This window comes from Sceloporus occidentalis, unplaced genomic scaffold (genome assembly GCF_023333645.1).
Source record: "Sceloporus occidentalis isolate IW3139 unplaced genomic scaffold, rSceOcc1.0.p SCAF_17, whole genome shotgun sequence".
In the NCBI taxonomy this organism is placed as follows: domain Eukaryota; kingdom Metazoa; phylum Chordata; class Lepidosauria; order Squamata; family Phrynosomatidae; genus Sceloporus; species Sceloporus occidentalis.
The window spans coordinates 3,472,146-3,544,234 of record NW_028316997.1 but is presented as its reverse complement, the minus strand read 5'-3'; the positions used below and the strand labels follow the sequence as shown (position 1 = coordinate 3,544,234).

The window sequence follows — 72,089 nt, the reverse complement described above, 5'->3', positions numbered from 1 at the left end:
GATGTATAAGTATATGAATAAACAAAAGGTACATTAAAAGGCTTAATTGTTTAAAAATGTCAACAATTTGAAAAATAAGGAAGGTAGTCTCAATATAACTTTTATAGTAGACCAAGCTATATGTGCTTAACTAGCAAATAATGAGAACTGATAACAAAACCCCATATAGTGTCAAACTAAAGACATTAAGTATTTAATATATATATATTATACAAGGTACATGTGTAGCTCTGTTTAACAAATGTACATATATAGTTCTGTTTAAGAAACTAAACTAAACTGTAGCAGTGTTTGTCGTGTTATGTTCCAGTTTAAATAACTAAAAAGCAGGGAAGATGACATTCCTAAAGTATTCACTAACCCCACTATGCACAACTACTTGTAATGCCAAACATAAATTCCTGGAAAGAGACTCAACCCTCAAATAGAGAATAAATATTTAAAATGTTTTTTGAGGTTTTCAACTCAACTCAGTATACTGTTGAAATTTACAGTGTGTTAATTACTTATGACTGATAATACTTTAAAAAACATATTGGTAAAGATGAATAATAACTGTTTTATTTGTTAATTACATATATGTGGCTTGGTGCAATTTAACAGTGATATTATTATTATACATAATCTTTGGCTGTCCCATCTATGTTTTGTGATAACAGGAGTTAGATCAACATTTATACATTTGTACATTTCTTTATGAGTGCTCAGTTTCCTTGACAGATGAAAACCAGTCTTTGAACTTTTGTATCACATGTCAGAAACTATTTTTGTTCAGATTCAATATTTTTTGACAGCTGCCTAAAGCACCGTCAATAGATATACTGTATGTTATTCCATAGCCCTATGGATTGTCATGAACAAGTATATTTATTATTATTTTATTTTCATTGAATGCAAAGCCAGTTTTTCTTTACTTTTATTTTTAATAGAAAATAAATCCACATCATATGTTTAGGAATGTCTCTAAATTCCTGATAAGCAAGCCAGACACTCTAAAGTAATTGCAGATTTATCATCTTTTCTAAAAGGTGTTGTATTGAGTAAATATTGACAGTTAATATCACCTTATATACATACCTGAAAACTTCCAAGTTCTCCCTCTCCCCACTGAGGAAGTGGACACCCCTACTAATTATTGAGTTTAGGTTTCTCAGCCACACCCATTGCTAACAAGTGTTTTGTTTTTGGCCAATTTAGGGCAACACATTTCAATCTCTGCCCATTTGGTTTGGCCAATTATTAATTTGGGAACGCTATTTTTTGCCTGATGCCCACATTCACTCTCACTCACTTACGTCGACACTTGAGGGCTAAAAAAAAAACCAGCTTTAAAGATGTCCCAAATAGGACATGGCTGCAGTATGATTAGATTTGAAAAAAATATGTTTTGAAATAGCAATACACTACTTATTGCCATATAACTTAAGAAAACATTGGGTATTTCTAAACTCGGGACAAATATTAGAATATATTTCTCAAGTTTTTTCATTAGCTTTTGTAGTTGAGTAAAATATTTTTCAAATTAAAGTCATCATTTTATTACTTTTTTTAATTAGTAAATTAGATGATATAATCAAACAATGGTATCTAAAGAAAAGCTCTTCTTGCTAGAAAAAAAACCCCAATATAATTTTTGTGGGTACAATACCTGAAAAAGAAGACAATTACAGCTAAACATAAACAGAGGAGAAATGTCAAAACAGTCATGAAGGGTACAAAAAATAAAAAAAACAATCATGTCATCTTATAATAGATGGGTTAAACTCTATGATAAGATAGGATTTGCAATTCTATAATGTTTTATATAATACCATTGTATTATTTCGGATATGTTACATAATACCACTTTAATATGTTTGATATATAGATTACCACTTATGCAATACACAATGGTTAAAACTTTGATAGGAAATGTATTTCAACAATGTGGGCCTTTGTGTGATAATATTATGAAATGCTATGTGACAAAAAATAAAACTATACTTTATTTACTTATTTTTAATTTGTTTATTCTTTGCAGATATTATGAAACCTACAAAATTTGACTCATTAAAGGATAAATATGTATAGAATCTATTGTTCTTATGTTGTCAAAGTTTTAAATGTGTTTTTGAAAAGAAAAAAAACCGAACTCCTCCAATTCTATCTCATTAAATTATCCATCTGCACAATGTTTGCAATATTAAAAGCCATAAGAAGGACAGAAGCCAATTAGATGTTTTCATTCCCTGGTGCATAAGCTGCAAACCATATATATTTTTCTCTCCTGTTTCTTTTCAATGTACAAATTACATATATTTTTATTTTATAATATTGATTTCTGACTACGGAGCCACCTAGAAGGATGCGAGCTGTAAAATGTTTATATAAATAGTTACAGTATCAGATTTGACTTTTAATCATTTTGAATGGTAAAATCAGATTGTAGAAAATTCCAGTGAGACTGGTGTACCTTTAGTGTCTCTAAGGACACCATTAACACATTATAAATATATGCTCTTAATAAAAAACAAAGCCAAATGAACTATAGCACTACAAGCAGCATATTCATTTGCATACTCGTCTTTACTTTACTGGATACACTATATAGTTTGTTTACTACATATTAACAAAATGATGTTAATAAGGTGCATCATAGAAGCAAACCAGATTACTATGCCATTACTGTGTGGCATGTTGGTCCTACAATAATTACATTATAAAATGTAGGACGTTAATTAATATTTCATAGTTTCTTAGCTCCTAGGAAACAACAGCTTTGTCTAAAAAATTGTGATAGGAATACAGCGCTTAATTTGTGTACAAAAAAACCCACATAAAGTTTATTAATATATGTGATAATTACCAACCATATCCAAAGCAGGAATAGGGACTTTTAAGGATGGGTAACAACCAGTATGAAACTGTCACGGTCAGGACTACTTGCCAAGCCGTGACTGTGTGGAGGGCGTGGGCATGAAGGGGTTAATAGGACCAGGCCTCTGGATTTACTAACTTCACCCCTTAAAAAGGCATCAGTTATACGAAATTAACCCCCAAATCGTGCCTGTATCCCCCCAGGTAGTCTGTCACCACTCAAGATTTTGATACCGGATTCGTGAGAAATCTGAATTAGAACATTTATCTCAATATATATATATATATATCAACCCACCCCGGCAAACAACATATATATATAGATATATATATATATATATCTATATATATATCCTGTAGAACTTAATAACAATATGGTAACGTGTTATCCTCTCTTAGGGTTTGTGGATATCGATACTAGAGCCCAAAGACAGACTTAGATTATGAATATTTTAATAACAAAAAGACAAACATTACACAGTGCCAGAATTACAAAAAACAAGACATACAAAAGAAAAATAAAACAGCAAACAATTCTTAAAAGCAATGGGACTTAAGCACAGGACCCTCACTCAGGAGTTTCTTCAATAAGCAGGCCTGTGGGAACTCCTTAAATCCAGACGGTTTCTATATGTTGTTCTGATCACAGAATATCATGGAGTTCAGCTTTGAGGTCGCTGCATTTCCCCTAAATCAGACTCTGTTTAAAAAAAACACACCCCTCTGACCACATGACCTTTTCCAAGAATTGGTTCCCATCTTTGATGTGCCAATAAGTTATGGTGGGGTAAAGGCATGGGCGTAGGAACCCCTAAAAATCTGGGGGGACAGCATTTTCCCCCATCAGATCCCCACTTTCTCCCCATCTCTCACACTATCTACCCCCTCTCACACTTTCTTAGTATCTACCCCCTCCCTACCCTCCCTTCTCACACTATCTACCCCCTCCCTTCTCACACTATCTACCCTCTCCCTACCCCCCTTCTCACTAGCTACCCTCTCCCTACCCTCCCTTCTCACTAGCTACCCTCTCCCTATCGCCCCCTTCACACTAGCTACACTCTCCCTACCCCTCCTTCTCACCAGCTACCCTCTCCCTACCCCCTTCTCACTAGCTACCCTCCTTCTCACTAGCTACCCTCTCCCCCCCTTCTCACCAGCTACCCTCTCCCTACCCCCCTTCTCACTGTCTACCCCAGGGGTGTCCAAGTTTTTTCTGCTAACAGCAATCACACTCCTATCATACCAAGGCAGCCAGGACATGCTGGTAAAGGGTGGCTGTAAGTGATGTGCAGACCCCATATTGCAGGCAGCATCAATACACAAGGGGGGCAGCTAGCTAGGTTTCAGCATGTACTGGCTGACTTGGCATGATAGGAGTGTGATTGCTAACAGCAATCACAGTCCCATCATGCCTAGATTCCAGCACTTACACATCCATGCTATCACACACACACACTCATTCATATACTCATTCATTCACAGATTCATTCCCTCAATCACGCATACTGATTCAAACACCCTCCCCACCCCCTTACCTGCACTGCAGCTCCTCGATGCCTCTCACAGACTTCAGAAGGCGCGGCCTCCCTCTGCGTTCTCTGGTACTGCACAGAGGAAGCAGGATGTGATGTCACGTGAACTCTGCTGGGTTCCGCTTCCTCTGTGCAGTATAGAAGACCCTCCCACAGGTAAGTAGCAGGACTCGAGGTGCGGACCGTGTAAGATCGGTTGCCCTGGCATTTGGGGGGTTCCTATGGCCCTGGGGGGATTTCTTCATTATCGGTCCCCCCCGCATGAGTTACTGTCCCCCCCGTCCCCCCCGGTTCCTACGCCCATGGGTAAAGGTGATGGAAGCCCCTCCACTTAAGATAGGAATGGAATTCCTATAACTCAGGGTCCTTATCTGTTAGGCCATGAATCACTACAGGGGTCCTTTGGGAAGATGACACCTCTTGCCATAACAGATACAGAGGGCATGCACAAAGAAACACATTAAATCAACTTCAGATTAACTCATTGAATGCTTAAACAAAGAAACTAACCACCTCTGCTGGGTTACCCTTCCATGCATCCACTACATTATATGAGTTAATCATGACAGAAACAAAGCAGCTAGTCCTGAAAATCAGAAATTCCTTAAAAACACGTCCTGTATTAGGCACTAGCCTGGCCAGGCAGTATTCTGTGGTGAGTATTTCCTTTATTTATTAGGAGCCACTTTGAATAGAGATTTTTATTTGGATTACTTTGATTGTCATTATTATATGTTTCATGGTTATTTATTGAATATGTATCTTGTCATAAATGTGTACACATGATTTCAATCTGTTTGTAATGATTATTCTTTATTTGTATTATTATTGTGTTGTGTATGTTTTTCTTTTTATATATTTATTAAAATATTTATTTTTATATTCATATAAGCGCTGTCTCTTGAGTGTGTTTCTGCTTTTGTCTAAAAAAATGTTTGTCAAAATAGCCATTTTATCTTAATAATAAATAATAGTGATTTATATGCCATTGACTGTTTCTGTGAATTTGTGTAGTATGGAGTTTGGTGAATCCCATTCACTGAGCGTCAAAATATTTGGAAGATTCTGGGCCACTGGAGGCTTGCCCATTGGTAATCCCCCTATGCTCATTAACAAGACATTTTTTAATCATTTAAATAAATAGTTTTACCTTGGTGCTTGTAGATCAATAAGACGTAACTGTTGTGATTTTTTTTCATTATTCATCCTTGGAATAATAGATGGCTACAGCAATCTAATAATTATGAATAGATTGTCCTTTGTGGCATATTGATTTGACTTCTAAGGAACATAATTGAAAGCAAACATAGATGTCTATCAAATCTTTACCATCACTGCGGAATTCATCACAAAGTCAATGTTTAGGTCTAGTCTAACTGCATATCATAAATACCTTTTGTCATAAAAATATCACAAGTGGTTTGATGCTAGTTCCCTTGACAATTTCAATTTCTGGGAAAACTCAAACTACATAACATGCATTGCAACAAACCTCAGACAATAAAAGGCAAAGAAAACATAATTTAGACATAATTAAAGACATGTACATTTGACATGTACATTTGATTACTACTTACATTTATAATTGTGAAAAAATATTTAAAACAATGTTACATTTAAAAAAGGTAGGAAAAATACACAGACAATTATTTTGCACAAAATGAACAGCAATGTAGATTTTGTTTTGTATGATGCACATATCTAAGGAACAAAAACAACTGGCCTATATGATGTTCTAATTTGAAATGTTTGTGCCACTGCTGTAATTTTGTTGGGATTTACTTGCACTTTCATAGATAGCCACTAGGGTGTCTGGCATAAGTAGATAAGTGGAATGGTTAAGAATAATACAGTAAGGAAATTTAGGCATGCATGGGATAGGCATATCGTTATCCTGAATCTAAGACTAAATCTTAGATCTAAAGGATTGACTTTACATCAGAAAAAAACAGGCAGACTAGATGGTCTTAATGATTCCTATCTGCTCATATTCTATGTTTCTATAATAAATTAAGAATCCTTTCTGTGTTCCTTTTTATATGCTATTCATGTCTGTGAAACAAGGCTGAGCAACACTTTTTTAGGGTATATTCCAGAATTGTTTAATACTGCTTTGTTTTTTTGCCAAAGTCATTTGGCTTTGCTTGTCCCTTAGACTAAAAGTAGACAGCCCCTTCCCATGAACAAGGCTGTGCAACTAATACATTAATTTATTGTATTTCTACAACATTTACAATAGGCACATTCTAACCAAAAACTTCATTCATGTCTTCAGCCTAATCAACAAGTTAACATGTAGTGACAGAAATATATATTTCTATCCATATTCTGCGAAATGTACGTCATTATTTCTATATGTTCTCTACACATTTCAGTTATAATGAATTGTCTGTTTGACAAACCACTAGTTTCAACAGCAAGAAAATGTACTCCCAAATTTAAATATTGTAGATTATTATTTTCCATAGCAGCTGCTTAGCGCTCATCAGCCATTAGAGGTGGAATTAAAGTGGCTCACATTTCCAACTGACATCTGTTTTTAGACTCCCTGCATAAATACCAAAACATCTTAAATATTGGATTCATATTTCACTAACACCAACTGTTACATTAACCATCTAGTCAAATAATAAAGGTAAAATCCAAAAATAAAGTTATTAATTATTGAAGGAGGAAATTGGGAAGACAAAGTTATGGGAATGTTTTACTTATCGCAATCCAAAGTTAGACACTCTAGACAACTGAGCAACGTTTCTGATGGGGCCCCAAAATGTTTATTCCATTGAAAATATTTATTACACTCAATGGTCTTCTATGGGGACCTTTCTGAAAAAGTGTACGGTTCAGGTTCAGGTTCTTATGAAAATCAATGCTCCTATCTGAAATAGTACCATAGCAGAAACGTGAATTAAAGATATTTTATATGATAATGTATAATTAGTATAATCATGCATCATTTTATACAGTATCTAACAAAAGTTCTTCATAATGAAAGAGGGATATGGTTTTAAGTTAAATTACATGAAGAATCATGATCCATGTGATGTTATTATTCAAATAAAGAAATTAGTAAAATGGAAGCATTTTGTACTAAATGAATTGTTAGGCACTCTATAACACAATTTACAATAATTTCGACTTAAATTTCTTTTAAAGGAATGTCTAAAACCCCCATATTCTGTCCATTTTTCTGAGAATTAACTTCATTTGAATGAGGATGTGCTCTCGCTGGGCTGTATATGCCTGGATGCTTACTCATAGAAAATTGCAGAACATTAATGTGCCAGTCTGTCCACTACAAACAGCAGAAGACTGCTGACCTGCTGTTTAATAGCGGAAATGCTTTTGCTACTTGCATGTCATTAGACAACGTCAACATTTCAGGGCAAAGAAAATCATATTAAAAGAAAATGTTAAAAAAAATAAAATTTATAATTTAACCTTTGTTTTTAGAACCAATAACTAAAGCCAATATAGTAATATTCCACATATTCTGATCCTTATATGAGTAATATTTTTATTAACATCTTCCAAGTTCCTGTTCCAAGCTTTATACTGTTTTGACCACAGTTTATAATGCAGTTAACTAATAATTAAAGCTTCTATCATCTACATTTTAAACTTCGCCCCAGGCGGCATTAAGTTTTGGGCCGGCCCTGCTCCCATGGGCATGCTGAGGCAGCTGCAAGCTTGTGATCGAGCTCCAACCAGCCCTGCCCCGGCGCTCCCACAAGGTCAGTATCTATTTACGGGCAGGTGTATCTGTATAGGCAGGTGTATTTGTATGGGCAGGTTTATGTGGATGGGCAGGTGTGTGTAAGAGCAATGTAGATAAATGTAAGCTGGTGTGTGTTTGTGTATATGTGTGTGTAATAGGCAGGGGTGTGTGAGGGCAGTGTATGTCTATACATGTGTGTGTATGGACAGGCATATCTTAGGGCAGTGTATGTGTATATGTGTGTCTATGGGCAGGTGTTTGTAAAAGCAATGTGTGTGAGCAGTCATGAGTAAGGGCAGTGTAGGTATATATATGTTCATGGGTAGGTGTGTGCAAGGGCAGTGTATGTATATATGTTTCAAGATCCTGGACGTTTACATCCTGAACCCCATCGCAGCCGTTCACCCGAGTACCTGCGGATAGCGGATACTCGCTACTTACCCTTTCCGGTGCCCAGTCTTCGGTGCCAAGAGTGCCCGCGTCCGGCGGGTACTCGTAGTCTGCTACTCCCGATGCCTCGTCTCCACACCCCCCTCTTTACTCTATGCCTCCGTGGAGACGACGTGACACGGCGCTATATCATCGGCTGGGGGCGGGGCTTGGAAGCGCGGAAAGTTTAAAACCTGAGCACTGACTCTCAGTCAGTGCTCGGTTCTTGTACTGGCTGGGCTGCTACTTTGTAGTTATTACATTAGTTGTTGCTGATTCTGCTTGTTCCTGATTATCCTGACTTCTCCACTCCTGACCCGGCTTGTCTGACTTCCCTCTTGTTGCTGATTTATTTGCTTGCCGCTGACTTCGCTGACCTCTCCATTCCAGACCCGGCTTGTTTGACCATTCTTCGGATACTGTCCGATCAGTTACTGTTGCTGCCTTTTCTGCATACTGGATTACAATATGTGTGTTTATGGGCAGATGTGTGTAAGGGCAATGTATGTGTATTTGTGTGTTTATGGGCAGGTATGTGTAAAGGCAGTGTGTAAGGGCAGTGTCAATAAAATAACCTCTGTAAAACAAATAGCGGGGGGAGGGGCAGAATTTTCCACTCTTGCATCAGGTGCACAAAGAGCCAGCTATGGCCCTGCTCACAACAACTAGGCAGCACGAGTGCCTGTCGCTCTGTCTCTGCACTTATTTGTAAACTATGAAGAAAAGTTTTCCTCTCCTTCTCAGGTCTGAAGCAATACCTGGGGAAGACAGGAAAACTTTTGAAAGCTTGTCTTTTAAGCATACTGCAATACTCTGGTATTTTGCCATCTCATTTATATATATATATATATATATATATATTTAGTGTTTTCAGTAGCATAATTTAGTGGTGGAACTTATTAGTGTCCCCCCCCCCAGTTTTCACTATGGTATCTTACGTGCCCCCCTATATATTGTTCCTAGAGTCGCCACTGTTTGTGAATGACAAAAAACTTTAGTATTAGGTGACATTTAATTGACAACTTAATGGTCTGTACGATGTTTTGCAAAACCTTACATAACATTACAAAAATGTTATTCATGTGTATGACAGTCATCAGACATATAAATGCTTTTTTTCTCATTAAAAGACCACGTCCTTCTAGGCTTTAATATTTTGGATGGTAAGTGTTTGGATACACTGTCCAGATAATATAATATGTGTGCACATATGTCAGCACTCAGTGATTTTGCTATAATTATTAAAAAGACCGTCTTTTCAATAAGGAAACTGCTTTTGATGTCACCGTGCTGCCAAAACTCAATACCTTCTAGTACAAATCATTAAATATCAATTGAGCGTTCCATAGAATGAAATGTGAGTAATATTGACATTAAAATAATTCGGAGAATGATTTCTAGTTTGTCACGTACAGTACAACATCTTAAAGATTTTCACACTTGTAATTCTTATGTAATATGTCATTCTAATATTCTAATGTAATATGTACAGTAAATTTAGTTAATATGCTGGCTGTGTTCTGGCACTTGGATAATATTAGATGGATTATGTATGCTTCAGTTTCTTTACTCTGTTTTGATGGGAAACTATACATAAATAATATACTAGAACATCCCCAATGAAAAGAGTGAACATTTTGACCCAATTTTGTGATTATTTATTGCAGATGCCTCAGTTTAGAGAAAAAGCAATACTCTGATATAATATCATCTGTGATAAAGAGCGGGGTACCGCTTGAAACGCGTCAGATTTGGGGTTTCCTGTGTACTGGATGCACAGGTGTGAACTATGCTTTTTAATCATTAAGTAAAATAAAGCTTGTTTTTTTTCAAATGCTGGATCGATCCCTTTGTTTTTTTTATAATATGATAAACACTGAAACACAAGTAAATATCCCAAGCTTTTCTGACAGTCTATTTTGTCTTTGAAAATCTGCACAAAGGAATGGCCTGGCAGAATTGGCCTACTGAGAAATTTTGAAGTAGGTGACCTTCTAATTTAAAACACAAGTCTAATTTTAAATGTTTCACACCTAGCACAACAGAAGATAAAAATGTATAGTGTAAAAGCTAGGGTAAAATATATGTTTTCTGTAATAATGATCAATTTATTTGTTAATGTTCATGCCTGAAATCTACTTCTCATCAAAATATGATTAAGTGAAGAGTAAAAAAAGAATGCTATTTTTATAAAACCTTTCGTTTAGGGGAAAATAATACACAAAGATTGGGGTCGCTTAGCTGTTTTCATAGAAAACAACGAAACTGCAAAAGGTTTTTCCAATATTCACTTGGCCTTTTAAACATAAACTTGGATTGTAGCACAAGACAGGGGGCTTCATATTATGCTATAACTTCCTTTACTATTCCCAATAGCAATAAAAAAAACTATACAGCAATAAAATAGTTAAACATTCCTCACAGTTATAGAATCTTCAATGAGCCAATAGCATTATAACAGAATAAATATGAAGCCCCCAAACATCCATAAATCCTTTTTCTTTGCTGATGCTAGGAAAGAAAAGTGTTGTTACAATATATTTATAGTCTATTTCTCCTTTTTTTTTAATGTTTGCAGGTTGATGGTTTTAATGTTTATTGCCTACGCTTAAGTAGTGTTTTACCTGGCTGTGAGAGTGTTTCCCCCTTTTTTTGTTTTCTTTTTTCGGTCTGTTGAGTAAACTTAGCATTTTTTCCGTGTTCAGGCGGCCCGCTGCAAGTTTTCATTAGTCACGGTTGCCATTTGTGTTTGTAGCATTGTTTCTCCTTCGTGAACATGGATAGTGGGTTCACAAGTTTTGTGCATGTGCATTACCTCATCTAGTGATTTGCGGTACATGGCTGAGATACTGCTTTGACAAACCGTCAGTGCAGTGTTTCTATTTACGAACAGGTACTGTATCCTTTTAGGGGCTACCTTGTTGCATTTCTCTTCTTTCATGTCATATGTATTTCCTTGCCATACATTTAATTACTTATAAAATTCCAGCTACAATAGTCATTTACAACATTAACAATGTCTACACTGTATTTCTGGTTCATTTCATGTTATTTTCATGAAAAAGAAATAGTATTTCTTTCAAAAACAAGGAAATTCTTAAGGGACCTCAAATGGTAGTGTGTGCCCCTCTATCTATAGATTACATAACCTCTGACATTACGAGAAGCAATCCGAAGCCAAGACCCACAGAGCTAAATATGTTTATTCTGAATATGTTCTGTAGTTATATTTATTACATCGTGGGCATGTGGATGTAGTAGAAAAATGTTTCTTTTAGACTTGTGTATTCGAGTTCATACAGACTTACATGTTTACCATTTTTTTTCCTAATTCATGCGTTCATATGAATCTCTGAAAATGAGGAAGGAGTCCCCAACAAAGGAAATTAAAATTAACGGAATCCACTTGTTTGTCTGTTTTGGCACCATTGCTGCCTCATCCCTATTCTCCTTAACTTAACCAATTGGAACCTGGCCCATATTTTCTTGGATTTTATCCAGAAACTGAGAAGGGGTGGGGGGGCAGATAGTGAGAAGGGGCAGAGAAGGGGGCAGATAGTGAGAAGGGGCAGAGGGGGGAAGGCAGTGAGAAGGGGCAGAGGGGATAGATAGTGATAAAGGGGGAGAGGGGCTACATAGTGAGAAGGGGGAGAGGGGCTACATAGTGAGAGGGGATAGATAATGAGAAGTAGGGGAGGGGTAGATAGTGAGAAGAGGTAGAGGGGGTACATATTGAGAAGTGGAGAAGGCAGTGAGAAGGGAGAGTGGGGGTACATCATGAGCAGGGCGTACATAGTGAGAAGGGGCAGATAAGAAGAGGGGGTAGATAGTGAGAAGTGGGAGAGGGGATGGATAGTGAGAAGAGGGGGTACATAGTTTGCTGACAAACATGTCTTACACTGGGCTGTTTGGGGACAAAGTTGGCTCAGGCTGGGCTGTAATATGTGTGTAATCTGGGTGCAGATCAGGTTCTATGTGGGCAATGTGGATACCAGAACTGGCTTTGGGGTGTGCAACCTGTGATCTATGCCTGTAATTTAGGGAGTTTATCTATACCTTTAATGCTTAGTTTATATGTGAATTCCAATTAATTTATACCTGCAAAGTTGGGTGTGTGTTATTCTGTTGATCTGTATCTGGTATGCTCTGTTTTTATACATTATTATTGTATACCTACAAATAGAGGGTTTGTATGTCTGATTGTGTTTATTTGATCTATACCTTCAATGCTCAGTTAACATGTGATTTTCAGTCTTCCCCTAATCTGCAGTCAGTGTGGCAATTTTTTTTTTGGTGTGGTAGCGGAGGGGGTGATTGCATGCTAAGGAACGTGGAGCAGGGCCCAAGGAAATGCTTTCTGGGGTCCAATTTTTTCAATATTTAAAAAAAATGGTTTTGTTACAGCAGATTAGCTGTTTGGTTTAATGAAAGCTATTTGTTTGTTACAAGATTTTTTCCTTTCTTTTTGGGGGGATGGGGGGGGCGCCAGAGGAGTAGTACGGCTCTGGACATACTGGTACATCCAAAAAACGTATCCAAAGAATCCCATATGGACGTACCAGTACGTCCTGTCCTTCTTGCAGCACACAGCTACACAGGAGATCAGGCTGTCGTTTCACAGCCTGGACTCCCCCCTGACAGCAGAAGCAAGCATTTCTGTCTTTCTGCTGCCCGATCTCATGTAACAGCTTCCGGCACGAACGCTGGAAAACTGTTACATTTTTAAACGCACTGCTGACGTGACCCGGAAGGTCATCGGAGGACAGGATATCCCCTGCAGGGATATCCGATCGCTCCGATGAGGCACAGACACATCTTTATGCAAGTCTGTGGGCAGGGGAGGGCTGGCAGCCTAAGGCCTGGGGGGCAAGTCTAGTCAACTGGCCCATTGCACCATCAAAGCGGCTGCGAGCGACATTGAAAGCGGCCGTCGTGCGGCAGTCACACCACCAGCGCCTAATGAAATTAAAGTGGCCGGCGTGCACGCACCGCATGCCTCAGCTCTTCATCACACCCCTTTTAAGACGTGGGAAGAGGAGCTGAGGAATGGCCGTTGGGTCTGACTACCGCATGATGCAGGGGCGTACCTAGAGTATTTGGCACCTGTGGCAGACCCTGTATGTGGCACCCCCCCCACACACACACTTTAAAACTGCATAGTTTCTATGGTTAGGCAAACATTGACAGGGGTACAGCATATTTGTTATCATTATATGCTTAGGGATTATGCAGTACCACCGTCAATGTGTGCCTATACATTGAGCCAGACACTGACAACCCCTATCACTATATACTAAGGCAAACATTGATGTGGTGTAGGCTTACCACTTTAGTGACTGGCATAGTATATAGTAGGGATGCACCGAAATGAAAATTCTGGACTGAAACTAAAAATTCAGCATTCACTTGGCCAAAACTGAAAAAAAAACAAAAAAAAACTTTAAAATACTTTATTAAAAGTAACACCAAAATTAGACAAAAAAATCAACAACAATATTAACATATATATATATATATATATATATATACACACACATATATATAACAACAATCACAATCCTATCATGCCCAGGTTCTAGCATGTGCTGGCTGACTTAGTATGATAGCAGTGTGATTGCTGTTTGCAATTATATATATATATATATATATATATATATATATATATTAATACTGTCATTGAATTATTCTGTCCAATAAAAGTGTTAACACACCGAAGTTGGACCAAAAAATAATTTATAACAGCAATCACACTCCTATCATGCCTAGGCAGCCACTACATGCTGGAATCTGGGCATGAAAGGAATGTGATTACGGACTCCCTATGCCAAGCTATCCCCCAACACGTACACATCCATGCTATCTGGAACCCTCATTCACAAACATTCAGCATAACACCCATCACTCTCACACACTTACATTCAGCATAACACCCATCACTCTCACACACTTACATTCAGCATAACACCCATCACTCTCACAAACTTACATTCAGCATAACACCCATCACTCTCACACACTTACATTCAGCATAACACCCATCACTCTCACACACTTACATTCAGCATAACACCCATCACTCTTACACACTTACATTCAGCATAACACCCATCACTCATTTACTAATCCACTCTCTCCTACCTTTTCTTCTTTCACTCTCACTTTTCCTCCTCCTCCTCTTTTTCTTCTACTTCTTCTTCTTCTTCCTGTCCTTCCGGTGCACTGAGCGCGGAAGACGGTGGGCGTGGCTTCAGTGTTGTGCGCCGGGATTTGACATCAAGTCCCGGCGCACAGCCACAGTTGCCGCGCGCATCGTTTCTGGAGGTGTGCCGGCATGGTGGCACCCTTCAGATGAGCGGCAGCCGGGGCGGACCGCCCACCTCCCCCGCCCGCCAGGTACGCATGACGGCCGCATTCAATCCTGCTCGCGGCCGCTTAGTTTTTAACTTTGCGGCCGCAGCCGCATTGAATGCTAGTCTGCCGGTCGTCCGTCCGGCCCACCGGCCCGGATTTAGGGCGGCCTGGGGGGCAATTGCCCCCCTGCCCCCCGGCCCAGCCCGCCCCTGTCTGTGGGGAGCTGCATAGACATCACAGTGTGATCGGTGCAGAGGGATCGCAGGGAAGAAAAAAACCCTTACATCCCATTGCCCCAACACAACATCTTAACAGTATAACCCTCCTGTCCCTGTTCACAACCCCCAAACTCATTAAGCCATAAACATAAAAATTCTACGAATAATGTACACCTTATAGTATGGAAAGTCTATATGAATTAGATATTTCTGAAATCAGGACACCTGCATTGATTAACTTGAAAACTTGAAAACTTGAACTTGAACTTGAACTTGAAAAAACCCAATATATTTACATGGGTACACTATTCACAGGAAAAGAGAATAATTGCTGAACCGCAAAATTGCTCCTGAACTTGAGGTATCAAAAACCCCTGGGACTAAAGGGTTAACAGAACATATGAGCCAGGTTTCTAGTAATTTAAGGAGAGGAAGACTGAGAAAGGGAGAGGTGTGAGAAATAATTAAATGAATATAGGTAAGGAGAGAGATGATGATCCACAGAGAGAGTGTGTGACAGAGTGAGTAAGAGTGAATGTAGGCACCAGGCAACAAAATGAATTCCTGAATTAAAAAGGCCCCCAAATTTTTGCCCAAACTTAAACAGGAATTACATTTGTTGCCCAAAAACGAATGGAGCAAAAACAAACAGAAAATGTTGTCTAAATTATTTTTTGCACATTTGCACGTCTAGTAAATAGTGCACTAACATCTACTTGCCAACATATAAGTAGTTTATAGTAGTACTTAGCTTATTATATAACTCAGGGGATCTAAGAATATAAAAAAGAAAACACAATAACAGTAATATATCTAGTATAAATATGAGGTAGTAAGAAACATATATGTTGGTGTGTAGATATTAGCTCACTACCATACCTGGGAACTTCTGGTCTCTGGCTACCCGGAGACTTCCCAGGACTCCTCACTGACGTCGGTTAGAGTCGGTTTCCCGCTTACGGCAGCAGGAAACACAAAGGGAAAATGGGCGGGGAGCGGGGCGTGTCAAGACCCCGTGACCGAGAGGATTTGGGTCTGCAGTGCTTCACCCGGCAATCTCCGGGTCAAACCCAGAGTTCCCAGGTATGCTTACTACCCACAATTTTCTATTTTGATTTTGTTTTGCTAGTAGTGAGACACTAGCAGGTTCACTGCAGCTCCAGTCACCAGTTTCTGGTTATTGTATTGTATTGACTATTTAATAATTTGTTGTAAAATATAATATAATCAAAGAAATATTGCTGTATATTTTTGCAATGATTTACAATAATAACAGTGAATTATATTATATGCCACTTTTATAATAACAAGGAATAAGCCCAATACATAATTTATTAAAATTCAATTTTTACTCTTTTTTACTAAGTTGTAACAAGATAATATAATTAGAACATTAGAAGGTCTCATATCCTGTCCTGTGTTGCATTTGACTAATGTTCATTTCTATATTAAATTAGGAGAATAAAACAGCAGCAACTCTGAAATTTGTCTACATAAGAGATGGTTAATTTCAACTGCCCTGTGCAATATTATTGCACAATGATTTTTCTCATTTGTTTTCAGGCAATGAATTTCATTCCCTACCCATTAGTTTCGGCCAAAAAAGAAGGCATTTTTCATTTGGGAATACGATTTGTTCCTTGGTGTTCACATTCACTCTCATTTACTCTTAGGCTATTTCTCACACTCTCATTATCTAAATGTTTCGCTGCCTCCTCTGCCGACCACTTCCGCTACTTCTGATGATCACTTCCGTATCAGCTTCTTCCACTACATCTTGTATCTTCTCCATTTTCTATTCTATCGTTAATCCTTAATCTGCTTTCTTGGTCCACATATCCTCGGACATAACCTGGTGGCAACTTCAGCAAAATTGGCAGTGATGCAGTGAAGTCCTCCCCGACCCTCCAATCGGGGAAGAGGCCATCAATGCAAGTGCCATTATTTTGTCCTCAGGTGAACTGATGACAATATGAAGGTGCTGGTGGTGATGTCATCTGCCTGATGCTGCAATTGGGGCAGAGAATGTTATCAGAATCGCTATCATTTTGCCCTCAGGTGAACTAAGAGTAGTACAGCAGTGCTTGTGGTGACATCATCTCCCTAATCGTTCAATAGAGAGAGAGGACGTCACTGCAAGTGCTGTCATTTTGCCTCGTGCAATATGGTGGCGCATGAGGTGAAATCCTCTTCCCCGACATACAGGTAGTACATAAAATGAATACTTAATAATTAAAGACAATGAATCACAAATGAATCACATATTTTGTGTGAGCAGCTTTTAATTTTTACGTTGCTTCAATATTTGCTAGCAGAGAAGGGGTGTGGTGTATTGCTTGTTCTGTCTATCTATGAGTCAATTTTGTAAAAACAATGGTGGTACCTCAGCTTTGGGCTCTTACTGAGGCCCAACTAACATACCCTATGCAAGCTGTTACGCCGCCGGCTAGTGGTGAAGATTCGGAGGCAGATGGCTCCTTTTCCTCAGCAGAGCCAGAGAATCCTCTCAAGCGATCCTGGGGAGATGTTCCCCCCGTTTCTGGTAAAGGCAAGGGCCCTCTCAAAAGACCTTGGGGTGTCTCCCTTCCTGCCATTCCAAACATTGCCGCCTCTCCGACCACTGAATTGGCAGCCGAGCATGAGGTGCTAGACGAATATCGCGCTGGCTCCTCGGGGCTTGGCTCTCTACCCCTTGCAGAATTTGGGCGTAATATGCTTTCGAGAACCCCACAGCTACCGCCTCAGGACCAGACCAACCGTTTGAGATCACAGATGTTTTAGGTATTCCTCTATTTAACCCGACGGCCCTTCAACACCCACGCTCTGCTGAATGGACTCCATCTGCCCACATGGCGGGGTTCCTCAAATTTTGGCTGCAGCGCCCCTTGGACAAGGAGTTCCGACAATGTCTAAGGTCCGAATGCCCGCATCCCACTTTACCAACCAAAGTGTCCAACACCCTGGAGTTCGATCAGTCCTTTGTCACCTTCCTCACAAAAAATGGGAAGGATCCCAGGAAGGGCATTGAGCAGGGGCTGTGGGCAACACAGGATAAACTCCTGGATGTGACAGGGCCGTTGGGCCAGATATTTCAAATGGCTGACGAGGCTTTGGCGGACATCACTCCTTTGGAAGCTCACCTGGTCTGTGAGTAGACTCAGAGGGAGTTTTGTCTCCTGGGCATCGCCAATTGCCTTCACATCAAGCTTGCCCCCTGAGAAACTGAGCCCGAAAGCGAACGTTCAAGTTCTGAAGAACTTGACCCAGCAGGTGAACATCTTCACCTCGCTGAACAAGGCCCAAGTTTCCATGAGACGCGTGTTTCGATGTCATGCCGCCAGCAGAGCAGCCTCCATTGGCTCTAGACCACGCATTCCAGAGGCTTTTAAGACCTACCAGTCCCACTACTGCAGCCCGTTCTCGAGCGGTACCACCAGAGGGAGAAGATACTAATCCTTCCGAGGAAAGACGTCTACAGGTAAGGCGCATCCCTATATTTCCTCCTTTACCTGTGGCGGGCAGACTCACCCATTTTCCCGTACTTGGTCCGTCCTCCCCTGCGATCCCTGGGTTCTCGAGACTGTGTTGGGTTTCCATATTGAGTATGTTTCCCCTCCCCATCAGTCTTGATGGGCAGGAAACAGAATTTGTTGGCTGAAAACAAATGGGCGAAATACAAACCAAAGCATTTGTACATGTCTACTTATTTTACCACCAGCCTTTGTCAAAGTTTGTGGTAATGATTTTTTGGGGGTTATTTTTTCCAAACACACATTGTACTACAGATATGAACTTTCTGTCTCTGCCAAATATCACCACAATATGTGTTCAGTGATACCACCCATGTAAAAGTTTGTCAGGTTGTTTGGGGCTGACAGGCCACATTTGAGAGGTGTGCATTTGAAATCCTGACTTCCTCTCCTCAATCCTCTAATCGGGGAGTGGATGTCACCGGAAGCACTGGCATTTTGCCCTCTCTTGGATTCCGATTTGGCATTGATATAATCGAGTAATAATATTGAGACTTCGGTGTGTTTCTTTTACCCTGCCTGTACCTTCCTACCTGTCAATATGCATTGTGGGGTACAAACAAAACCTCTGGTATCCCTTGCAACCCTACCCGACCTGCTTACCCGAGCTCTGACACAGCCATAACCATCAGTGAGAACAGCCCCTGCCCCTGATGTTTTGGCTACTGACAAGTTAGAGTGGCATCAGCATACTTATATATCTAATGCTTGTACATTCCCCTTGTAAATGCTGATTGGCCAGGGTGAAAAAAGTAAGGATAAACTCCCACAGGTTGTTGGACCCATAAATCACAGCCATTACCATCAATGAGACCAGCCCTCATTTTTGGCTACCTTTACCTACAATTCATTTATATATACCCTCCTACACACAGTCTCTTTCCAGTTTACCTCATCAAAGAGTGCCAAAATGGGTTATAATGGTGGCAAAACATGGCAAATGAATGGACAAATTTTACTTAAATTTCAGTGATTTTGTAAGTTGTTTTCATTTGTTTTATCAGAGAACCTCCCAGGTATCGGAGATTTATATGAACACACATAAGTGGTTAATTTGTTAAAAATAAAGTTCCTATGAGTCTGAATGCACAAGTCTTCTTAAACTTGGCCGCAAATGGAACTGGGTCAGACTGCTTGGTGTGACATTGCTAAATATCAGCATTACTAATCCTCTTACCTTTCTGCTGTGTTAAAAAGCTTGTTTGTTTCTAGAAACGTCAAATGCTTGTTTCATGAAACTTGAGGAATGCAATCCATGTAAAACATTTGTTTACACTTGTGCCCGTAACTCACATCTATTTTTGTTTAATGGTGTCACCAGGACATATGCTGTCTTGATTAAGTGCATCCTATAGTACATACATTTTAACATTATCTAGCAATAATTTGTATTGGAGATCATATTCATTTATTTACAGAACAAAAAACAGCAACAAAAATAATGGTTCAGTTCAATAATTTCCACAAAGAAATTGTTTAATGTGGTGATCCCAACTACTACATATCACTGAATGGTGCATTGTGGTTACAATATAATAGCAAATACTAAGCACCGAAAAAATAGATTTTTGTCCCTGAATTCAGCATGTTTTCTCATGTAGTAATAATGTACTAGACCATCTAAAAAGGAAATATATGTATTCATTTTTTTCATTATACATAAAATATTTGAACAATGATGTTGGATATATATAGGCAGGCCCGGACTGGCCATCGGGCATTTGCCCGGTGGGCCGGGCCAGATTGACTTAGGGGCTGATGGAGCTGACGCTCCAGGCCCGTACCTTAAAATAGGCCCAGTCAGGACCGGACTGACTGGGCCTATGCGGCCTCTACGGCCGCATTAACGCAGGGCATAAGGGGCACCTGCCCCATAAGCCCGCCACAACTGCGACTGGGTCCGCCACCCTAAGGGGCCGGGAAGCCCCCCACCACCAGGGCCGGCCTTACGGGTGTGCAGCCGCACAGGGTTTAAATTAAAACATCGGGGGGGGGTTTGTTGGTTTTTTTTTTACTTTATTTAACATCCTCCATCCTCCCTGCGTTAATGCGGCCATAGAGGCCGCATAGGCCCAGTCAGTCTGGTCCTGACTGGGCCTATTTTAAGGTAGGAGCCTGGAGCTGCAGCTTCATCAGCCCCTAAGTCAATCCGGCCCTGCCGCGGGCCCGGTCACAGTTGCTGCTTGCTCCGGCAACAAGGTAAGTTGGGTGAGGGAGGGGGGTGCAGTGAGAAGGGGCAGAGGGGGGTTAGATAGTGAGAAATCGGGAGAGGGGATAGATAGTGAGAGGGGGTACATATTGAGAAGTGGGGAAGGGGGTACATAGTGAAAAGGGGGTACATAGTGAGAAGGGGCAGATAAGATTGGGAAAGGTGGTTGTGTGAATGCGTATGTGAATGAATGAATGAATAAATGTGTGGATGGATTGTGTGAATGCGTATGACAATTAATGAATTCACGTGTGGATGAATTGCTTGAATGATTTGTGAGACTGCATTAATGAATGTGTTAATGATTTGTGTGAATGAGTGAGTAAATGCAAAGATGCTACATGAAGGGTGAGCTTTAACAATAAATAAATAAATAAATAAAAATGGCCTGCTCAGGCTTAAATGCCCGGGCCTGTATATAGGCTTTTGTTTTTGTGACAGGACGCCGTGTACCCTGACTGGGTACACCCGAAAAAAAAAATTGTGCTTCCTTCTGCCGAGACACCAGCAATTAACCCCTTCAGAGCTGGACGAAACTAGCACTGGCAAGACGAAGCAGGACAGCAATCGAATGGAGCCGTGCTGGCACTATGGCTAGCTAGAGCTTAGCTACACAGTGCTAATGTTGTCCTGTATCAATGGAGAGCGTCGGAAACATCCCCAGGAATAGTCCACGCGGTACCCGGGCCAGAGTTGATACAACAGGTGTCCGTAGCGACACAATTCAAATTGTTGGAGCGCATCACCGTGGAGCATTTCTGGTCCTGTAGAGCCCCTATAGCCGGCTAGTCCATAAGAGTCTGGTTAGGGCAGACCAGACACTTTGTTCCGGTAACCCTGTGCCTCCCAATGAGCACAGGGTGACTTAGACATAAGAGGAGATAGGGCAGGCAGGTAGGCAAAGAGTCTGCCCAGGACTCCATCAGTGACCCCCTCTCAAACTTAAACCTACACCTATGTGTCCTCAGGTGGTTACCATGATCTATTCCTATTTGTTTACTTCTTGTAGTGGACATGGCTTGCGTTGTCCATTATTAGTAAGTCACAGAGGCAATTCCATAAATGCATATTAATGTTATGAAGTACCTCCCTTAGGATAAACCACTCCCATGTGGCATATATTACTATACCTGTTATTTTTATATAGCATGTCTTATGAAGAGCATTACTTTTACCACCCGGTTTCTTTAGAGAGTGAAGTGTACTGTACATCTGTTTATCTAAAACACTGGATAATGGCTGACTTCATGAAAACCATAGGATACAAAGAACTACCTGGAAAGAATGAACACGCTGGAAGAAGGGGAAGAAAGCAGCATGGCAGAATTTTATTATTGTACTATTAGTCTTTTTTGTCAAAATTATAGTTATTTATTATTTCATTAATAAATGTTAGTATCATTTAGCATAAGACAAGCCATGACCACAACACTTCTAAAGATGTTTGTATCATCTAGATACTGACTGTATAAAGTATAGCATATGGTCCCTTCAAATTGTGTGTATTTCATCATTTTGCTGAAATATCTAGGTCTTAAATGCTTTCAGTATTAAAATCTGTTTTCCCATTGTAAAATGTAAAACTCAATTTAGCTAGTGATGAGAAACTAAACATTATTGAATAAAGTTTTTTTTGTCTATCATAAATAGTACATACTGTATATTCATGGTGGCATCTTACTACTTCTGAATATGTGTCAATTGTTTTGTGTAACTTTTAGCTATTGCATTAAGAAAAGAGGATGCAGAATGTGCCTTTGAAGAATTTGATAAAAATGTTTATTTAAAAAAAATACAAAATCAAATTAGTAAACTGATATGAGAGTAAGAAAGATATGAGAGTAAGAAAGCTTATACATTTGTATGTGATATGTATTTTTATATATGATATTACATCTATGTTATATGTGTGTCAAGATGTATATATCTGAATCAATGTGTATGTGAGTTTTCTTTTTATATATATATAAATATAATAAAATGTATTTTATGTGGATGTGACCCAGTGTCCTACTACTGCTGCACCTCTTTGACTGTCCTAACTCTGGGGGAAACTTTTTTAAAAAAATGTCTATAATGAAAGGTCCAAATAACAAAAAGACTCCTGGAATTTTGTCCAATTCCCCCCAAAATTTTTTGTCCAATTCCCAGCTGGGAAACAAAATTTGTCGCTCAAAAAAGAAGGTAATGGACATTTGGTCCAAATCAATGCTTGCAGTGCATATGTCTAATATGAATACATATTGTACGTTTAGGTATTGTTCTTTAGGTGTGCAAGGGCAGTGTATGCGTATATGCATGTTAATGGGCAGGTGTGGGTAAAGGCAGCGTGTATGTATGTTTATTGACAGGTGTATGTAAAGGCAGTGTGTAAGGGCAGTGTAAATAAAATAACCTTTGAAAAAAAAATAGCTGGGGGGCACAATTTTTCATTCTTGCCTTGGACGCAAAAGGAGCTAGCTACGGCTCTGCTCGTGCCATAACTAGTCAATTTTGCCCAAGTACTTATATTTCATTTTCCCAACTAATTTCCCTTTGTGTCTTACTTGTGTCCAATAGCAGTCTTGGATACTTTGTTATTTTTTTTTTTGCAGAAAAGGCAAAGGACTCACACAAAACCGTTGTCCTCAAATACAGTTATCAATACATCATCAATATGTCATTATATAGCAGACCCATGTCACGAATATTAATGAGCAGGATAGGCCTTTACCCACTTACTCATTCAGGATCAGTGCAGACTCTGTAGCTTCATTAATAATAAAAAAATAACGTTCCTGTCCATACTATTATTATTTATTTCATATAACATCATAATATTCCGTAGTGCTGTACAATAGATAGACAGGACATCACAGGTAAGGAGGAGCTTACAATATCATTAACAGGTTAGAGAGTTGGAATTCTTCCAATTTACATACCCCGACTACCCCCCAAAAAACATAATGTTGACAAGAATTTATTTCACAAATTTGTAAACTGTATGTCAACTGGAATAAACTAGAAATCTGAAAAAAAATAACTTGTAAACAAATAAAATAAGTTTAAATAAATAACATTTACTGAACAGATATGGTACAGCATAACTCCTATTACTATGTCCTGAGCCAGACATTGATGGTAGTTAAGAGTAACTCCCATTACTATACACTGAGCCAGATATTGAGTGCAGCATAACCTCCATTACGATGTAAGTACAGATAACGGCTGGAAATGAGAGGACGCTTGTTAGGTTTTAATGCTCATGCATCTTGGAATATCCAGGAGCAGTATATTAAGCACTAAGGTACATAGAAGGTTGGAACAAGGGGGAAGGTTAAAGAGGAGGAAAGCTGTGAACAAAGTTTGATATGCAAAAGGTCACATTGATTAAGAGAAATAAAAGCATGCGTCCACAATCCTTGGCAAACTGCCTGGACTAGATATTGTCCCAGGCAGCACAAAACCTAAATATAAACAGATAAAAATGAGCATCATGGATGCTAATAATAATAATAAATCCATAGGAATCAAAATATTCATTTATTGATATTTATTCCGAAATCTAGATTTCAAAGCCTCATCCTTATCTTTCTCAAAAAATATGACCAGATGTTATAAACAATGCCTACACAATAATTGTTTCTGTTTTCTTGAAAGCAAAACAGCTGAGGTATAGAGTATTTATACAAACCCATGATAATAATCACAGTCTTATTTTCATACAGCCATTATACATTACAAGTAGTGTGGGATATTTTCCACAGTACTTTTTTTCATTTTTTAAGAAAAAACTTTGCATTAAATTATGAAGAATTTAAGTTGTTTGCCAAATCTACAAATTTGTTTTTGTACTCTATTATCTTCAAAATGTATTTGCGTAACAATAAAACACATAATATTTAAATTAGAGAAAAATTCCCAAATATATTTCAGAAATGTTCCCAATTTCAGTAACAGCATTTAAAACTGGCAGCACTTCTACCTAAACCGATAAAATATCTCCTTTAGGATCCACAGAGGATGTGGTAGTGCAATAGACATATTCCTTATTTCTTTTTATCCAATGTGTAATCATTGTTCTGTTCCTCTATGTAGAAAAATTATTTTTATCAGCTGCGTTACAGATGGGGTCCAGTTTTGCTTAGAGCACTTAACAAAATAAAATACAACACAGATAAATACAGTAATTCCCTTTGTTTATAAAATGCTGTAAAATATTTATTATGACAGAAAACTATACCAATGAAAGATATATTTGTACAAGTAAGTCATTTATAATTGTATACAAATCCATGGGATAGGTTTGTTTTATTCATCTGTGGTAATTGTCTCCAGCACTAGTTTGAGATACATAGCTTGTAATTTAAGGTGAAATGCAATTACTGAAATTACTACCATTTGACCTGGATGACCTTATTTTGCATATAAATATGCATTGGTGTATTTCATAAGACTGGAACACAAATACACTATCACTGTTATTGCAATTGCTACATACTAGAATTACTTTTATGTTTTGCCAAATACATAATGGACATTTTATACTTGTAAAAGTCAGATTATCTCGTATGACAAGACCTTGATAACGTTGGTGCTTTTTTTTTTTTTTAAATAGTGTGATTAAAGTATTTTGTTTTGCGCAATAAATAACATTCAACTTATTTCCTCTTTTCCACTGTTACCATACTTTCTTCCGGAACTGTACCAGAAGCAGGGCCCTGGGACCTAATCCAGTCTTGCAATACCCTAGCCCCTGGGGGGAAGACGCTGTTTACAGCATTTGGTAGAGCTCTTAAAATTCCAGCTTTTTCCACTCATGCTAACATTATTAGTGTGGCAACATTGTTGCATTGGCAAAGCTCCATTTTCTATTTTCACTCCGTCTGTGATAGGTGAAATACATAATGTAACTTATCAAGTTACATTACTGTGCTGCAATAGCTTCTGTTCTTTTTATCACATTGGGGAAGCCAAGGTAACGCGACATGAAAGCATAATGAATACCAACACAATAATATTACTCAGTGAGGGCAACAGGCAACATCTGTATCAAACAATAACGGTTATAGGAAATAAAACAAAGACTATGTATAACTGTGCGCATATCGTTAACCAATTGGTTTGCATTAGTTTGTGCTTTCTCAAAAGAAAAAAGTCATATTTTAATGTATGTAGGCAGTTAACACCTGGTTGATCCTTGACAATTAAAAAATACTGGTGGATTCATTTTAGTAATTTACAGAATTCACAGAAAGCCATTTCCTTACTAGCAGTTTCTTGTCCATTAAGCCAAGTTTGAAAAAAAAAGGAAAATGAAATAACGACAGAACAATCAACATTTAGAATAATCTTGTATTTAAAGAGGAAGTAAAATGCCAATAATACAACCATTTTATGAATGACAGGTGCAGATAAACTCATTGAATGAAAGATGGAGCTCAAAGAAAGGGTTAATATCTTACCAATGACTTAATTATTTTATATGACGACAGGCTACTTAACATCTGATACCATTGATTCTACATCCTATGCTCACAATATCTGACAATTTAGTGTATTACTGTGGTACTATCACATATAATATCTTGTTTAGTTCAGTTCGTTGTCAATAAGTATTGCATTAAGTCATTACTAAATTAAAACATGACAGTGTACAGTGGTAAATGTCATTGGTGGATTATTTTGTAATGATGAGTATTCTATCTAGCTCCACTTTATTTTAAGAGGATTTCAAGAACAAACAGTGACATTGATTTGTAGTAAACCTACCTGACAATTACAATTTCTCTTAACATAGAACGGGTATTGATAAAAGCTAATCAATAGTCCATAAATAAAAGTATTGAATCAACAGTCTAGCATACATCTTATTTCTAAACATAGGTATTTGCAGGTAGAACTATATGTAAAATATCAGCATAACATTTAATGATGCTCCTATATCTTCAGTCATTCAGTAATCACATGTTAATTATAAAACCAGTTTTTGGCTTGGTCATTGAAATCAGTGCAAAAATACAGATTACATAATAATGAATTTTTTTTTAATGTACAACACATTAAATTAGACAACTGCTTAAAATGGCTAATGGATTTCAGCATGAGGTAAGTCATATTAATATATATTCTTTACGGTTACAATTGAAACAATTTTTAACATCTTTTAGCATTTACAGAATACGTAAACATAAGATGCCGTGTTCTCTACATTTAAGCCACTGCTAACATTTAGCTTCATATATTTACTTTGCATGGCAAAGTCTGTTTTTGTCCTAACAATCTAAACCTAATGATACTTAGGAAAGAATAAGAAAATATAAGCTACTTTAGCAAAACTGGACAGATATAAAGAAAATTGTTGAGGCTTTTGCATCTTAAAAAGATTTAATGACTGGTTTACACAGAGGTTTATATGAGTAGTTGAAAATTGATATAACGTAGACTGTTGAGTGAGCATGGCCTGTAAATGGTACACATGGAGAAATTCCAGGTATAACATATATTTAACCCCATAATCTATACGGAAACCAAATAACACAATGGTCAACAATGCGTTGGTTTCTCTCTATGGATGAAATGGATATATACCTATAGAGATCCACATTTACTTCAATAATATATGTACATATCAAGTCTCACTAATTATATTTTTCTTACTAGAATTATAATCCTGTATGTAAAGTGTTTTTGTATTATGTTAAAGCCAAGAAATGAGAATATCTATTTAAATCCATTGTGCTGTAAGTAAATACAAGTATGGAACTTTGTTAACAATTCCCAGAGATGCAGAATACAAATTGGCCTTCCTATAACGGAAGATAGCTTATGTAGTAAACAAAGGTAGAGGATATACATTTCTATTGTAAAGGTATTTCCTGAATCTTAATTTATAGTTATGTGCTTGTAAAAAGTGAGAGATAGTACATTCATTTACCCTTAATAAACAAGTGGTATTTCATTATCAAAGGCATTTTTTGTTATATAAACATACATACGAGTTGCTGTTGACTTATGTCAAGTGTGCAGATGTATTGTAGATGCAGAATAGGGAGCAGGTGAATTGTTAAACTGATGCAGTGAAAGGGGCATCAGAAAAGACAGAGTTGACAGAATCTGAGTCAGACTTTGACCTGCTGGTCTTTAAAATACCTTCTGCAGTGAGATTATCACTGGCAATCAGTCGCACATTTCCATTTTGGCCTTGTTCTGTTTCCTTCAGCGGTTCCAGGAACACCACCCTTTTTCCGGTGCTGGACTTTCTTTCAGGCTTGTGTGATGGAGTGGCACTTAGGATAGATGAGTGGGCACTGTTATGGTTGGGTTTTCTTTTGTTTTTTCTAGATTTACAGCAACATCTGCAGGGAGTGAGATAAAGATAGAGAAGTACCAACACTATGCTGACCACACAAGCTGCCAGTGTAGTGAAAGCTGTGTTAAATGCTTCATGGGCATGAGACCTGGTATTTGTAAAATTACTTATAGTTATTCTGATGTCTATGGTTTCATTAAGCAATCTTTCCTTGTTCATTGCAATGCAAGAATATATTCCAGAATCTCCAATTTGGGCATTTTCAATTTCTAGACTCCCATTGTAGAATACACGTAAATGACTGTACTTGATATCAGGCTCCAATATTTTATCCTCTGGTGTAACCCAGAGAAACTCTGTGCTTGGGTTTATGATTTTGCTGTCACAATGAACTATCAGCCTTTCTCCAACCTGAGCTTCATACAGAAGCCCAAATGCATGAAAAGTTCCATTAACAGCACTCTCAGAACAATTCAGAAAATTGTCTTGAATAAGATGTAGTTTGGTCTTGGTCTTAGAATCAGAGGGCATAACACAGACATAATCATTTTTAAAATCCACAATAGGGCTGAAATGTCTATGGTACCAAAAGTTTAGCATTGAATTTAAAGAGCAATCACAAGAAAATGGGTTTTCATGAAGAAAAATACCACTAAGTTGCCTAGCTGAAATTAAGCTGATTTGTGGGACAGGCACAGTTTGCAAGTTATTGTAGGAAATGTCCAGCAACACCAGTTCTGTGAGCTTGCTTCGGCCAAAATAGAGGTCCAAGGGAAAATGTGTCAATGCATTGCGGCCAAGATACAACTGCTGCAATTTATGAAGTCCTCCAAATGCACCAGCATCTATATGTGTTAACTGATTGTTGTAAAGCAACAGAACCTCTAACAATTTAAGTTCTTGAAACACGGGGTTGCTCAGTGATTTTAGGTTATTTGATGACAAGTCAAGATGCCTCACATTTGTTATAGTGGAGAAGCTGCCACTAGAGATACTGCTAACAGCATTGTTATTTAATATCAAAGTATGTAGTTTATCTAGTAAGACAGGGAACCAGTCTGGGTCTAAAAACCCAATTTTATTGTAGCTTAAATCCAGTTTTCTAATAAATTTAAATATTGTCCTGGGTACCATAGACAAGTTTTTGTTTGTGCAGCTCACAATATCACTGGCACAGATGCAAGCTGAAGGACACACCCCAGAAGCACCACCAGAGATGGTCAGGAAAAGCAGAAGAACATAGACAAATCCTTTCCAGTTCCTTTGGACAATCTCAAGTTTAGTTGGCAATGATCGATAACAGAGATACATTATGTCTTTCTCTTAGACTCTCTCCAGGACTTGTTGCCCCACGATATGCATATACTTAGAACTGCAGAATAATTAAAGAGAAATCAGAGAGGCCAGATGAATCTTGCAAATGTATTCCTGTATGGCTTGGCATTCAAACTATGTCACTGAAAAATAAACAGAAGGGGCTTTAGTGATAACTAACTCCAACAGCATTATCTAGCTTCCAGCAACAACAGTGCTGGCTTATACAGAACACAAGGCGTTCATGGCTAATTCTAACAAAAGAACAGCGTTCACAAGCTACAGAGTGGGAACAAACAACGATACAAATTACTTTGTAGCGGCCAAAAAAACAGTGGATGATAGGAGATAGGAGCAAGCAAAATACAATGGAAATCAACAAGTTGATTAGCTACCAAGTTTGCAAATTAGAAGTTCACGAAGACTGCACGTATCTCGATTCCTGGCACTATTGAGATAGAACCCTGCTGCAGAACGCCAGTGCTAAATGTATAAAAGTCTGTTTACCTGAATGATAAGGATGTTCCCGAGAAGCATTCACTAACTGATCTCCTGATCTGGGTAGAGTAATGCCGGACTATGTCTTCTCTTCATGTCTTCTTGCTCTGTTTATGATGATGTTTTGTTTTTTTCCCAGTCCACGCAGTAATGGAAGTTTAACAGGGCACAAGAGCAGGAAACAGGTCTGACTGCTCTGTTCAGTATTCTCCTGTCTGATCAAAGCTCAGGCTCAGGCACAGGCTCTGTATTGTGGTCTCCAGCATGCCCTGCCTCTGTTCACCTGTGCACTCTGATTGGCTGCAGATTGCATAGAGGAGAATACAAGCTGACGGATGAGGGCATTGAGAGCACAGATGCTGTGGGTGCTGTGTCTCCAGGCTGTGCAACCCATCCCCCTTCCTGTCATCCTTATCCCCTGCTAAACGATGTTGTTGCATCCCACCCTTTGCTCTCGCCAGGCTTCTTATCCTTTCATCGTTCTTTTAAAATGTTTGCATATTCTAAGCAAATTCCGTTTCACGTTTACCCCGGGGATGCATTGTTCAGACTTCAATTCTACCAGGCGTGTAGACAAGCCTTAGCACTGTCTGTAGCATACAGATGATAGATAATATCACTAATCACAACTCCCCACAGTTCAATCATCTACCTAAAATGGAAAGTCTATTCATAATTTAACAAGCACTAGACAGGGTCATATGAGTGCTAACAAAAATACCTCTTTGTCATTTAGAGACCAAAATCAAGGGAACTTCCTCCAGGCAGAACAATCCAATATTAAGCGCTGAAGTGGAATTGCAGGCAAAAAAATATCACTCATCACTCATAGCCAGGTACTTAAATCTTAAATAAAGCTGCTGTTCCACAAACAGCTCCGTGTTCTAGCGAAACAACCCTTAGTGAATCTGTAATTATTTCCATCAACAATTCAATCCCTTGGTTTTGTGTCACATGGCATCTAAGCATCCCCGGAAAAAAAGGAATTAGGCAATAATTGAAATTACATTTTTGGGAAGAATTTTGACATTGAACTGTACCGGCATATGTAAATGTCACACCACCAGAACATCACGATAAATCTTGATATAATTACATTAGTTCATTTTTTTTAAAGAACGTGAAGACCACCCCACTTGTAGAACTTTGTAAATGTAATTTGTAAGAGTAATCTGGAAATTCTATGGTTAGTTGATCCTTTGATATGGATTGCAGAATCCAGATGATTCCAGTCATAAATGTACTAATCTCAGGCCATGTAAACATCTGGAGCCTCTAACAAAATACATTACTTAAGGATATATTAACCAAAGCAGCATGTGGGTGATTGCAGGGTTTTGAGAGAGATTAAGATGAGCTGGCATAGATAAATCATGTATTTTGTTATGAATAGAAATCATCTGAAGACATTGCCTAGAGGAACATGTTGAATGGTTGTTGACTCACAGAGACCAAGAAGGGGCTGTGGTAGGCATCAGAGTAAAACAATAAATGCTGCCTTGTAAAGCCTCAGCCAGATGCTTTTAAAATGGTTTTCCAGATTCATGAACCATGCTATCTGCTGCCCAACAGCAATCAGCAGCAGTTGCTACTCTATAAGTGTCAAATTAAATTTACTTCCATGATGCAAAAAATCATCATGGAATCATCATTTCAGCTTCATTCTTTAGTTAAATGTAAAGTGTAGTTTGTGTAGTTTGTGATGTAGATATGAGGAAAGAACCGATGAGGACTTCAAACCTCGCATGACTTTGTAGCTTGTTTTATTCATATGTTTGTCTGCTACTGGATATCATTATTAACACTTATTTATTATGGAAAGTGATGTATTTATCGTAAGGGCTGCCCCAGCTACCCCCTCCTAGGTCAGCATCCTCAATACATTAATTGGTTGATGCCAGAGGAGGACCCTGCAGACGACCAATAGGGTCGTTTGCACGGCCCCTTAACCCCTGACGGCGAACCTACGGATTTCCGCTTCAGCCAACCACTGTGATGCTGCGTAGATAAGGTAGGCTAGATGGGGAAGGGACCAGGGAGATTAATAGACAAACACGAAGATTCTTTGGGTTGTGTGTCTTCGTCTACGTTTTGCCGCCTCCATGTTCGTATGTTCGGTATTCGGGCTGAACAACGAAAATGCACCCTTCGTGTTCGTTTTCATGTTCACCCGAATACGAATGCACAAGTCTAGTTAACACACTAATATATGGGAGAGCATTGTTGGAGTTTTGTCCAACTTGTGTACATTTGCAGCGCCAGTTTAGTAAATAGACCTGTTTGTGTGCTATATTTTTCACATACACATGTACAAATTCCAACAGACATTATTTCCATTTGTATTTAACATATTCTGGTGTTCATAAGTAAATACAAAATATGTAGAGATTCATAAGGCTCCAGTCTGCAACAATACAGATAATAATACAGATAATTTAAGAACATGTTTACCAATTATACAAATATGCCAAAATAAACAATTAATTAAGCGTGAGGTATTGATAAATTCGGAAGATATTTTACCTGGAAGAACACAAAAAGCATTCCAAGGTCAACATATTATCCCTCATCTCATGTCTGCTTGCAGTATACTGAATTAATCTGGGGGTTTTCATTAAAATATGTATTACACGTGTTCGTTTTTTAAATTATATTGCATATATCAATGAGTCTGATTGTTTCAAATAGGATAGTTTAAATATAATCATCCATCCTTTGTACTATAAAAATAGCATCCTGCCAGTCCACAATCTAGGATTCAAAGTTTACCAGATAATAAGCAGGAATATGAAACGAGCGGTATCAGACACAGTTGGAAACTTCACATTATCTTTGAAATGATTAGTTAGAGAAATATATCCATTCCCATAACCATTTGAGGATGGTTCAGTGATCAGTCCGCTATATTATATTCTTAAGTGGAAAATAATCATGAATGATAATGACATTGCACTTGAAATAAAGATCCTATTTAGTCTTATAAAATCAATATTATTCCATCTTAGTAATACTCATTTCAATAAAATATGTTTCATGCTATATTAGTTCAATATATTTAAATCTAACTATACTAATACTACTACTTTGCAAGATCTTTTCTTCCAAGGAAAGACCAGAGGCCATAAATCAAATATGTATGCTTTTATTTAATAGGGCTTGTGTCATATATATATATATATATATATATACACACATACTGTATACCACAGTATTACCAAGAAAGCAAAAAAAATACATGGTACAGAACCCTCCATCACTGGGGCCCATGGAGAGGCCTGAGAGCCGGCCTCCTCCCTATCGACTATGGGCCCAGGCCTTGTAGAGACTTCTGTGTGTGGACACAGGGGGTCAGTTTCTACTGATTTTCCCCATGTTTTACTAGAGTCTCAAAATGTAATGTCAGCTGGACATCCTTTTGTAGGAAGAAGGCTGATTACATGTCTTTGCATTGTTGATTGTATAGGTGTGAAGTGTTTCCCCTGTTATTGTGTGAGTTAGCCCTTGTCTTAAGACCCCTTGTAGGTATGACTAGGTGACGCTGCTGCATACCTAATTATCAATTACACAACAGGTAGCTGTTAATCCTGTGAGCTCCTGTTATCTCTGTGTCCTAGCCATTGTCTGTCTCAAGCCAATTATATGTCTATCATTATTCCATGTCTACGTCCCGAACTAATGTAATTATTTATGTCTCATGTCATTCTGTCCTTCCCCCGGATATTGTGTTGCAGCATTTGATCTAATTACTTCCTTCCTGACATGGTAATTAGATCATGTGATATTTTTCTTGCCCCTTTTCTTACTTGTGTATATATAGATCTGTATTTGGTTTTAATAAATGATTCCTGTTTTCACCTCAACATGACTGTTGCTTGATGCTTGGGGTGGGCTGCTATGATCCTTAATTGTCCTTTTCAGGACAATAGCCACACTGTGTAGCTAAGCTTCGGATAGCCACAGTGCCACCGCAGCTCCGGTGCAGCGACATCCCCCCTTCTATCTACAACTCTGGTTCTGCCTGGCGCTGAAGGGGTTAATTCTTGGTGTCCAGGCAGGAGGAAGCAACGTTTGGAGGGAGTACCCAGTCGGGGTACAGGTCGGTTCCGTCACATTACATAAGAATGCAATTACAGAAATTAAGGAATTGCAGGATGCGCTAAGCTGTAAAAGAGCACTAACGTTGTCATTGTTGAGATTGCAGAACTTTGAGAGGACTCAATGACCATGTATAGACCTTTCAGGAGAGGAAGTCTAGGCTATTTGTGTGTTACGTATACATGCCAGCTACTGCAAAAGTCTCACTGCATCAGTGTTTTTTTGTAAACTGTTGAAGATTCAGACCACAACAAAGGACACATGTTGGGTTCTAAACCCCTAACAAAAAATAGCATCTCTCAGTTTGCAAAGGGTCCCTGTAACTAGGCATCATGGGCATTTTTTTAGGAACATGATGCCACCTTTTTGCTGAGAGTGTAAAGAGTGAAAGAGGAGAGAGATGCCAGCAGATAGATGACAGAAATGATAAAAGAGTGAAAGAAGAGGCAAAACCTACTTGTAGTTTTAGTGCTCTAGATTGCATCAGCCATTCTATTCCTTTTACAGAATCTGTACTGAAAAGACTGTGGATCATGTCCCCAGTATAGAAATCTCCCGTGCATGCACACTTTGATACCACCTTGAATCTTTCCTGAGAAATAATGATGACCTGGGATTTTCAGATTTTTTTCTGTATTAAATTTATATTGATGAAAAAAGAAACTGGAACTTGACTTAATAACATTAATGTAGATCCCTCACAAACAGGGCTGTGTCATAACTGACTCATGTCTAACTTCAACAGATGTATTGGTATGCTCTACTTCATTATCTGTAACATTAAAAAATATATTCACAAAGCCACCCTCCTGCTGAAATGCTGTAGCATAAATGTGGCAGAGAATAAGCTTCTCTGTAGGGATTTAATAATGAACTGAGAATAGTATCTTAGACTATGCATTTTATCTCCATTTACACGCATATTACAGAATGCTTCACAGATTTCACAGAAATTTCTCAAATGTAATGCTATGGTTTTGTGCTGAAAACGATTAATTAATGAGCTTGCAGATTCAAAAATGTAATATTCGCTTGACTCACACAGCACAAAATTACTGCTGCCTTATTTGGATAAATATAAAGCATTAATTCCAACCTTTAGATAAAGAAAGGAAAGGAAAATACAAAACAATGAATCCCGAGTAGAATGTTAAACTTACACACACCATTCCTTTTATTATAGTGTACCTGTTAACAAGCATTTATGATGTAAGAGCATAGTCCAAAACAAGAGTCTATATAAGCTCAGATCCAGCACACACTTCTCTACTCCTGTCAGGATGAGCTGAGCCAACACATGCTCACTCTTCTGTAAATGTATTCTAGTCTACTTATATACTGTATTTCTAACGTGATTTATTATTTCCAAAATTGATAAAATAATTGTTATTTTGTGTTAAATCAATTTTTGTCACACATTTGTCTTATTAAATTTATCTTTTAGAATTAAATATACTTTGATGTTTTATTTTTTAAATATGAAAACTAGTGGTTATAGCTAGGGAACTGTATTATTTCAACAAAGCTTTGTGCCCTATTTCATTGTTGGCTCATCTATACCAAATTTACCTAATTATTACTATGTCTACCGAAGCTACACTATATGACCAAAAGTATATGGACGTCTGACCATTACACCTATGAGCTTTTAGGACATCCAATTCCAACATCATGGGTAACTTTTCTAGTAAGAGATTCCATAATATTTTGGAGTGTGTCTATGGACCTTGTTTTGGGCACGGCGGCACAGTCATGCGTGAACAGAAATGAGCATTCCCGAAATTGGGGTTAGACACTTGTCTAAAATGTGTTTGTGTGAAACAAAGAAGAGTGAAGACAGAAGAAAGGAAACAAAAGAACAAGAAGATGCAAGAGAAGAAGCGGAGCTGCACAACAAGGAGTTTGGGACTTGGAAATGGTCGGCGAGGATGTAGGGAGACATACAGTGAGAGCGTGAGAGAGAATGAGGGCATGAGTGAAAGTGTGAGAGATTATGAAAAAGTGTGAGTGATAACAAATTTCGTTTCTGTAAACGAAAAAGTGTAAAAAGCCCTCTGATGTTCATCTAAACCAAAATGGCAAGAAATGAAATTCAAACATCAAAAACAAATCTATGAAACGTTCCACAAAATCTGGAATGCAAAGAATATATGCAAACCATGTTAGTAAGACCAGTTTATAATGGGTTTGAAGGATAGACAGTTTAACAGTAATGATTAGATTAGTTGAATTATTACATTTTCGTTTGTGTTCATTTTGCAGCCAAAAGCTCTACCGGTTGAAAGTTCCTCTGCCAACCTTAAAACTGATTTGTAGAACTATTGCAACTGTCTCTTGCAACTACAGTATTCAAATGAAACAAATGATGTAGGCTGACTAATGCTTTTACTTTTAAGTCTGTAATCATCCAATATGCTGCTCCACTTTGTGAATTATTGCATAGATTTTCTATTATTAGTTTAATATTTTGCTCAAAAAGCTGACATTAGCATAGTCTACCATGAGTCTGTACTCTCTGCTGGTATTTAAAGATAAATGGTAATGAGGATGGCATATAAAAAAATAACATAATGGAAAAACAATTAAAAAAATATAATATTATATATAAACATTCTTTTCTCGACTTAAAATTCCTTGTGAGTTGTATTGGTCCTTTTTTCTGTATGTTCATAAACTGCAGAAGTTGCCATCACTATGATAACTGTTGGAAGACAAGTGGTATTTAAGCAGGTTTTCCTTTGGAGTAAAAGAGAAATTGATTCCCTCTATTTTTTAAATAAATAAATGTGGACTTCTAAATTGTTTTTTAAATTGTGTAAAAACCATTTGTCTTCAATACAGCATCACATCTTCTTGGTAGTCTTGCACAAAGTATGGACATTTTTAGTCAAATAGTTAGGTCTGTGATTAAACAAGTATACCAAACAGGTGTTAATGATCATCAATTAATATGTCATCACTTGCGGTGACATCCTCTCCCTGATCCTCTAATCAGGGTACAGGACGTCAATGTAAGCATCGTCGTTTTCCCCCTCACTTTAACTGAGGACAATATGGTGGCGCTTGTGGTGACGTCCTCTCTCCCGATTGAAGGATCGTGAAGATGATGTCACTTCATGCGCCACCAAATCGCACTCACTTTACATTCAATGACGTCTTTTCTTCTCTAATTAGACATTCCCGACGGGTTATGTCAGCCGAGATGCGGACAAAAATAGCAGATAGAAGATAGAAGAAGAAGATGCGGAAACTTGCAATAGCAGGGCCCTCTTCTTCTTTGCACCAGTTTGTTATTGTATGTGTTTCTAAATTGTTCTTCTGACTGTAACAGCGCTGTGGAATCTGCCGGTGCTTTATAAAAGTGGTTGGCAGAAAAGTGAGAGAGTGAATGAGAATGAGAGTGGGAGAGAGTGAGAGTGAATGTGGCCACAAGGCAATGAATTTTGTCCCCAAATTAAAACTGCCCCCCAATTTTTGGCCGAACCGAATTGGCAGGGAACGACATTTGTTGCATGAAAATGAATGGGCCAACACCGAACCAAACAATTGTCTGTCTATCTATCTTGTTAATATAATGTGGCATTTTTTTAGAAATGATGCATAGCTACTTCTCTGTAGTGTGGTGACTAGGAGAAAAAATATAAATATTATACTTAATTTAAGGGAAAATATTTACTACTTTTTCAGATTCCCAAGAGTGACCAGGTTTCCTACAGTTTTCAATGCAATAATGCATAGTTTGCTTTTTAGATTATCTTCAATTTACAGAATGATGACTTCTTCACTCTCCCTTATTTTTCATTTTTTCCTCTTTAGATAGATAACAAATTGCTTTACTTTATTATAATTCAGAAGGCATCATTTTGAACATGTTACATGTCATCATGTACTATATTAGTGAACAATTAATAGATCTAAAGGTACTAGCAAACAATTCTGAAAGGATGCTTCCATGATCCCAGCCCTATTTGCTTTAAATATCTGATTTTCATAGTAGCACAGCAATTAGAGCAGCATGTTGAATACTTAAAATATTTCCAAGTATAGGCATGTATTTTGATCTATGTTACAAACCTTGAGCAATGGAGTCGATTCTCTAAAACCAGTCCTTCTGGACTGAATTGTGCATTAGGATTCATAGGAATTGCAAATTGGCAGAATTTTGGTAAATCTGGCGATTTGTATGAAACCCCAAACATGAGGCCAGACCCCCACACAAATTGGACAAAAACAAAGCAAAAAGCTCTGAATTTTCATCCGAAATGTGTGGGCCCACATTCATTCTTACATTCTCATTCATTCTCTCTCTCAAGCTCTCCGCTTCTGCCTTCTGCATCTTCTTCTGCATCATCTTCTTCTTCAACCTTTATTTTCTTCCTTCTCTTCTCTCTGCAATGTTCAGTCTGTGTTTATATAGCCATGGTAACAATAAGGATCAATATATATAAAATGATAGTAACTATGTTGCAGTGACTTAGATTGCTTAGAATTAATGGTGTTGTGGCGACCCAGAGGAGGAAGATTAAAATGATTCTTTAAAATTACATTTCATCTAGGATACCAGAACCCACTTGATGCATATGCATGGTTTGTGCAGTATGGGTTTGATACCCAATTAGTTTTTAGACCCAGTCTGGCCCTGCACCAATACAAGGAAGACATAACCTTAAAAAGTTTAACAACCCACAAATTCAAATTCAGATCTAACAGAATATTTTTTTTAATCACGTTTTCATTAACAACAATACAGTGAGCAATCAGTTATACTTGGTCACAAAAAAGAAAATGCTTTTAAAAAATAAAGAAAATAACAGTAATAATAACAGCATCCAGCATTGTGTTAATCTAACTGGGGTTAATGACACAAATTTCAAAACATTGTATGCCATTTTTAGGAATGGATTTTTTTAAACATCTAACTCTGAAGATGAAAATAAAAGCTTGGAATGCATTTTCTTTTTGTTCATTTTTTTGATTTAGCCTCTGTTCTCTAGTATATCCATAAAGTGAAGGCAGAGTGAAGGCCAAGCAGTCCCTACCCCGTTACACTCTATATCAAATATGATACACACTCACAATATCACCTTATCTGTCAGATGCCTGGCTCTTGATTGTAATTTCTATGATTCTATATGTTTTTACTCAGTTTTATTATGTTTGAGCAAAATAATTATGTTAAATAATAGCAAAGATTGATTTCTGTCAACATGAAAATGTTTTATTTAATTTCAGAAATATTTAGTAATTGTCTTCTGTAAAACATAGCCTGGACATATTGTGTTTTTGTTTGTTGTACACCATCTGGTACCATCTTTTGTCCATAAAGTGATACCTGCATATTTTTTGAGCAAGTGTGTATTTGAGCATATCAGACGTGTGCATTCGGATTCATATGATTTGCAAATGTACTGAATTCTCACAAATTGTGCAATTTGTACAAAAACGAGAACTAGGCCAGACCCCCCCCCCCACTAAGCAGACAAAAAACAAAGCAACAAGCTCAGAATTTTAATCTGAAATTTGCGGGCCCTTTTACTCACACTCTCTCCCACTTTCACTCATTCTTGTTCATTCTCTCACACTCTTTAAATTTTTCTGACATCTTCTTCAGCTTTTACATCGTTTTGTTCTTCATCTTCTCTCTTCTATTTTAATTTTCTCTCCTTTATCTTGTATCTTTTTTATTTTTCTCTGCATTTCCACGGACATAACTTGGTGCAAACTTCCACCAAAATGGTGGTGCTTTCGTTAACAACCTCCAATCAGGGGAGAGAATGTCGCCAATGTGCCATGATTTTGCCCTGCTTAACTTCCACTAAATTCACGGCGCTGACATCCTCGATTCCGGAGGATGTCACCGGAAGTGCTGCCATTTAAGCGGAAGTTCATGCCAGGTTGTTTTCATGGAGATACGGAAGAAGATAGAAGGTTAAGAACAAGAAGATGCGGAAGTGGTTGGCAGAACCAAAAGTGGTTGGCAGAGAAGGTAGGGAAACATTAGGAGAGTGTGAGAGAGATTGAATGAGAATAAGAGTGAGGGAATGAGAGTGAATGTTGGCACCGGGCAACAAATTTTGTTTCCTAATTAAAAATGCCCCCCCTTGTTTTGATTTGAACCGAATGGACAGGGCATGAAATTCACTGCCCAAAAACAAATTGGCAAAAAACGAACTGGAAAATTTCTCAGAATCCTTTTTGACCCGCTTGCACATTTGATATAGATCTTTAGATAGACCAGGCTGGAGTCTTGCTTCTGGTCTGATTTGGCTTATAACCTATTACAACTAATCTTTTCCACTAGCAAAGGACCTGCTCACCAGCTTGCAATGTCAATGGGATGTAAAATGCAGCTAGTATGTGGGCTTGCATATGATGCTTGTGTGCTAAGGAGTTTGCAATAGATTAGCTCTTGATATCATCTACTATCCCCAGAGCCGGCCTTAGGCGTTGTGGCGCCCTGTGCGGACTACTCCTCTGGCGCCCCCCCCTCACTACCCCCCCTCTCTGCCCCTTCAAACTACCCCCCCTCTCTGCCCCTTCAAACTACCCCCCCTCAAACTGCCCCTCCCCTCTACCCCTTCAAACTACCCCCCCTGCCCATTCAAACTACCCTCCATCTGCCCCTTCAAACTACACCCCCCTCTGTCCCTTCAAACTACACCCCCCCTCTGCCCCTTCAAACTACACCCCCCCCTCTGCCCCTTCAAACTACACCCCCCTCCCTCTGCCCCTTCAAACTACACCCCCTGCCCATTCAAACTACCCCCCATCTGCCCCTTCAAACTACACCCCCCCTCTGTCCCTTCAAACTACACCCCCCCTCTGCCCCTTCAAACTACAACCATAGTCCGGCGCTCAACATGAGATACCGGCACCGCAACGGAGTCACGGAGAGTAAGGGGCGCCGAGCGGTTGCTGAGAACTTCACAAGCAACCGCTCGGCGCCCCTGACCGGGACTTAGATTAAAGCATCGTTGTTTTTTTAAAACTTTATTTAACATCAATGATGTTAAATAAAGTTTAAAAAAAAAAACGATGCTTTAATCTAAGTCCCGGTCAGGCGCCCCTGCAAACATGGCGCCCTGTGCGGTCGCACAGGTCGCACACCCCTAAGGCCGGCCCTGACTATCCCCAGGCAGTTTGAATACAAAAAAACAACACTATTTAGTTTTGAACACATATTTACAGGGTTGCTGACTTCTCAATAAACATTTTTATTTAAATAGCCTTACACTCTATATTCAGAGACACATTGGTAAGATGTCAGTTTCCAAGTCAACTGCCATTAGTATAAAGTATATAAAACGTTTTATGAATAAAACCATGAGTGAGTTGGTTTGGCTCAGGACCCACAACAATAAAGCTCTATTTTATCTAGGAAAGGCAATATAAAAAAGGGTGATTCAATTATTTAAAATAGTGCAGAGCTGCAACCTCCTTTGAACCTCTTCCAATATACAACAAAGAGGAATGCTGTGCTTATAAAAACAATGGTGTGTTGGTACAATTGATAAGCGCAACACTCCTTTTTTATATTAATCTAGGGAAGGACCTGCTCACAAGCTCATAATGTCTGTCTATAGGTTGTAGAATTTATGTGCATGCTTAGTGTTTGCTCCGACTATATGTTATTAAACGGAGTATATGATGTCTTGACATGTAGAGATTTGCAATAAATCTAAGATCCTGGATGGACCTAGATATTCTCCAGTGTGAGCCATAAGAAGAAAGGTAATTTTTCTGGAAAACCTAGCAGAAGTTTATACCAGACAACAATCTCTGAAGGTTTACATGGCTTTGATGTTTATTCATTAAAGATGTTGTAGGCAGGTGAGTTGCAAGATGCTTGCAATTTCAACCGGCCAACTTTCTTATGCATTATGAAGAGCCAATGCAAATTAGCTTCTCATTTAAAAATAGCTGGTCCTGTATAATGCATTTTTATACAACATTTTAATAGAAACTGCAAATTCAGTCATTTGTCTTGAAAACTCCCAGTTCAGTGATGAAGCCCCTCTGTCTTTGTTCTCACAATAGATATTCTCACCAAACCTTTGATATCCCCTGCAGATTTCACTGCATATTTTATACATTTTTGCCAAAAAATCCAACCATGGTATTAATTGAACAGAATTTTGCTTCCTGTACATACACTGGACACGTTTCTAACAATTCAGTTTTTTTGACTTTTTATTTTTAACAAATTAATCTTAAAACATTTTAGAACAATTATAATGGAGTAAAAACACACCATCTATCTGTTACCATAAGTAGAGAAAACAGTTAAAGGGAATTTGGCATATGTATTACCTAATATTTATACCCCTGTAAAACAGGAAGTCATGGTTGAACAATTTTCTGTTCCTTGTCACCCAGGTGTACTAAAAATGTAAAACATTAATGGGAATATACTTCAAATATATTTTTCTCATATGAATTCATAGAGGTGACAATAACTGTCCCATACATATATTTAAACTTTTTTATAGGCCTGTGTTGTATTTGCAATAGTTTGATATCCATTAGAGTATATCCAGAGTATTTTGTGTATTTTTTGAAGAAAAGATCAAAAGGTTAAACAATAAAGACATTTTTTTAACATCCTTCTTTACTCATATTTACCAATGATGCCAATATTTGTGGAGGGCACTTTAGCTACGTGTTCCTCAAATAACTTTTGTCTGCAACTAGAAAAAAACAACACTTTTGCTCTTCATAGCAAGAACTGTTGAAATAAATTACCTTTTACGTTTGTGGGTTTTCTACTGGGACAAGCTACTAAGCAATATTGGAACACACTGTATCAGCTTTTAATTGGTGATCTGCATAACGTCCTTTGAGGTCATCGTAAATCCTCAGGGAGTTCAAATAAATAAGCAACCCTATTCAGTTTGGAACATAGATTTAAAGGATTGCTGACTTCTACATAAACAATTTTAGTCTGATAGCTTTAAACTTAATATTGAGAGCTGGTACATAATGAAACATTGGATAGGTGCCAGATTAAAATACATTCTATATTTTCTGATTTTATAAATGTAATTTAATATAAATAGCATCAATGTTTTCCATTGTTAGTAGTTATACTAAAGGATATGGCCATCCACCATGTACAGTACATTTACAAGACAGATATTCCAGAATATCTGTAAACACTCACAGTTTATTAGGTTTATTGTGCATGCCAAAGCTTTAAATGTTATTGTGGACATAAACATGAAATATGTTGTCTAGCACAAATCAACATCCTTTTTGACAATACTACAAAATGACAGCAACAGTTGCTTTGCTATTTCTTTTTAAGTAGATGTATCCCTTCAAACTGTGGTAAATATGTGAGAAAGATTAATATAATGCTGACAGTTAATGGTCATTCTACCATCAGGAATAAAAAAATGTGAAAGAAAATGTAAAACCAAATAAAAATTGTGACTGTAATGATTACTGAAGAAACTGGAGCCCTGATGCTGAGATGACAGCATCATCTGGAACCAGAAATAGCCAGGTGTAGTACCATGGAGCAGGATCATTAGAAACAAGCCAAAGTCAAGAGACATAATCAAAGTCATGGAAACAAGCAAGGTCTGGTACAGTGGAAGAGGATTATCGTGAACAAGACAAATCAGGAGGCAGAATTAAAGTCTTCCTGTGTTATAGCGTCTGTGACACTAGCATATGGTAAAAATGGCAAAAAAAAGGCATTTATGTTATGAAAAACCCTCAGTTATTGTAACATAAACTCCAAACAGAATTAATAAGAAGCAACATCCGTTTGAAGCTTTCTGCAATGTAAGTTATATAACTTGGTTATATTTTCTAACATCAAAAACATAGGGTTTTTAAAAAATTGATTTTGTAAAGATACTTTTCATCCCATGCTGAGTTTGTCAAGGTCAGAGTCTCATATTGTAATGAACAATATAGGACATTTGGTAATGCGTTTCTACCACTTATTATCATACAAGACAAACACTGTGAAACTGGAAACTGCTGCTGTGTTTCCATGGCAGTAATCAGTCGACCAATGCCTCCTGTCTGAGAGCCTTTTTAACCCTTGATTTTATGCTGGAAAGGCCCTTTTTCTATTTTTAACGGCTTCCCATTTATTGCACAGTGGATCACATGATGACAAACCTGCTGTTCAAGTAGAATGTTCTTAACATCAATTAGTAGTACCCTTATCATAAAAAGCCATGTTTTCTAAAAATGGGTTTTTCTTTCAGAACATTAAAAATAAATCACATTGGCTGGAATACCCTACTTGTAAAAAGCAGTATGCAGGTTTTATGTTATATGACACATTCTAATAAAGAACATTTATATGAATGCATATTGCATGCTTCTCCAAGAATTTGTTTCTGTCACTTGGATGTCATGCTGTCAAAATACAGTTTTTAATTGCACATTTTTATTCTCATGCAGAATTGTTGATTAGCAGTACTGTGTTGAAGATTTTCCAAGACATACAGTGGCAAGAAAAATGTAAGTGAACCCTTTGGAATTACCAGTATTTATGTATAAATGTGTTTTAAAATATATGATCTTCAAGCATGAATAGGAGTAACCCATCAGTAGACAGATGAAACTAAGGTTGAATTATTTGAGGAACAACACGCAACACTACGTATGGTGTAAAAAAAGTACTACATACCCACATGAAAACATGATCCCATTGGTGAAGTATGGTGGAGGGAGCATCATGACTTGGCCTGGACAAGTTCCCACTATTGAGAGAACAATGAGTTTCCAAGTTTATCAAGGTATCATACAGGATAATGTCAGGATGGCTGTCTGTCAGCTGAAGCTCAGTAGAAGTTGTATAATGCAGCAGGCATCAAACCAGGCATCCTATGAATGTGGTTGAGCTTAAGCATTTCTGTAAGGAAGACTGATCTGAAATTCCTCATGAAAGTTGTGCATGCTACCAGAAGCACTTGTTTGAGGTTATTGCAGCCAAACTGGTTCAACCAGTTATTAAATCCAAGGGTTCCCTTATTTTTTTTACCAGCACTGTCAGTGCTTAATAAGCGTTTTCAATAAAGAATTGACATTATTATTGTTTATACTTGTGACTTAGATGTATATCAGATCACATTTTTATGAACAATTAATGCAGAAAACCAGGTAATTCCAAAGGTTCACTTACTTTTTCACTCTGGTGCTGGCCACAAGGTAATACTGTACATATAAAAATGTATGGTTTGATAGGACATGGACGCAGGATGATCACATTTGGAACAAAAATGGTTTTTAAATAGCTACTTCTATGTATTGCCCTGTAACTTGAAAAAAATAGCAAAAAACCTATTTCTAAACTCAGGACAAATATAAGAACCTATTCATTAGCTTTTTAAGATGAGTTAAATATTTAAAGGTATTTCTTTATCACGTTTTCACCAAATTTTAGGAGAGGGTAAATGGTGAGAAGTGGGTAGGGAGAGGGTAAATGGTGAGAAGAGGGGATAGGGAGAGGGTAGGGGGAGGGTAGATGGTGAGAAGGGGGTAGGGAGAGGGTAGATGGTGAGAAGGGGAGTAGGGGGAGGGTAGATTGTGAAAAGGGGGTAGGGAGAGGGTAGATGTGAGAAGGGGAGTAGGGAGAAGGTAGATGGTGAGAAGAGGATAGGGAGAGGGTAGATGGTGAGAAGGGGGATAGGGAGAGGATAGATGGTGAGAAGGAGGATAGGGAGAGGGTAGATAGTGAGAATGGGGGGAGAGGTTATAGGGAGTGTGAGAGGGGGTAGATAGTGTGAGAAGGGGGGTAAAGAGTGTGAGAAGGGGGAGATAAAGATTAAGTTGAAAAAGTTGACAGATATGATTCAATATGTAATTTGTTGAAAAATAATTGTTGTGTAAAAATTATGTTTTTTGGGGAGGGTTGGGGGGGCCTTAACAGATTCTCCCACCGGGGCCCTGAGGCTTCTAGTTACGCCCCTGCCTGGGCTGGAAACATGGTTGGAATATGTGGGTGTCACAGTAACCCCCTGAGACTCATGAGGGCAGATTTACGTTCAGGGGCAGATTCAGGGGGAAGTTCCTTTCTCAGCTTCCTAACCCGTTCTTATGTCTGAGTCACCCTGTGTGTATTAGGTGGCACGGGGTCACCGAGAAACCCAGTCTGGTCTGCCCAATCCAGACCAACCTGCTATTTGAGTGCTGAGCCTCTGTTTTTTTTTATAGAACCTGCTATTATGGCTCCATGTGCCTGACCTGGACAAACCTAGAAACTCTGTGGAACTGCTGAACAATTTCAGGACAATGAAACTTTAAAGAGGTGTCGTTCGGGTTACAACACCCAATTCGGACTATATTGGGACAAGCAACAGTGTGGACCCTGAGCTATAGATAGACACCAGGTTGTGAGGTTAACCCTTAAGGGTGATCTGGGGCAACGCGTTTAATTCTCCTCAGACAGGATATCCACAGGGGGTCCCAGCAGTTAAGCGCCAGGAGCTAATTGGATTACAAAAAGACTATTGTATACTATACTGAGTTAATGGGAGGAGCAGATGGGGAACAGTGTTTGAGTTTTGTGTTCTATTGTACGTTAATTATGTTTTCTGTATAAATACCTATGTATGTGCCTAAAAAAATAGAAGTCTTGTGTATGCAATCTAGCTGCTGCAGTAAGTCCTATTTGTGCAATCTGAGTGTTGCGGTAAATCCTGTGTACAGACTTGTTTGACACTATTTTAACTCCTCAGTAGCAAACTGATAATAGTTGGTGTGTGAGCCAGTGGCAGTTAGCTTAGCAGTTGTCGACCGCTTTTGCTTGCGTGTCGTGCATCTTTTTGTTTTGCACAGTGTGACTGTCTTTCAGTTGTTCAAAAATGTAAAACCTGTTCCTGAATAGTTTAAGTTGCCCATTCATACTACCAGCCAAACCTCTACAGGCTGCATGCTCATCTGCTGGTGCCTATCTGCCTGCTCAGGTTCAATGCTCTACTACTGCTGCTGCTACTCCTCTTTCAGCGTTACATTTCTATAATATTAGGACAATTGAGTCCTGCTCCAAGGGCCTGCATGTGCCTATCATCTGTCATTGCCTTCCTGTCCAAGCACATTGCCTTTCTTCTATTGCTGCTGTTCCTCTTTCACTGTACTTACTCTAGGGGATCAATTCTTATTTTTTTTCAATATGGGGAGTTGGTCTTGTGATGTATCTGTCTGACAGTGCCTGGCTTGCCTTGTTCCCTGCCCCTACGCATCAATGCCCTTTGTGACTCTGGAGAATAAATTCTTATTTTTCTAATATGGGGGAGTCAGTCTTGTGGCTGGATGTGTCCGTCTGCCACTGCCTGGCCTGTCCTATGACATATCTTTCCTTACACTGGGAGATCAATTCTTTTTTTGTTCCTTATACGGATGGAGGATCGGACTTGCAGCTAGATATGATTGTCTGCTAGTGCTTGGTCTGTCCTGCTCTGTGCCCTACCTTATACGGGTAGATAAATTATTATTCTTATTTCTAATATGAGATTAGATTTAGTCTGTCTTGACAGTGCCTGCCCTGTGCTCTGCTACTGCAGCTCAATTTCCTTCCTTACTCTGAGGGATAATTTTTTTCCCCAATTTTTTTCCCAGTAACCCTACTACTACTACCATATCACCTTTCAAACTTTGAGGGATCAATAAATTAAACTGGTCCAATTTTTGTGAGTCCCATAGCTTGTTGCTGGATGTGTGTATCCATTGGTACAGTGCTGCTGTTGTCCAGAAGGTGTCAGGAACATTCTCCTTTGGACCGCCCTCAATGTCATTTCAGATTCAAAAAAGGCCTCCAAATTTCGTCCAAACTGAACAGTCAAAAAATGCAGCAAAAACAAAAATACAATTTCATCTAGAATTGATTTTGCTTACTGTGCACAAATCTAGTGTATACTAGACTGAAATTTTCATATTTCATAAATTTTTATGAATCTCCGGAAATGAAGCAAGACTCACCATGAAACAAATGAAAACAAAGCAAATGCTCTGAAATTTTCAGTTCATTTACTCCTACACTCTCATTCACGCTCTTTCTCACTCTTTCTGAATGTCTCCCTACCTTCTCTGATGACCACCACTGTGTCTAGCATCTCTAGTTCTTGTCCTATTTTCTTCATCTTCTTGTTCTTCTCTCTTCTGTCTTCCATTTTCATGCCCCCCAACTGTCCCGATTTGAGCGAGACAGACCCGATTTTGGGACTTTGTCCTGCTGTCCCGCCTATCCCTTCCTCTGTCCTGCTTTGCAGGGGCAGAGGAAGGGTGAGGCGAGAGCGGAGGTCTGAAGTGACAGACCTTGCGCCTCCACCACAGGATAGATGATGGATGGATAGATGATGGAGGAAGAAGGATGAAGGAAGATGGATGGAAGAGGTAAGATATGGGGAGAAAGGGGTGTAAGGGCAGTGTAGGTGTATGTATGTGTGTGTTTGTAAGCTTGTGTGTGTTGGCAGGTGTGTGTAAGAGCAGTATAGGCATTTGTAAGCTGGTAAGGGCAGTGTATGTGTATATGTGTGTGTAAAGGCAGGTGTGTGTAAGGGCAGTGTATGTGTATGTAAAGGCAGGTGTGTGTAAGGGCAGTGTATGTGTATATGTGTGTGTAAGGGCAGTGTATGTGTATATTTGTGTGTAAAAGCAGTGTATGTATATATGTGTGTAAAGGCAGGTGTGTGTAAGGGCAGTGTATGTGTATATGTGTGTGTAAAGGCAAGTGTGTGTAAGAGCAGTATATGTATATATGTGTGTGTAAAGGAAGTGCATGTGTATATGTGTGTGTAAAGGCAGGTGTGTGTGCGTTTATGTGTTTGTGTGTGTAAGGGCATTTGACACCATTGATCATAAGATTCTTATTGAGCGGCTGCAAGACCTATGCGGGCTGGGAGGCACAGTGTAACTACGGGGTTCCCCCGAACCGCCGTTCTACTGAAGCCCCTCGTCGCCTGTAGCCGCTGGCAGGTTTCCTGAACGCAGACTGCATGAACTCTGGCTCTGTACACACGCGCACCACCGTGTGGCCTCTTATAGACACTACACCTATGCGTTCCAAGCCTCCGTTTCATGCGGGGCGGGAAATACAATTAGTAGGTCTATTTAAACCTGGCTGTTGCACTAGCTCATTGCCTGTGATAGTGCCTTGTGCATGTTGGCTGTGCTTATTAAATACCTTACTTCGTGATTTTGGCTTCTGACCTTGGCTTGTTTTTGATGTTCCTGTCTATATCCTGTGTTTGACCCGGCTTGTTTTTGATTATCCTGTCCTTGCCTACTCCCGACCTCGGCTCCGTGTAACGACTACTCTTTTGCCTGTTGCAACCAATATACTGCTCTGCTCCCGTACCGGTGGATGATACCAGGTTCCTGCACTGCTGGTCCTCTAGCCGTGACACACAGTTCTAACATGGTTTAAATCATTCCTCACAAACAGGTCACTGAGGGTTTCATCAGGAATGTGTTCCTCAGCTCCCACACCACTAACATGAGGAGTACCACAAGGATCCATTCTATCTCCCACTCTATTTGCCATATACATGCTCCCACTGGGGGACATCATCAGGCAACAAGGATTAAGATACCACTGCTATGCAGATGACACGCAGCTCTACCTTTCCTTTGCACCAGGAACTACGGATCCAACATCGCTTTTCAACAGATGCTTAGCAGATCTCTTAGAATGGATGCAAGCTAGCTGGTTAAAGGTAAATCCTCATAAAACAGAAGTCCTGTTGATCAGAGGACAAAAGATAACTCGGCCGATCCTAGGAAATACTAACACAACTGGCATAGAATTCGGGGGTTCAGAGCTACTCAGGTCAAGTGAAGTGCGAAATCTCGGAGTACTCCTTGACAATGGTATGTCACTTAAACGTCAAATCTCTGCTGCAACAAAATCTGCCTTCTTCCATTTGAGGAATATAGCCAGGATAAAGCACCTAATCCCACCAGAGGATACTGCCACCCTAATCCATGCATTTGTGACATCTCGTCTGGATTATTGCAATGCTCTGTATGTAGGCCTCCCAGAAAAAGATCTTCACAAACTGCAGTTGGCTTAGAACGCAGCAGCCAGACTATTAACAAATCAACCCCGCTCTTGCCATATCACGCCTATTTTACGGTCTCTCCATTGGCTTCCTATCAAATGGAGAATTCACTTTAAGATAGGTGTGTTGTCATTTAAAGCCCTAAAGGACCAGAGACCATGTTACCTGAAAGAGCTATTAACACCCTACATCCCTGCTCGCCCCCTCCGATCCACACATATGTCTCTTCTCTCATTACCCAAAGTGCGCACAAAATCCGGCTCCAACGCATTCTGCCATGCTGCTTCCACATTCTGGAACTCTCTACCGCTTTCAATCAGAGAGGCTCCATCTTTAGAGACTTTTAAAAAAAACTTAAAACCCATCTTTTCTCCCAATCCTTCAGATAATTCACTCTCTCGTATTCATATACCTGTAAAGTGCTTTGAGTCCCACTGGGAGAAAAGCCCTATATAAATACTTGTTGTTGTTGTTGTTGTATGTGTATTTGTGTGTGTAAAGGCAGGTGTGTGTAAGGGCAGTGTACCTGTATATGTGTGTGTGTAAGGGCAGTGCATGTGTATATGTGTGTGTAAAGACAGGTGTGTGTAAGGGCAGTGTACGTGTACATGTGTATGTGTAAGGGCAGTGAATGTGCATATGTGCGTAAGGGCAGTGTATGTGTATATGTGTGTGTAAAGGCAGGCTTGTGTAAGGGCAGTGTATATGTATATTTGTGTGTAAAAGCAGTGTATGTGTATATGTGTGTAAAGGCAGGTGTGTGTAAGGGCAGTGTATGTGTATATGTGTGTGTAAAGGCAAGTGTGTGTAAGAGCAGTGTATGTATGTATGTGTGTGTAAAGGAAGTGTATGTGTATATGTGTGTGTAAAGGCAGGTGTGTGTGCGTATATGTGTTTGTGTGTGTAAAGGCAGGTGTGTTAGCGCAGTGTACGTGTATATGTGTGTGTAAGGGCAGTGCACGTGTATATGTGTGTGTAAAGGCAGGTGTGTGTAAGGGCAGTGTACCTGTATATGTGTGTGTGTGTGTGTAAGGGCAGTGCATGTGTATATGTGTGTGTAAAGGCAGGTGTTTGTAAGGGCAGTGTAGGTGTACATGTGTGTGGGGCAGTGTATATGTATATGTGTATGTAAGGGCAGTGTATCTGTATGTGTGTGTAAGGGCAGTGTGTGTGTATATGTGTGTAAGGGTCCTGGGAGGGAGGCTAACATTAAAAAAAAATCTCTGCTGCTGTTGACTACTCTTCCAATGATACTAAGCCAGCATTATGGTGGACACCTGGCTTGCTAAGAATCATGGTAATTGTAGTTCACAGCTAACATCTGCTGCTTTACTGTTGACTGGACTTCCCATTATGCTCAGCCAGAATCATGAAAGCAGTATGTCTGGCTGAGCCTCATGCGAACTGTAGTTAATAGGAGATGATGTGACAGGTGTTAGTTGTGAATTACAACTCCCACAATGCCTAGTCATGGTAGACACCTGGCTGGCTGAGCATAATGGGGGAATTGTAATCCACAGCTAACATCTGCAGCTTTATCTACTGTTAACTGCAATTCCCCTCATGGGAATTCAATTAAATATGTTAGGTATTTTTAATATGCATGACTGTGCTGACAAAAATACACAAGCACTACATTATAAAGTGCAATTGCTTGTATTGTTGAGTTCCGCAAGAGTGATTTAAAAAAAAAAAGGTCCCTCTTTCACATTTTCATATGTTGGGAGGTATGCATTTTCTTTCTTCATTTGCATCTCTGCAGACATGACGTCCCGTTGAATTTAAGCAGAAAAGGCAGAGCTTCTGGGACAGCCTCTCCCCGATTGGAGGATTGGGGGAGAGGGTGTGCTTGAAAGCTCTACTATTTTTACTGAAGATAACCTCCTGTTAACCTCCGCAAAAATGGCGTTGCTTTCAGGGACATCCTTTCCTCCAATTGGAGTATAAGGGGAGAGTGTGCCCGGAAGCTCCGCCATTTTGCTTGAAGATTACCGCCCATAAATTTCACAAAACTGGTGGAGCATCGGATGACATCCTCTACCACAATTGGAGACTCAGGGAAGGGTGTGTGTCTGGAACATCCATTATTTTGCCTGAAGATAACCCCCTGTAAAACTTGCAAAAATGGTGTTGCTTCCAGTGAGCTCTCCTCCCCAATTGGTGGACGACGGGGTGATGGTGTGCCAGCAAACCCCACCATTTTGCCTGAAGATAACCTCCAGTGAACTTCTGCAAAAATGGTGATCTCATTGATGTTTATGGCTATGATTGATAAGTCTCACAACCTGTGGGAGTTTTTCCTTACTTTTTTTTCACTCTGACCAATCAAGAAGATTAGGAGGATGTTAGAGATTAAGCAGAGCTGTGAGACACGGAACCAGTCACCAGAGACCATAGGGAGCTGTTTAGAAAGCGTGAGAGACAGTAAGAGTAAAACACAACTTTCATTTCATATGAAATTAATGGGCAGAAAACAGACCTTTTTGGCCTACTTGCACTTAAATAACACTTGAATAATAACTACAAAAAAAAATGAAATAATATTGTACCTCTATTTACCTTTTTTCTTGAAATATTCTTCTACTTCTGTCTGTCCATGAACTGTTGCTCTTTATTAGTGGCTCCCACTGGTACCTATGAGATTTTTCACATATTTCAGCATTTTATTGAATTATCTTACTCGCCCTCTGTTCAAATGCTTTCAGAAATGTAAACAACCCTTTTCAAGGATAACATTTCACTTTTGCAGGGATAATTGCAAGATTCTTCAAAGATATGCACCTTAAAACCATAAAAGGCAAGCCGTGCAACACAACCTTGTTTGAGACCTTACCCAAGCCTGCATCAACCTGACCCGTCATAATTCCTTGCTTGATTATTTCTCAAAACCCAAATAATGTTCATCTTTTTCTTTTTCAGTAGTGGATTATATTATTAATATGACATGCCAAAAATGTTTTAGCTTTTCTGAACATGCAAGATACTTTTTTTCTCCAGGTGACATGGACTGACAGCTAAACATATCACCTTGGCACACCTCTCTACAGACAATGTCACAACACACTCCAATTACTAATCTCAGAAGAGACTTTTTTCTGTAACGCAAACAAACTCATTATGCAGGACTTCCACATTGATATCATGGGTCATAAGCTTGTTATGTCTCATTAGGTCCGATGTACAGCTATCCCAATGTTTTCAAAATATTTCCAAATATACAAACTGTTGCTGTAGTTCAGGTGTATTTTCTTTAATTGTTGGAAAAGGAAGCTGGTAATAGAAGTTCTTTTTTTTGTTCTCTGCACTTGATATAATGAAACATATAACAAGAGACAGCATGTTAACATGCATTGCGGTCAATGAAAATGTGTCTAGAATCCAATTTACAGTTTTTCTAGAAAAAAATCATATCACACTCTATATAGCACATCTTTCAAAGCATAGTGTAGTTTTTAGGATGCATAGTTAATTAAACAAAAATATCGTTATGATCCAAAAAATATGCTAGGGATTATTTGACATGTGCATTACTATTCATTTTAAATTTTTAACTTTTAAAATACTATTATATATATGTGTGTGTGTGTTATCAGACAAACATAAATATATAGTTTCAGATAAAAAATAAGTGTTAAGTAAATATTAAAAAATATTGTATGTATTGAAAATATTGTATTTATTGTAACAAACACTTCAAACACCTAACGAATGAGAGATATGGACTACAGAGGAGTACATTAATTAATTTGTTTCCTACTAAGTTGTTTTCTTTTGAGGATGATTGATACTTACTTGATTGTTACTTTTTCCTATAACACAAAACAAATACTTCAGACAAGAAAATCAAAACTAGAGAATCACAATAATGTTTTAAAAATTATTTAAAAAAAAATGTATTAACTAAATCCAAAACTGCATTATTTTGAAAATTATAGCAAAACTATAGTAAAATAGTATAAATCACAAATGATACTGTAAAAATTGAATAAGGAGTTTTTGAATGAGGAGTTTTTAAAGTTTACAATTTTAGGTGAAACTGTGGTTGAGCCATTTTTTTCACTTGAGTTACAGTATGTTGAAGAAGCTAAATGCATCTCAAAATGTAGGTGATAATCATAGGTAATTATGACTTATTTTGAAATATACTATGTGGGATGCTTCACTGAAAGTAGAAATATTAGAAATATTACAAAGTTTGTCCACAGTCTTAATTACACATGGACAGCCCTGGCTTATGTCACATGTGTAATCTTTTTGGAGAAATGTACTATTTCTTAAGGGCTGCTAGCATATATGCAGGGCCTTTGACTAATGTTATCACTGTAGGTACAATAAGGAGGTGGAGATGTAACCCAATTTTATTCAGTTTCTTAGGTATGGGTATTTAAAATAAGTTGTAACAATATTTTAGGAGAGTACAGTATAATAATTTTTACAGAAATGTTCAGAATAAATAGAATTAAACGCATGCTACATGTGTTTGGTAAATGGTAATTCATTCTTTTTAAGGTATGATCCACTATGTCCTTCCCCACTTATAAAAGAGCTTGTTTCCTTGGTTACTAAAAGTTGTAAATGCCACAACATGTGTTCCTTGTAATATTATGACTATGGTGTCCTTGGAATAATTACAATAAGAGTTTTATCAAGACAGCTGTTGAGCTTGTGTCAGAAAATGGAAGAATATGGCATATTTTATACTTGTATCTACTATTGTATTGGACAGGATAGCTGTGTGAGGATTATACATCAAATTTAACAGTAATTAATAGACTTGTGCATTTGGATTCATGAAAACTTGCTTTTTAATGAAAATTGCCTGTTTTGTGTGTTCATATGAATCTCAGATAACAAGGGCTTTCCCCGACGAAAACTAATTACAAAAGTGCCGAAATTTCTTTAGAATTCGTCCATTCATTGCCATGTGTAGACTTATCATTATAAGCCATTTGGGCACCATTACACACTGTTTTGGCAATCCTTGAAGAGGTGAAGTGGGAAGGGACTGTGTGTGGCAGAGTACATATGAATGACTGATAAGTACAAGTAGCAAAAAAACAAGAGAGTACATATAAATAACTTATAGGTAGAAGTAGCAAAAAACCAAGAGGTCGTCTCGTTGATGGTTATGGCTGTGATTGATAGGTCCAACAATCTGTGGGAGTTTTTCCTTACTTTTTCACTCTGGCCAATCAGCATTTACAAGAGGAAGTGACAAGCTTTGGATATATGTGTGCTGCTTTTAACTTGTCAGTAGCTGCAGTTACAGACCAATGAGAGTTGGAGTGTAAGACAGTGACAATTAGCCGAGCAGTGGCTGAGATTGATGCTCATTATTCATATACATAGTTTATTTTACTGCAGAATATTAATTGATGTGGTGCTGTAGTGCTACTGTGTATATCATTTATAGATACCACATTCAGGGAATGCATCAGACATTTTTCCCAATTTATTTGGTCAACACACTAAAAAATAAATTGGACTGCTTGGACACAGTGTGCTTTAGTTGTTAATTAAATACTGTTCTGTTCCTGAGTAGAGTTTAGTTCATTACAACAGGTGCCCATTTAAGCTACTAGCCAATCCTCTAATTTGTGGACAACTGTTACGTACCTGACTGAGAGCTCCTCCGGGTAGCCGGCTCAGCAGCCTCAGCCGCTGCGAGGAAGGGGAAGACCTCCCGCCTCCACACAGCAGCCTCAGCTGCCGCGAAGAAGAGGGAGACCCCCTGCCTCCACACAGCAGCCTCAGCCGCTGCGGAAAAGGGGGATACCCCCCGCCTCGGCACAGCAGCCTCAGCCGCTGCGAAGAAGAGGGAGACCCCCTGCCTCTACGCAGCAGCCTCAACCGCCGCAGACTGAAGACAGGTCCGGTTCCTCCATCCGTACTCGATCCTCTTCACGCCACCTAGTGGCACCAGCGTAAACTACCTCTCTTTTTACAGGTAGGTTACGATCACGCCAATCACAAGATGGCTGTGGACCGGAAGTGACGTAACGGACTTTCGAAAATTGGCGGAAAACTCTATTTTGGCGCCAAATCTCATTTCCTATTTAAAGGACTCAGAATCCTTCTATCATTGCCTTCTGGTGGTCGTGCCTATCTTTCTGTAAAGCGTTCCTGTTTGACTTCAGTTACTGACCCAGCTTGTTCTCGTTCCTGATTCCTGGTGTTCTGATTCCGGCTTGCTCCACGACATTCCTGATTTCTGGTTTCCTGACCTTGGTTTGCTCTATGATGTTCCTGATTCCTGGTATCCTGAAAGGTGAGGCCATAAGGTGTCAGGGACCTCCACCTTTGGAAACATCCCCCAAATATTTTTCTCGAATCAAAAAATGCTCCGAAATCTGTTTTATCTGATTATATGACTAAAGCCTAAACTATAATTTAATTATATTTTAAAAGTCAAAACACATTGGCAGAAAATTAAAGAAAAACATATATTTTCATAGAAAAATGCTATTTATTGAACTAAAGTCAAATTATTCATCTACAAACCGCAGATTTTTTTATTGATGTGCAAAGTAACTTTACTATTAACACCCTCAGTCCCCTATGAACGTACCAGTACATCCTGCCCTTCTTGCAGTGGCAGGGACACATCCCTGACAGCCTACTCTTAGTACTGACAACCCCTTGACAGCAGAAGCATCGTCGGCTTTCTGATCTGATGTAACAGCTTCCGGCATGAAAGCCAGAAAGTTGTTACATTTTAAACTGCCCGATCGCGTGATCGGGCATTCCCTTCCGGGTTGCGTCACTGCCTCCGATGAGGCACAGATGCTGCGATCTCTATGTACGTCTGTGAGGACTTGCATAGAGATCACAGTGTGATTAGTGCAGGGGGATCGCGGGGAGGAGAGTGAGAAACCATGTTTCTCACCCTCCTCCCATGCTGAAACAGAAAAAAACGGTTAATCAATTAAAATAATAAAAAAGAATCCTTAAAATAACACAATAAATAATAATAATAAAAAAATAAAGTGAGCTTATTGATGTCATTGTGACATCACTGGCATTAATAACATGTTCAAGAGGTCCCTAAGAGGACCTCTAACCATTTGTTTAAAATATATATATATATAAAAAACAAAAAAATATATATATTTTTTTTTAATTATAAAATATTTATATATAAAAAAAGATAATAATAATAATAATAAAAAAAATAAAAACCTTATATCCCATTGCCCTAGCATAACATCTACCCAGTATAACCCTCCTGCCCCCGTTCACAACCCCCTAACCCGTTAAGCCATAAGCATAAAAATTCTACAAAAAATGTACACCTTATAGTATGTTCCCTGGTGCTGGGAAAGTATGAAAAATCTATATAAATTAGGTATTTCTGAAATCAGGACACCTGAATTGATAAACTTGGAGGGGATTTTCCATCACTTTACCTAATTTTGTGAGGATTCAGAGGGAATTTTTTTTTTAAAAAAAGGTGTTTTTTTCAAATTTTCGCTAGTTTTTACTAAATTTCTCATTCTAAATTTTCAGCTAATCATCCAACTATGGTATCAAAAGAAAGCTCTATCTGTCCTCGAAAAAACAATATATAAATATTAGGGCTGCAACTAACGATTATTTTAATAATCGATTAGTTGGCCGAAATTTTTTTTTTCAATTTAAAATAATGTAATAAAAAACGTACAATTTACACTTTCATCTCTTTATCACAATGGCCTCTCTCTATTCACCTTCTTATTTTACTGACATAATAATAAAAGCTACACGAACCCAAACACAGTGTTTCTCAAACTAGGTTTAAATACAAAGTTATTAGTAAATATTAATTCATATGTTAACTATTTTTCATATTTAATAAAAACTATGAGAAAAAAGCCTTGTTTAATTTTTTTTTATTTACCAAACTGCCCCCGGTTATGCACATCTGACCCCCAGCTTGCCACTCTGCCCCCATATATGCCTTATAGCTCTTATATGCCAGAGATATGCCTTATACCCCCTATATGCCCTGAAATTCATAATACCCCCCATACACCAATATAACTCACCCATACACCACTCTGGCTCCTCCCCCCTCCCATACACCACTCTGGCTCCTGCCCCTCCCATACACCACTCTGCCTCCTCCCCCTCCCATACTCCACTCTGCCTCCTCCCCCCTCCCATACTCCACTCTGCCTCCTCCCATACTCCACTCTGCCTCCTCCCCCCTCCTATACACCACTCTGCCTCCTCCCCCTCCCATATACCACTTTGCCCCTCCCATACACCACGCTGGCTCCTCCCCTCCCATACATCACTCTGGCTGCTCCCCCTCCCATACATCACTTGGCTTCCTCCCCCCTCCCATACTCCACTCTGCCTCCTCCCCCCTCCCATACTCCACTCTGCCTCCTCCCCCCTCCCATACTCCACTCTGCCTCCTCCCCCCTCCCATACTCCACTCCGCCTCCTCCCCCCTCTCATACTCCACTCTGCCTCCTGTCAGCCACGGAGGTTCACAAGACACCAGGGAGCCGGGTAGAGAGGCAGAGTGCCGTATGGGAGGGGGAGGAGCCAGAGTGGTGTATGGGAGGGTGGCTCCCATACACCCCTCTGACTCCTGCCCCCTCCCATACATCACTCTGCCTCTCTCCCCGGCTCCGTTACTGACTTCATAGAAGCCTCAGCGTAAGTGAAGGTGAGTAACGGAGGCTGTCTGTGCGATACAGACCCCCACCGGCTGACAGAGAGGATGATCCTCTGTCAGCCGGTGGGGGTCTAAACGATGCGCACAGACAGCCTCCGTTACTGCCCTTCACTTACGCTGAGGCTTCTATGAAGTCAGTAACGGAGCCGGGTAGAGAGGCAGAGTGATGTATGGGAGGGGGGAGGAGTCAGAGGGGTGTATGGGAGGGGGAGAGAGATGGAAGTGAGAGACCGGCCGACAGTGAGGGGAATCCAGGTCCCCTGCAGCGTTGCGGGGGATCTGGATTCTAGTGTTATAATCCGATCTCTGTTTGAGGTCGGATTATAATTTTTATAATCGACAAAAATCGATTCGATTAATCGATAATGAAAATCGTTGACAACGATTTTCATTATCGATTATTATCGATTTTATCGATTAGTTGTTTCAGCCCTAATAAATATATATATATATTAGACTTGTGCATTCGTCTTCGGGCGAACATGGAAACGAACACGAAGAGTGCGTTTTCGTGTTCGTTCCGAAGACACGCCGAAGAGAAGACGGCGGCGGTAAAACGTAGGCGAAGACGAAGACACACACCACGAAGATCTTCGTGATTGTCTTCGTCTTCGTCTACCATTCCCCCCCTTCATCTTACCTTGTCTTGTCTTCGCGGCTTCGCGGCAGTTCCCGGAAGTGGAAATCCGCAGGTTCGCCGTCACGGGTTACAGGGCAGTGCGAATGAGCCTATTGGTCGCCTACAGGGACCTCCTCTGGCATCAACCAATTGGTTGATGCCAGAGAAAGACCCTGCAGGTGACCAATAGGCTCACTCGCACGGACTTTGTAGCCCCTGACAGCGAACCTATGGATTTCCGCTCCCGTTAACCCCTTCGATGCTGCGTTAACACAGCATCGAAGGGGTTAACGGGAGCAGAAATCCATAGGTTAAAGGGCCGTGCAAGCGACCAATAGGCTCACTTGCACGGCCCCTTAACCCTTTAAAAAAAAGTTAACCCCTAACTAATTGAACAGGGAGGGAGACCAGTGGCATCGGCAGTGCCGATGCCACTGGTCTCCCTCCCTGTTCAATTAGTTAAATGTCCGTACGAGCGACTTTATTGGTCGCTCGTACGGACATTTAACCCGGCACAGACTAACTAATTGAACAGGGAGGGAGACCAGTGGCATCGGTCTCCCTCCCTTTTCAATTAGTTAAAGACCAGTGGCATCGGCAGGGCAAGTTGCAGCATTGGGGTTTTAAAACCCCAATGCTGCAACTTACCCTGCCGATGCCACTGGTCTCCCTCCCTGTACAGAGTTAAATGTCCGTACGAGCGACTTTATTGGTCGCTCGTACGGACATTTAACCCGGCACGGACTAACTAATTGAACAGGGAGGGAGACCAGTGGCATCGGTCTCCCTCCCTGTTCAATTAGTTAAAGACCAGTGGCATCGGCAGGGCAAGTTGCAGCATTGGGGTTTTAAAACCCCAATGCTGCAACTTACCCTGCCGATGCCACTGGTCTCCCTCCCTGTACAGAGTTAAATGTCCGTACGAGCGACTTTATTGTTCGCTCGTACGGACATTTAATTAATTGAACAGGGAGGGAGACCAGTGGCATCGGTCTCCCTCCCTGTTCAATTAGTTAAAGACCAGTGGCATCGGCAGGGCAAGTTGCAGCATTGGGGTTTTAAAACCCCAATGCTGCAACTTACCCTGCCGATGCCACTGGTCTCCCTCCCTGTACAGAGTTAAATGTCCGTACGAGCGACTTTATTGGTCGCTCGTACGGACATTTAACCCGGCACGGACTAACTAATTGAACAGGGAGGGAGACCAGTGGCATCGGTCTCCCTCCCTGTTCAATTAGTTAAAGACCAGTGGCATTGGCAGGGCAAGTTGCAGCATTGGGGTTTTAAAACCCCAATGCTGCAACTTACCCTGCCGATGCCACTGGTCTCCCTCCCTGTACAGAGTTAAATGTCCGTACGAGCGACTTTATTGGTCGCTCGTACGGACATTTAACCCGGCACGGACTAACTAATTGAACAGGGAGGGAGACCAGTGGCATCGGTCTCCCTCCCTGTTCAATTAGTTAAAGACCAGTGGCATCGGCAGGGCAAGTTGCAGCATTGGGGTTTTAAAACCCCAATGCTGCAACTTACCCTGCCGATGCCACTGGTCTCCCTCCCTGTACAGAGTTAAATGTCCGTACGAGCGACTTTATTGGTCGCTCGTACGGACATTTAACCCGGCACGGACTAACTAATTGAACAGGGAGGGAGACCAGTGGCATCGGTCTCCCTCCCTGTTCAATTAGTTAAAGACCAGTGGCATCGGCAGGGCAAGTTGCAGCATTGGGGTTTTAAAACCCCAATGCTGCAACTTACCCTGCCGATGCCACTGGTCTCCCTCCCTGTACAGAGTTAAATGTCCGTACGAGCGACTTTATTGTTCGCTCGTACGGACATTTAATTAATTGAACAGGGAGGGAGACCAGTGGGATGTGCCGGGTAAGTTGTAGCATTGGGGTTTTAAAAGTCTGCACGAGCGACCAACAGAGTCGCTCGTGCAGACTTTTAAAACCCCAATGCTGTAACTTACCCGGCAGATCCCACTGGTCTCCCTGTTCTATCAGTTAATAAATTATAGAACAGGGAGACCAGCGGGATCTGCCGGATAATTACGGCACCAGGAGTATAACAGTCTGTACGAGCGACCCTATTGGTCGCCAGCAGGGGGCTCGTCTGCCATCAACCAATGGCAGACGAGCCCCCTGCTGACGACCAATAGAGTTGCTCATACGGACATTTAAACTCCTGGCGCCAGAGCGGCTTTAACCCCGTTTTAACCCCTTAACCGGGGAAAACGAAGAAAACCCGAGCACGAAGAATGTCCGCGAATATTCGCCCGAAGAGAAGACAGGACCAGGCGAATATTCGCGGAATACGAAGTTTTTTTTTTGCCGAAGACGAGCACGAAGACGAACACGAAGAGCCCCCTGGTGCCCAAGTCTAATATATATGTATATATAAAAGGCAAAATTGCTCCGGAACTTGAGGTACCAAAAACCCCTGGGATTGAAGGGGTTAAAGAAGCCTATTCAGTTTTTTGAGCTTTCAGAGCAGGTATGAACAGTATAATAAACAGAGCTTGAAATAATAATGTGCAGGTTACCAGGGTAATTAACGTATTAGTGCTGAAATATTTGGCTGAAAAATGATCATAAGTATAATTTTGAAAATTCTCATATTTAGACACATTTTAAGTGAGGTTTAATTAACTGGAACACTTCGCGAATTGGCACAAATGTACTAATGTTTCCTAACAATGAAAATAAGCAATGGTACTCGTTCTAATGATAGAAATGAGTAAACATTTATCCGATAAAAATAAACTTTTAAAGAATGCTACTTCCCACTCAGCATAGAAATTTCTGTGAATATGTTGATATATATAACAGTTAGTGAACAGCTGCCAAACCAAGTAAAAACAAATAAAAATTCCTAATGCCTTTTAATATATAATTTTCATTTTTGGTGCTACTTTCTACCGGGGAGGATCTTTACCCAACAAAAATGTTGGGCAATTTATATTCATCATAATTAACCAACATCCAATTCCACACAAATATGTAGCTCAGATGGAACATTCTTACAGAAGGGAATTGCAGCGAGGTAACTGTGACACAGAAGTGTAGGAAAGTTTTAAATTAAATTTAGTTTTCAATAAATATAGCAATATCAATAATGATAATCAACTCTGAAATGCTCCACATAAAATTCTGGAGTTAGAACAATTGTTCAATTTGTATTTCAATCTAATCACAACTCAACTTTCACTTGAATCCCTCAAAGCAGTCAAATTTATGTAAGATGTGTGTCTATTGTCTAGAATAATAAGGATTTTATTCTACAGTATTTAAAACTGGATGTATTTGCAAGCTGGAACAGTTTGATCTTGTATTTTCTACCAGCATGCCAGCAAGATGGGGGTTAAGCTGCTTCTCTGCCCCGATCAATTCAACTGCACAGAAATGTATGTGCTTCTCTTTTTCAAAATTGACAGATGGATAAATAGGAGTTTTTCATGTTCATTATTTTTAAATCAGAAATCAACATTTTACAATGCCTCTCTTTTTGTATTTGTGAATTTGTATTTTTAGACATAGTGTATGGTAATATGTTTATTTTCTAATGCAATAGTACAAGACACATATTTTTTAACAATGTTCGACAAACAAATTAAATATTTTGCATATATTTGCATTGCTTTATTTGGATTGTATCTGCTCTTCTATAATGCAGGCATCATAAAAATGTTGCCTTATTTTGTTCATTAGCATATCACTGTTAGATTTTCTAGTTATTTTTCATGTTCACAGGTTCACCTTCTATGCAAAACAAATACAATTAAACTGAGAATACTGATAAAAAATTAGGCAAACTCAAAACAAATGAAAACAAAAAGCTTTAAATAGAAGCTTGTTTTTTTTAATTTTGTAGGCTCATTCACTCCCACTCTCTCAAACTCTCATTCACTCTCGCTATCCTAATGTCTCCCTACATTCTCAGCCAGACACTGTCGCTTTCGTGTCTCATAGCTTTGCTTTCTCTTGATCATCTCTTCATCTTCTAGTTCTCTCTTTCAAATTCTTTCTTTGTTCGCATCTCTGTGGACATGATCTCCTGTTGCACTCCCACAATTTTTCCCAAAGATAACCAGTGGCGTCTCCAGCTTTCATATTTAGGGGGGGCACATGGGGGGGCCAGGGACCAAAGTAGTGGGGCCAATTATAAAACGGCACATATACACTATATATATATATATATATATATATATATATATATACATACACACGTTAGACGTGCATTTTTAACTACATAATAGTAAAGATCGTGATTGAAATATGGCAGTTATTTTTCATTCTTTAATATTAGCCCCTGCTGACAATATATATAAATATTAGCTCCTGCTGCCGATATATAGAAATATTACACCCTGCTTCCTATATATATTAATATTAGACGCTGATGCCAATATATATAAATATTAAACACTGCTGTCAATATATAAATATTAGAACCTGCTGCCAATATATTTTATAGTGAAAAAATTGGACCCCACCCAAGCATTTCCTTGGGCCCCGCTCAACGCTTCCTTGCATGCAATCACTCCCTCATCTATCACACCAAAAAAAATATATTTGCCACACTGACTGCAGATCAGAGGAAGACCGTGAGAGTCAGTACTTCTGACTGCACCGTGACATTGAGAGGTCCTCTCCCCTGTAATCATCCTCAGAGTCCCTTTGTCCCCTCATTCACTAAACCATACCGCTCTTTTACTTACACCCTGTAGTTCAGGTATAAATCAAATAAACAACACATGGAAACAGCACATGCAACTGAATGAGATTAAAAAAAACCTTGTATTTGCAGGGGTACATAAATAATGTATGGAAACATAGCATTGCAGGTATAAACCAACAGAACACACAAACCCAGCATTGCAGGTATATATCAACTGGAAATCACATGTACACTCAGCACTGAAGGTATAGATCAAATAAACAACACATGGAAACAGCACTCCAGGTATTGATCAACTGAATAAGACATACAAATCCTATATTTGCAGGTAAACATAAATAATGTATGGAAATATAGCCGATACAGATCAACAGAATAACTCAAAACCCAGCTTTGCAGGTATATATCAATTGGAAATTACATATAAACTCTGCATTAAAAAGTATAGATAAACCCCCCTAAATTACAGGCATAGATTACTGGTCACACACCCCAAAGCCAACCCTGGCATCCACATTGCCCACATAGAACCTGACCAGCACCCAAATTACACGTACATAGGACATGCCATCTTTGTCGCCAAACAGCCCAGCATGAGTCAACATTGTCCTGAACGTACGCCATGTTTGTCCTATAAACACACTATCTGTGCCATCTTTGTCCCCATTGCCTAAACACCCTGCTTATACAATATTTGCTTTTTTGACAAATCAATATTACACCTATAATTCACAAACACCTTTACAGTCACTCACTAATTCACACAATCATTTATTCTTTCACACAAATTATTTACACATATTCATTAATGCAGCCACACATTAATCCATTCATTCTCTCTCTCATTCTGACTCTTTATTTCAATATTCTTGCCACCCTCCTATCTACCCCCTCTCCCTCCCTATGTACCCCCTCTCCCTCGCTATCTACCCTGTTTAACCCCCTCATAACTCCTTCCCTCCCAAATCCCTCTCCCTCCCTCCCTACCGCCTCTCCCTCCTTATCTACCCTCTCTCCCTCCCTATCTACCCTATCTACCCCCTCTCCCTCCCTATCTATCCTATCTACCCCCTCTCCCTCCCTATATACCCCCTCTCCCTCCCTATCTATCCTATCTACCCCCTCTCCCTCGGAATCTATCCTATCTACCCTATCTAACCCCTCTCCGTCCCTACCCTATCTAACCCCTCTCCCTCCCTCCCTCCCTACCACCTCTCCCTCTTTATCTATCTTATCTACCACCTCTCCCTATCCTATCTATCCCCTCTCCCTCCCAATCTATCCTATCTACCCCTCTCCCTCCCAATCTATCCCATCTACCCCCTCTCCCTCCCAATCTATCCTATCTACCCCCTCTCCTTCCCAATCTATCCTATCTACCCCCTCTCCCTCCCAATCAATCCTATCTACCCCCTCTCCCTCCCAATCAATCCTATCTCTCCCCTCTCCCTCCCAATCAATTCTATCTCTCCCCTCTCCCTCCCAATCAATCCTATCTCTCCCCTCTCCCTCCCAATCAATCCTATCTTTCCCCTCTCCCTCCCAATCTATCCCCTCTCCCTCCCAATCTATCATATCTATCCCCTCTCCCTCCCAATCTACCTCTTCTCACTCTCTAACCCCCTCCTAACTTTCTACCCTCTCCCCCCTTCGAAGTTCACTTACCTTGGGCTTGTAGAAGTCCAGAGGTGCGATCGCGAAGTCCCTGTCTCCCTGGTTCTGCCGCAGTGTGCGTGGCTTCACTGTTGAGCGCCGAATATGACATCATATACCGGCACTCAACTTGAAATGCCGGCACTGCGACCAAGGCAGAGGCCTCGCGGAGAAGAGTGAGAGGCGCCGAACGGTTTCTGAAAACTTATTCCTCAGCGACCGTTCGGCGCCTCTCTCTCCTCCGCGTCTATTACAAAAAAAAAAAAGACGGCGTTTCAATTGGGGGGGCACATGGGGGGGCACAGCATGATGTAGGGGGGGCCATGGCCCCCTCTGGCCCCCCCCTGTCGACGCCACTGAAGATAACCTCCCATGAACATCAATTGGAGGATATCACTGGAACCATTTTTATTGAAGTTAACCGGGAGGTCATCTTCGTAGAGATGCAGATGAAGAAGGTGTGAGAGAGCGTGAATGAGAGTGTAAAAGACTTAGTGAGTGAATATGGGCGTCAGACACCGAATTTGGTTTCCAAATTAAAAAAGCTCCCAATTTTCATCTGAAACGAATGGGCAGGAAATGGAATTCGTTGTTCGAAAATGAATGGGCCAACAATGAACCACAACATTAGTCAGAATCATTTTTGGCCCATTTGCACATTCCTAATATACATATGCAAATATTGACAGATATATCAGAAAATTCAACACTGGACTGACTGGGAGAGCTCAGTGAGGTTGCATACATGTTGATAGAACCTGCAGTAGTTGTGCTGGATCTCACATTGCTTCCAAGCAGAGAGGAAGCCAAGCAATTTTTAAATGCACTGGTCCTGAAGCTCATGGCAGTGGGGAAGGGGGCACTTCATTGTACATGCCCCAGTCAAAAGCTGCCAACCTTCTTCTACCTAAACATACTAGAATGATTGCACTGAAAGTACATTAATGGTTTCGAGGGGACTTCTGCTTCACGGTGTATATAATTAACTAGGTTCAAGAAATGAAGATGTTATATTTAATGTGAGAAACTAAATAGCTTTGTGTTGTATCAGGTCTGCTTTTCAACAATATTCATGACACATTTTATTAATTAGTCTACTATATTTATGTTTTCAAGACTTCCCTATATAAATAATACTGGGAGAATATTTTGTTGTTTTTTTTAGTGGCTTAATGTGCTGGGCAGAACCACTACATGCAATGCACTGCTTCCTTCAGGTCATATTTTTTTCCATAAAATACTCAAATCATTGATAATATTTTCAGAGTTGATTAGTTAGTTTAGATTTCATCCCAATTATATCCTGATCAAATAATATTTTACCCATTTTAATTAATATCACAATTAACTGGAATAAGCACATTGTTCCTCTGTTCCAGTAACATTTATCATCTGAATCACATATTAGATTTCTCATTAATCTCATTTCCTTAGGGACTATGTTACATTTCATGGTCATTGTCAAAGTTTTATGTGTCCAATAATTCTACAATTTAATTTTGTTCCTCTATGATGCCAAACCTGTAATTAGAGTAGCTTGAGATCTTTCTATTTAATGAATTTCAATTTCCAAATATTTGTATTTTTAATTTAAAGGGATACATTGATGTCGATGAGATTTTGAAAACACTATGCAAGAATTGCCCTAACCCACGATAAATAACTGCTAAAAATTAATTTCACACCTAGATTCAGTTTACACAGTGTAAATGTTTTTTTTGCCTTTTCTACTCACATTTTATGTAATTTTATCTGAAAAATAATTCCACTTGTAGTTTTTTTAAATTACACCTGTTAGATGTGAAAATATATTATTTGATAATTAACAAAGTTCAAAAGTAGCAAAGAAACTAAAGCAACTAAATGTAATTAGATAACTTCATACCTTTTTCTCTATTTCTACTTTTTTATAAATCTGCTCTTGTAGGGAATGGGGCCAAGGCAAGACATTTACAAACAAATGATATGTACTATCCAGTCTTTCATCAAATCCACCAGAATCATGGCCGCACTGGAGATTTTTCGATGGGCCGGCCCCAAAGGTTACCACTGTGCAGCTGTGTGAGCAACCTCTCTTCTCACAGTGGCGTCACATTAAGTTGCGTTACGTGACCTTGCTTCCCCTGGGCAGTAAAAAAGGGGTTTTCCTTGCACTGCAAGCAAGTAGTACCACAGAGAAAGCTACAGGTGAAGTAAAGGGGTGAAAGGGAATAATTTCGTGAATGCGTGGGTGAATGAATATATTAATATTATAAGTATAAGAGTGTGTTAGCATGCAGTTAGCATGCAATGTGGGTGTGTAAGTCTTTGTGTGTTAGCATGGGTGTATAAATAAGGCCCAGGCAGGCTGTTTGGGGGAAGAAATGGTACAGAGAGACTGTTTCATGAGCTAAATGGCACATGTAGGCTATTTGAGGGCACAACTGACACAGGGAGGCTGTCTGTGGATGGAAATTGTACAGACAGGATGTTTGAGACACAAATGAAACAGGTATGCTGTTTAGGGGCAAAAAATGGCACAGACAGTCTGTTTAGGGGCAAAGATGGCACAGGCAGGCTGTTTGTGGGCAAAGATAAAAGAGGTAGGCTATTTGGGGCAAAGAGGGCACAGACAGGCTATTTGGGGGCAAAGATGGCACAGACAGGCTATTTGAGGCAAAAACACGCTTAAAAATATTCATGAAAGGAGGTCTAAATACTGATCTAGATATCTTAGCTTTTATATGACACATTTAAATTATAATTTTATGGGATATCATGAAACCTATATCTCCTTATATAAATTATTCCTTTAACCCTTCACTAGATTTATTTGAATTTTTATTCTATATAATTTCATATGACACTATATATTTTTCTGTGTAGCCATAATTCCATTATAAAAATATTTTTTATATGTATTTATTTAGTTATTTTTTTAGTTTAACTATTGGAAGCCTTTTCTGGGTTTTTTTTAGGAATTTTACCACGTACACTGGTGTGGGGGATAGACTGCTCTCTGATATTATACTATCTTAAGAATAGCTTGTATTCTAAAGTCACCCTACCTTTTCTACTTGTTCATACCTATCCCCTGACTTGTGTGTTCTTATCTTATATTTGGAGATCACTGGCTTTCACCTTGGACTAGAGAGAAGTTGGAGGTCACCTAAATACAGAGGCCCTTGAAACAGAGCACACTAGCATGCCTTTTGGTGTGCCTACCAGCTTGTAAGTATAATCTTTTTATTACTTTATATGAAGAGAAGATACTGCACCATTTGGTTTCTGTTGTCTTTTGTTATACATTTAGATTGAAAGACATCAATTACCATCAAGATATATACAAGTTATTTTTTTATATTACACTATTATTGTTGTTTTTTGTTTTCGCTTCTTTCTGATCTCGACACGAGCGCCCCTAAGTGGATATAGTTTTGGGACAAAGGTGGCACAGACAAGCTATTTGGGGGGGGCAAAGATGACACAAAAAAGCTGCAAAGATGACACAAAAAGCTGCTTGGGGGAACCATGGCACATACATACTGTTTGGAAGGCAAAGATAGCACTGTGCAACATGTTGGCTAGGTGCCTGTTTGGGCCCTTTAACACTTTTGGATCCTGGGATTTTAATAACAATCTGGTATTCTGTTTAATATAATTTGAAATTACATAATAATGCAATTATACTTTATAGTGGACTTGGGTGCCGGCTTCCCCTGGGCAGTAAATAGTAAATAGAGTCGCTCTTATAGACCTTTACCTCCTGACACTGAAACATGGCCTGTGGAGGTTCGAGGAGTTAAAGGTCCGCATGAGCGACCGTAGGGGGACAGATGCCCTTCATTGGTTGATGCCAGAGGAGCACAATGCTGGCGACCAATAGAGTAGCTCATTCGGACCTTTAACTCCTGACACCGAAATATGGCCTGGGAAGGCTCCAGGAGTTTAAGGTCCATACGAGTGACTCTATTGGTCGCCAGCAGGGGCCTCCTACAGCATCCACCAATGAAGGGCAGCTGTCCCATATTAGTTTATTCGTTAATCAGGTTTGAACAACGAAAACACACCATTCGTGTTCGTTTTCATGTTCTCCCGAATACGAATGCACAAGTCTAGTTTATATTTAAAACATTAAGTAGCCACAATATTTATAAACATAACCCTCATAAAATGTTTTAAAGACCAAGAATACATTTCATGAGTATCTTTTACAAATATAAGTCGATATTAATATACATTTTAGGTAATAAGACAGCTGTGAAATAGACCTAATGTCACTTCATTGGCTCATTTAGTGTCTATACTACATTTACTGTTTAATGCTTATCTATAAATTGTATTTTTGTACCTGGGTGAAAGCACTGCATTTGTACATACTGCATGTTAATACTATTCTTAGTATGAGGCAATGAAGTACCATTAGGTCTATTTCACAACTGTCTTATTACCTAAAATGTATATGTAGGACATATATTTTACATATGGAAAAGTGATATTCTGACCTGGATTGCCCAGGCCTAGAACAGTAGATTCTAGGAGTGAGTAGATCTTGGGAGGTGGCAGCCCTTCTGCTGCAAAGCTGGGGACAGATCCCCCATAATCAGAGAATCTGCTCTGTGGGACACTTCTCCATCTTTTGTATCCAGCTTTTGTTTTGCACTCTTATCCCTGCAGTGTAGGTCCTTTAGTGGCAGAGCATTGTGACATGATGTTGTGGCATGTTTCAGTTTAATTCTCTAAGTTTGTTATTACAAGGATAATAAAGAAATCTGACCTCGTGAATTTAATTATTTTGCTTATTTGCATTCATAAATCCATTAATTTGCTATATCTGGTAGCTCTGCCTCCAGTATTTTAGTTTACTTCCATTGCCCAAATTACATAACTATATTCATCCTCACAGCAAAAAACATAATAGTGTAATGAGTGAAATATATAATTACTAAATTTGAGACTTGGCTTTTTCAGAATTAAATTTCTATTCAACTTAGTATCTTATAAAGTATACGGTTATACACATTGTAAAGAACAATAGCTAATGAGTAAGAGCAGTTAAAGGAATAGAAGCAATTTTTGTAATCACACAAAGAGAAGTGCTTTTCTGAACATAGATTGCCAGCCATCCAGAAACAAAGTTAACACAGCTGGCTCCAATTGTTGAATCACATTGACTGAAAGTAAATGATGATAATTATCAAAGAAATTACAGGAACTTACTTACTAATTAAAATTACAATGAAATTTATGACAAAAATATGCAAGAAAATGCTATTTTGGGGAAGTTGGATTCTCCATATTGCCTTTATTTTTGTTGAATAAACAATTTAATGTTATGTGTTGTTGTTCATCAGAGGTTGTGTTTCCCTAATTTTGAGACCTACTCAGGAACAGATGATTGCTAGTATGTCCAGATATGTAAAACTATAGAATTCAAAGAGGGTGTACTTTCTTTTTCACATGACTGCATTTAGAAAACATTTCAGAAGAATGGAAGTATAATAAATCCATCCTAAGACCCTAATTGCAAAGGAAGAGCGTTAACTTCTCTATCCTGATACTAGCGATCAATAATCCACTACGGCATCATGATACCAGATGTAGCACGTAAAGCTTGACCAATAGCCTCTATAGTGTCTCCGAGCCTTTTTAAATCAAGAGTTAAAACTTGAAGAACCTGACATAATATTCAGTGCATGCTGAAATGTGGGGTCATCGCTGTAAGACATGTAAATTTGTATTTACAGGAGATTTGTTCACAAGCTCAATTACAGGCACCGAATTTAAAATTCACCATCACATCAATATGTGTTCAGCAACATCTCACCTGAGTACAGTGATACCCACCATGCATGGGTTTGTAGTTTGTTGGGGGCTAAAAGGTGCATTTTTCAAATTGGAATTTTGACATGTGGTCTTCCTGCCCCATGTGTTACTTGGGACATCTTGGAAGCTGGCCAATTCATTTTACCCCATCAAACCATATATGTTTAAAAACTAGACTGGTATTTTAACCCTTCCCATGTACTAATTTTACCACCAGCCTTTTGTTGGTATTTTTTTTTGTGTGTGTTTTTTTTACACACATTGTACTTCAGGTATGAATTTGCCGGTCCTAGAGTATGTGACTGTCACATACAGTGATACCCCCCATGCATTGGTTTGTTGGGTTATTTGGGAGGCAAAAGGCCATCTTTTTTTCTTTTGTTGGAATTTGGCCATCTGGTCAGTATTGGCCCATGTCCTATTTTTGGGACATCTTTGAACATGGCCAATTCGATTTACCCCATCAAATCATACATTTTTTTAAACTAGACACCCCATGGACATTTAACATCCCAATTTTTTTTCTCTCTTTCGTTACGAGAACTATTGTGAAGATATAGCGCAAATTTTAGGAAATAAAAATAAACTTTTTCTTATATCC

General features: G+C 39.2%; 1 protein-coding gene across 1 annotated transcript; it reads right to left on the bottom strand.

Moving 5' to 3' along the window:
- Positions 1-27,891: 27,891 nt before the first annotated feature.
- Positions 27,892-29,448, bottom strand: LOC149302754 (amphoterin-induced protein 2-like). The gene has a single exon (XM_089481965.1). It carries the CDS (start codon positions 29,446-29,448, stop codon positions 27,892-27,894), a length of 1,557 nt encoding a protein of 518 aa, XP_089338091.1.
- Positions 29,449-72,089: the final 42,641 nt, after the last annotated feature.

Excerpts from the sequence above, each read along its gene's own strand:
- LOC149302754 (XM_089481965.1), bottom strand. The coding sequence starts at position 29,448 with ATGTATCTCTGTTATCGATCATTGCCAACTAAACTTGAGATTGTCCAA.